The 72,089-nt window shown below is 38.0% G+C and overlaps 1 protein-coding gene across 1 annotated transcript; it reads right to left on the bottom strand.

Annotated features, from left to right (window-relative positions):
- Positions 1 to 54,794: 54,794 nt before the first annotated feature.
- Positions 54,795 to 55,828, bottom strand: LOC145045245 (uncharacterized). The gene is made up of 3 exons (XM_078993588.1): positions 55,551 to 55,828; positions 55,243 to 55,490; positions 54,795 to 55,174 (listed from the first exon to the last, which is right to left on the bottom strand). The coding sequence occupies exons 1-3, from the start codon at positions 55,826 to 55,828 to the stop codon at positions 54,795 to 54,797; spliced, it is 906 nt and encodes a 301-aa protein (XP_078849714.1).
- Positions 55,829 to 72,089: the final 16,261 nt, after the last annotated feature.

The following is a 72,089-nucleotide window of genomic DNA, read 5'->3' as shown; positions in this document are numbered from 1 at the left end:
ATAGCATACGTTTCAGCCATCGGGCCTTGCCTGGCATCGAGTCCTGCTCGGTGTACATAGAAACACATAAACAATAAGGACCGACATTGGTGCCTTTGACCCGCTAAACCTAGTCAGGAAACTCACGTCGACTACTGAAAATCCTTGGTTGCTGGTCTGACGAATCCCCGAGCAATCAAAATAAAATAACACCCAATTAACATTTAGGTTCCAATCAAAATCCAATAATCCATACGTGGGGTAAAAAGACCATTTTACCCCTCACCTATTTTGGTGAAATACTAAGGCCCAAACTTACAATCTAAAAGGCCCAAAACCAATTAATCATCCAAGGCCCACTTATGGCCCACTTTCCAATATTTGATCCAAACCTCTATATGGGCCATACCTCAAAGCCCAAAAAAAATTCCTAGTCGAAACCACTTGCACTCAGATGTCCCAATAAGAACTCAAACACCCAATCCCAAAAGAAAGCCAAATCTCGAAGTCGAAAATGCGAAAACCCATTTGACTTAGTATGTGGGGCGTGCCTAGTTGTAAACTTAGCGTACCCGCTATATGGCTTGTAACCCCTATGTACAGACTTGTACGCATAGAGTACTCACCGATTAAGCCAAAATCCTCCTTAACCACTTAATTCTTAAGTCCATCAGTCCAAACAACATATCTAAATTCTAATAAGTGCTTTGAACCAAAAAAAGTCACTGAATTGGTGACTTTACATCCCCCAAAAGAACCTAAATTCAAGATATAACACTTTACTTACACTAAATGGACTTAATCTCATGCATGGTTGATTCTAAACCCTAAAGGTGCTAACTTTATGGACCTTGAACCTTAGAAACACCAAGAATGGCAACTCATAGCTCATGGGGTGGTATTCAACCACTAGATCTCATTCATGAGGAAAAAAGGGGGCTAAAACTCATATATATTAGATCTAAGCCATTAATGAACAAGATCATAGCTTTGTATGTCTAACAAGCAAGAAATGGAGTAGAGAATCAATATCCACAAACTCTTCCTTGATCAACAATCTTTCACCAAGCTTCTACTTCGTGAGTATGTACCAAAACTTACCAAAATGGACACAATGAGCTCAAAACAAAAAGGAGAGGTTTAGGGTTTCGTGCATTAGGATATAAGGTCAGTGGAAGATGAGAAATGAGGGTTATATGAGCCATAAATGTGTTTATATAGTGTCCAACCCCGAAAATAGGGTTTTCATTAAATCACATGTACCCCTCGTATACATGGATGTATGCCCCATGTGCATGGATATAAACACTGCTTGAATGACACGTACCACCCGTACACAAGGGGAAATTGTAACGACCCAAATTTCACGTCCAATTTTTTTTTTAAATCACTACTTTAGAAAACATTTGTAAATAAAACATTGTCTGATCAAACCATTTCATAACATATATCGTGTCTGAAAACCAAAATATGAAAACAATCAAATATCGGAATACAAAATCCTAGAATGACTCATGGTACAGAAAACAATGTGTGTGTATGATGTGCTACTACCATGCCAGCTCCTTCCCCTTCGATGAAGAGGTATCTGAAAACAAAACTGTAAACCGTAAGCACGAAGCTTAGAGAGTTCCCCCACTATACCACATACCATATATCCACATATCATACATATATTGTCAGGCATATCTGGGTGCCCGACCTACCCCTTCGGTCCTCTCGACCGGATATTGGCTAACATAACTGGGTGCTGGCCTACCCTTCGGTCCTCTCGACCGGATACTGACTAGCATATCTGGGTGTTGGTCTCCTCTTCGGTCCTTTCGACCGAATACTGGGGATTATTTCAACCCTACTCCTACCACATAACACCTATCACATAATCTATCTAGCATGGCTGAGCATGACTACCCCTTCGGCCCTATCGACCGATACTCTGGGGACTATCTCCCCTATTGTCACTAGCATATAGCATCATATCATACTAGCACATAACATATCAGGTAGTAGAAAACCTAGATGAATATCACATAGACAATCATCTTAATCATGCAACTCCTACCGATGGGCTGACATTGTGGTCGTAGACTCACCGCTACTGGAAGGTAACTCACCTCGAAAAGTAGTTGTTGAAAGTCTGCTGAACCGGTAGTCCTCCGGCTATAAGTCATAAATATAGATTAGCCACACATAAATACCCTTAGGTCAGATGACTGACCCACCCTGGGCCAAGGTCAACTCCTTGGTCAAAGTCAACTTCCGGTTAACTGGACTCGCCGAGCCATGGCGCCGACTCGCTGAGTCCTTCTTCTACAAACCCGGTCCTACTCGACAAGTCCCTATTCCCACTCACTAAATCACCCTTAACTCACTACTTGGGATGATAGAACCAGCTCGCGATCCGACTCACCGAGTCCAAGAACAACTTGTCATGTCCACGCGAGCAGATCTCCTACTCGCTTCCAAATCCTCACCAGAGCATCCTTTATGAGGATTTGGGTTTCTGGGACTATTGCTACATGTTAAATTGCTAATTCCGTGTGCAGATACGAAGGGTTGGACCTTCAACACCTAAACCCCTCTTACTCAGTAACAGTTCATATGACTTGCCGAGTTTGAAGAACAACTCGTCGAGTTCCAGGCAATCTTCATAGGACTCGACGAGTTGTTCATCCAACTTGCCGAGTCTAAGACCATCTTCATAGAACTAGCCGAGTTCCACTTTGGGACTCATTGAGTCCCTTCGACCCACTTCCCATACAGATGAAATCTGAGACATGCAATGCTTCCAAACCGTAGATCTATGTTCCTAGGGCATGCTTATCACATAAAGTTGCAAACTTTACGTGCATGCATGGCCCTATAAGCTCCAAAAGGCAAATCCAAGCTCTTTATGAGGTCATACACTCAGTAGGGACCTCAATCACTTCAACCATAGAGACTTTATACTTCTAATATGTCCATAAGGTCTAGATCTGTAGTCCTTTCGGATCATAAAGCACAAACACATGGAGTTTGGTGTTTCAGGGCTTGAAACCCACCAATTAGAGACAAAAAGGGAATCTAAAGAACTAGTGATCAAGGTAGGGACTTTTCTACCTGAATGGAAGCCTCTTGCAGGGTAGATGTTGGATATACTCCTCCTCCTTGCACTCTTCCACCTCCTTCTTCTCTTAAGCTTCAAACTTCTTTCACAAGACCAAAATCACTCACAAGGACAAAAAAGGGGCTAGGATTTCGATCTACAGCTCTCCTGTAAGTGTTAGGGACAAGGGAGGCCGAGTTAGAGGGCTTAAATAAGGTGCAAACACCCAGGTTAGGGTTTTTGCCCAAACAGGGCCTACTCGTCGAGTCCGGAAACCGATTCGCCGAGTCTGAGACTTAGACCCTGCGTCTTATCCCGCTTCACTCGGTGAGATGATCCTTCAACTCGCCGAGTCCAAGGAAAACTGCATTAATTAAGAAATATTAATTACAAGGAATACGTACCAGGAACCAGGTGCTACAAATCTCCCCCACTTATTTTAGACTTCATCCTGGAAGTCTGATGCTCGATCCTGAAACAGCTCGGGGTAGTGCTCCATCATCTCTTCCACCGGCTCCCAAGTCCACTCCGATCCCTTCCGGTGCTGCCATTGCACCTTCACCAGTTCAACCTCTTTTTCCTCAGATCCTTTGAAGTCCTGTCGAGGATCGCCACAGGCCGGTCGATGTAATTCAGGCTGTCATCGACCTGAATATCCTCCCAAGGCACCACTGCCGAGTCGTCCACCAAACACGTCCGCAACTGAGAGACATGGAAAGTGTTGTGGATCAGGTTGAGTTCAGCTGGCAGATCCAACCTATACGCCACCTTGCCGACCCGGGCTACAACCCTGAATGGCCCGATGTACCTTGGGCCCAACTTGCCTCGTTTTCTGAATCGGATGACGCGTTACCATGGCGACACCTTCAGAAGAACCATATCCCCAACTTGGAATTCCAAGTCTGAACGACGCTTGTCGGCATAACTTTTCTGTCAACTCTGTGCAGTCTGAAGCCAGATCTGAACTTGCTGAAGTTTCTCGGTCGTCTTGAGCACCACTTCGGTGCTCCCCATGACCCTCTGGCCAACCTCACCCCAACATATCGGGGTCTTGCATTTCCGCCCATACAACATCCCGAAAGGAGGACGGTCAATACTCGCGTGATAGCTATTATTATATGAGAACTCCGCCAACTGAAGGTACGTATCTCAACTACCTCCGAAATCCAGAACACATGCCCGCAACATATCCTCTAACATTTGGATGGTCCGCTTGCTCTGACCATCCGTCTGCGGGTGAAAAGTGGTGCTAAAATGCAGACAAGTGCCCAACTCGTCATGGAACTTCTTCCAAAACTTGGAAGTAAACCGTACATCTCTGTCTGAAATCACGGAAACGGGCACTCCGTGCCGCGCCACCACCTCTCGGATATAGATATCGCTAATTCTCGACCGAGATACTCTCCTGGATCGGTATGATGTGGGCAATCTTGGTCAATCGATCCACGATGACCCATATAGAATCTACTCCCCGTGCGGTCCTGGGTAGCTTGGTGATAAAATCCATCGTGATGTCTTCCAATTTCCACAGCGGAATATCAAATGACTGCATTTTGTCGTGTGGTCTCTGATGCGCGGCCTTGACCTTCCTATAGGTCAAGCACCGCTCAACGTACCACGATACATCCCGTTTCATGTAGGGCCACCAATAGTCTAGACGAAGATCCCTATACATCTTCGTCACCCCGGGATGAATAGAGAACCGGGATTTGTACGTCTCCTCCATCAGAACCTGACGCACGCCTACATGATAAGGGACCCACACCCTACGGTGAAGTGCAATAACCCTCAGCTATCATAGTCGAAGGAGGAAACCTAACCTACAATCCACTCACTCTTCCGATGTTTCTCCTTCATAGCCATCTGCCGAGCCTCCCAAATCTGCCAATAACAGTGTCACTACTATCATCCATAGGCAGATATCTCGGATCGGTCCTGCCCTACGGTTAAGCGCGTCAGCCGCTACATTGGCTTTCCCCGGATGGTAAAGGATCTCATAGTCATAATCCTTCACCACATCGAGCCACAGAGGCTGTCTCATGTTCGGATCCGGCTGATCCATAAGGTACCTCAAGCTCTTGTGGTCCGCGTATATCGTACAACGAATCCCATAGAGGTAATGATGCCAAATCTTAAGGGCGAACACCATAGCCCCCAGCTCCAAATCACGCGTCGGGTAATTTGCCTCGTGAGGCTTCGGCTATCTTGATGCGTAAGCAATAACGCGCCCTCTCTGCATCAACACTGCACCCAAACCCGAGATGGACGCATCACAGTACACAACAAAATCCTCTATGCCCTCTGGCAGGGCTAAGATTGCTGCCTTGCACAATCTCTATCTCAACGTCTCGAACGCGGCCTGCTGCTCGGGCCCCTAACAAAAAACCACGACTTTCCTCGTTAGCCTGGTCAGGGGTACGGCTAGCTTGGAGAAGTCCTAAATGAATCTCCGATAATAGCCCGCTAATCCCAGGAAACTCCGAATCTCAGATGGAGACTTCGGAACCTCGCATCTCATCATGGCCTCCACCTTTGTCGGGTCTACCGAAATCCCGTTCTGGTTGAAAAGGTGCCCAAGAAACCGCACCTTGCGCAACCAGAAGTCACACCTAGAGAACTTTTCATATAAGCTCTCTCTCCTCAGGGTCTCCAATACCTATCGGAGATGCCCCTCGTGCTCCTCCTGCATCTTGGAATAAACCAAGATGTCATTAATGAAAACTATCACAGACTGATCCAGCATCAGTCTACACACACGGTTCATGAGGTCCATGAACGTGGCAGGAGCATTGGTGAGCCCAAACGGCATCACCATGAACTCATAATGGCCATAGTGCATCCGAAACGCGGTCTTCTGCACATCCTCCTCTCTGACCCTCATCTGATGATAACCTGAACGCAAATCGATCTTGGAGAACCAAGATGCTCCCTGTAACTGGTCAAAAAGATCATCAATCCTCGGGAGTGGGTAACGGTTCTTCACTGTTACCTTGTTCAGCTCCTGATAGTCTATACACATCCGATGCGACCCATCCTTCTTCTTTACAAAGAGAATCAGGGCTCCCCAGGGTGAACTGCTCGGTCTAATGAATCCCTTGTCGAATAGCTCCTTCAGCTGTGCAGACAACTCCTACATCTTTGGAGGATCCAACCGATACGGTGCCTTGGCTATCGGAGCCGCACCAAGGACTAAGTCGATCCTGAACTCCACCTATCGCTCCGGAGGTATCCCAGACAGCTCTTTAGGGAATACATCTATAAACTCTCGAACCATGGGCACATCACCCACTGTCGCCTAACCCTCCTCCCGGGCGTCCATGACGTAAGCAACATATCATGCGCAACCCTACTGAAGGTAACGCCTAGCTCTCGTTGTTGAACATAAGGCTGGTCCTCGCTGTGGCCACTCGCCCTGAATCACCAGCCCTCCCCCACTTGGGGTTCTAATCCGCATCAACTGCTGCCCGTAGTCGATCACTGCCCCATTAGGGCTCAACCATTCCATACTGATAATAACCTTGTTCCCCTGCAAAGGTATGGGAACCAAGTCGACCAGATACCGCTCCTCAAACAATCTGAATACACAATCCTGGAAGACTTCTGATGCTCGCACCGACCGGTCGTCCGTAATCTCAACCTCTAGAGGGCAATCCAACATGCCTGAGGACTCAGGAAACTTCTTGCTAAGCGCAAGAGAAACAAATGATCGGGTAGCCCTCGAATCAAACAACATCTGAATTAGGATACCGTACACATGGAACGATCCTAAACAGAGCACATACATATAACATATCAAAATTATAGCAGCATAATATAAAAGCATAATTAAGTAATCATACCCATCACCACATCGGGTGTGGTGCGTGCCTCCTCTGTAGTCAGCTGAAAGGCCCGGCTCCTCACCATGGAAACCTCCGACTTGCCCTGCCGGCCATCTGTGTTCCGCAGGGTCGCTGGAGCCGGCGCCTTCACTGGCACTGATGTTGCTGTCAACTAGGGGCAATTGGCCTTCTTGTAGCCCCACTGGTTGCAGTGGAAGCACAACAACTCAGACGTCGAGATGACATGTACAGAGGCGGTACAATCCTTGCTAAAATTCCCTAACTTGCCGCACTTATAGTAGCCTGACGGTTCCAACTTGCAAGCTCCCTCGTGCGTCTTGCTGCATTTCCTGCAGTGGCCTTGCCCCTGTTGGCCTTTTTTCCCAGCATCTGATCCCATGGGCTTCTTCCCCGAAGCGCTTGTAACTTGTCCCTCCTCTGCCTTCCTATTCCGGATATGCTCCAAATAAATCTCCTTCTCCCTAGCCCTGGAAATCATGGAATCCAGGGTAGGGCAATCTAAAAAACTAACATGCACCCGGATGTCAGCTCGTAGCATGTCATGGTAGCAGGTCCGCCTCATATCCTCATCACCTGCATACTAGGGCACTAACAACTCCCTCTTCCGGAACTTGGCGATGATCTCTACCACAGTCTCCATCGTCTGCCTCATATCTAAAAACTCCATGGCCAGCTGTTGAAGCTCGACAGCCAGCGCAAACTCTGCCCTGAATCTGGTCACAAAGTCCGACTAGGTCATAGCCTCGTCAACCGAGGCTCCCAAAGAGTCACTGAAGGACTCCCACCAATCTCTAGCTCGGTCTCCTAAACACCCTGCTGCAAACCTCACCTTCGACCCCTTGGGACAGAAGCTAGTCAACTATGCAGACTCGACGTCTACAATCCACTGCCTGGCAGCTATGCCCTGTGAAAATCTGGCGCACCACTACCCCTGAAGTCCTTAAAGGACAATGTGCGAGATCCCGACTGGGCAGATGCCATGTCGCTCCTGAATGCCCTGAGGCGATCCTCCATCAACTCAACTATCCCTTCCTTGATCGACCCGAAGATAATGGGAGTCGACTCAAGGATGCCCCTGGTGATCTATGACGTGATGAACTCGCGTAGCCTCTCATCCCCTAGCTCAGAACCTGATCCCGAACCTGATCCCTCTCCTGAACTGCCAACTGCTGGCCTCGATCATAGTACCACCATTCTGCAATATATAGACAACAACTACTAGCGATACTGATACCTCTCGAGGAACCACATCCACTACAGGTTCCCTGGTCTTACCTCCACATTCCTCGGCTCGGGTATGTATCCTTTGCTTTCAGTAGTAGGGGCCCAGACTGCCTTGACTCCACCAGATCCCTTTTTACCACTGTTGATCATTGCTATCTTTATCCTAGGCTTTTCCTAGGAAAATCCCTTACTCCACTTAAACCAATCCTCAGCTACTGAAGGTCTCCTTGTAATGCCAATTAGTCATCACCTGAATAACATCACATGTGATGAGGCTCGAATAATCCTTCGAGTAAAAGACTCTTCCCTACAATGGTTGGACTCAAAACGAGAGTTGCGCAGCCGGGCCAAATCCAACACTCTCAGATTATCCAACCCTGATCCCATATGATGTGATGTATTCACCTAATGGCTAACTCCCATCACTTGGAGTCCCACAAAGCACAAAGCAAGCAACATTCGAATACAGGAACTACTCAAGAAAATCTATTCTTATAACGAGAAACTGCACTAGCATACAATGTTGAACTCATACTATCAGGCATAACTTAAACAGGCTATTCTATTGTTGTCTACTCAATTTGTATCATGCAATTCTCATAAGGTTGGAAAACATAAAGCAGGCATGTAAGGTATCCTCCTAGATCTTTAGTCCTATTTTAGCATGTTGTTCTACTGAAACTGATAAACATATTATATCATGGTATGGGTACTTTGGGGAATACGTACTTGAGCTCGGCCGGTCGCGCACATCACACACTTCGTTCTTTCTTAAAACTCTTTATTTAATCTTTTAGAAAACTTTTTCTTTTTCGAAATCCTTTAATCCCTCGGTTTGAGTTTACACACTCCCAAAGATGTGTCTGAATCACTCAAACCAGGGCTCTGATACCAACTTGTAACGACCCAAATTTCACATCCAAAAATTTTGTTTTTAAATCACTACTTTAGAAAACATTTGTAAATAAAACATTGTCTGATCAAACCATTTTATAACATACATCGTGTCTGAAAACCGAAATATCAAAACAATCAAATATCAGAGTACTACCGCGCCAGCTCCTTCCCCTTTGATGAAGAGGTACCTGAAAACAAAACTGTAAACCGTAAGCACGAAGCTTAGAGAGTTCCCCCACTGTACCACATACCATATGTCCACATATCATACATATATTGTCAGGAATATTTGGGTGCCCAACCTACCCCTTCGGTCCTATCGACCGGATACTGGCTAACATATATGGGTGCTGGCCTCCCCTTCGGTCCTCTCGACCGGATACTGACTAGCATATATAGGTGCTGGTCTCCCCTTCGGTCCCCTCGACCGGATACTGGGGATTATTTCACCCCTACTGCTACCACATAACACCTATCACATAATCTATCTAGCATGGATGGGCATGACTACCCCTTCGGCCCTATCGACCAATACTCTGGGGACTATCTCCCATACTGTCACTAGAACATAGCATCAAATCATACTAGCACATAATATACCACGTAGTAGCAAACCTAGATGAATATCATAGACAATCATCTTAATCATGCAACTCCTACTGATGGGCCGACATTGTGGCCGTAGACCCACCGCTACTAGAAGGTAATTCACCTCGAAAAGTAGCTGCTGAAAGTCTGCTTGCTAAGCGCCTGACTGCTGAACCGGTAGTCCTCCGGCTATAAGTCATAAATATAGATTAACCACTCATAAATACCCTTAGGTCAGATGACTGACCCACCCCTGGTCAAAGTCAACTTCCAGTTAACTGGACTCGCCGAGCCATGGCGCCGACTCACTGAGTCCTTCTCCTACAAACCCGGTACTACTCGACAAGTCCATATTCCCACTCACTAAGTGACCCTTAACTCACTACTTGGGACGATAGAACCAGCTCGCGATCCGACTCATCGAGTCCAAGAACAACTTGTTATGTCCACACGATCAGATCTCCTACTCGCTTCCACATCCTCACCAGAGCATCCTTTATGAGGATTTGGGTTTCTGGGACTATTGCTACATGTTAAATTGCTAATTCCGTGTGCAGATACGAAGGGTTGGACCTTCAACACCTAAACCCTTCTTACTCAGTAACAGTTCATATGACTTGCCGAGTTTGAAGAACAACTCGTCGAGTTCCAGGCAATCTTCATAGGACTCGACGAGTTGTTCATCCAACTCGCCAAGTCTAAGACCATCTTCATAGAACTCACCGAGTTCCACTTTGGGACTTGCATAGTCCTTTCAACCCACTTCCCATACAGACCAAATATGAGACATGCAATGCTTCCAAACCATAGATCTATGTTCCTAGGGCATGCTTATCATATAAAGTTGCAAACTTTACGTGCATGCATGGCCCAATAAGCTCCAAAAGGCAAATCCAAGCTCTTTATATGGTCATACACTCAATAGGGACCTCAATCACTTCAACGATAGAGACTTTATACTTCTAATATGTCCATAAGGTCTAGATCTGAAGTCCTTTCGGATCATAAAGCACAAACACATGGAGTTTGGTGTTTTAGGGCATGAAACCCACCAATTAGAGACAAAAAGGGAATCTAAAGAACTAGTGATCAAGGTAGGGACTTTTCTACCGGAATGGAAGCCTCTTGCATGGTAGATGTCGGATCTACTTCTCCTCCTTGCACTCTTCCACCTCCTTCTTCTTCTCTTAAGCTTCAAACTTCCTTCACAAGGCCAAAATCACTCACAAGGACAAAAAGGGGGCTAGGGTTTCGCTCTACAGCTCTTCTGGAAGTGTTAGGGACAAGGGAGGCCGAGTTAGAGTGCTTAAATAGGGTCCAAACACCCGGGTTAGGGTTTTTGCCCAAACAGGGCCTACTCGCCGAGTCTGGGAATCAACTCACCGAGTCCGAAGCTCAGACCCCACGTCTCATCTCGCTTCTACTCAGCGAGTTGGTCCTTCAACTCGCCGAGTCCAAGGCAAATTGCCTTAAATAAGAAATATTAATTACAAGGAATATGTACCAGGAACCAGGTGCTACAGAAATAATGAAACATACTATGATTCAAGTGTTACAATTCTCCCACTTGAATCAGACTTCGTCCTCGAAATTCGCTGCCTCAAACAACTCCAGATAGTGCTCTCTCATCTCAACCTCGGGCTCCCTAGTCCACTCTCATCCCTTGTGGTGCTGCCATTACACCTTCATCAGCTTAACCACCTTGTTCCTCCAGGTTTTTTTCTTCTGATCTAGAATCGCCACCAGTCTCTCAGTATAATTCTGACGGGCATCCACCTGAATATCACCCAATTCTACCACTACAAAATCATCCACTAAGCACTTTCGTAGCTGAGAGACATGGAATGTGATATGAATCTGATTCATCTCATCCGGAAGATCCAAGCGATAAGCAACCTAACTTACCCGAGCCAAAACTATGAAAGGACCAATATACATGGAGCCCATCTTGCCTCGCTTCGTGAACTGGATGACACCTTTCCAAGGTGACAACTTCAGGAGTACCATATCTCTCACCTAGAACTCTAAGTCTGACCGGAAAATTTACAAGCCTTAGGTCGAGATCCCCATATACATTAGTGATCATATTGAGTATTCGATCATTTTACACTTTTCAAATTACAAACATGGTTCCTACCCAACCTTCAACCTTAAATTTTCATGTCTTTGCCTGTCAGCATAACTCTTCCATCGACTCTTCGCTGTCTGGAGCGTACTCCGAACCTGCTGAATCAGCTCAGTGGTATTGTGTACCACCTTGATAATCCCCATAACCCGTTAACCAACCTCGCCCTAGCAAATCAGGGTCCTATATTTCCTCCCATAGATCATCTCAAAAGGAGGTCGATCAATGTTGGCGTGATAAGTGTTGTTATATGAAAATTCTGCTAACGGAAGAGACATATCCTAACTCCCACCGAAATACAAAACACACGTCCGCAACATATCCTTTAGGGTCTAAAATTTTGCTCACTCTGACCATCGGTCTGAGGATTAATGTTGTGTTGAAATGGAGACGAGTGCCCAACTTGTTATGAAACTTCTTCCAAAACCTGGAAATAAACCGAACATCTCTATCGGAAACCGCTGATACTTGCATGCCATGACGTGCCACAACCACCTTAATATAAACCTTGTCCAACTTCTCTGTAGAAATACTCACCTAAACTAGAAGAAAAGGCACGCTCTTGGTCAAATGATCCCCGATGACCCATATCGAATCCACTCTGCAGGCAGTCCTGAGAAGCTTTGTGACAAAATCCATGGTGATGTCCTCCCACTTCGATATAGGAATATCCAATCACTGCATCTTTCCATGAGGTCGCTGATCTTCGGCCTTCACCTTCAGGATGGTCAAACATCACTCCACATACCATGCCACATCTCGCTTCTTGCAGGGCCACCAATAATCAGGACGAAGATCCCTATACATCTTCATCGCCCAGGGATGAATGAAGAATATCGTCTTATTAGCCTCCTCCATTGGAATGTGACATACACCACCCCAATACGAAACTTATACTCGCTAATGTAGACTAAAAAATCCACAACTATCATAATTAAAGGAAACCACCTGACCCATAATGTGCTCGCTCTTTCGGTGTTCTTCCTTCACAACCTCAGTCTGTGCCTCACGAATCTGCACCAACAATAGAGTAATCACATTCAACCTCAAACACATATCTCTGATCAGAGCCACGACTTCCTTGTGTTTGAGATCATCGGCCACCACATTGGCCTTCCCCGGGTGATAAAGGATCTCGCAATCATAATCCTTCACCACATCCAATCACCGATGATGCCTCATATTCAGATTTGGCTAATCCATCAAGTACTTCAGGCACTTGTCATCCGTGGAAATGGTACAACTGACCCAATACAGGTAATGCTGCCAAATCTTGAGGGCGAAAATGATGGCTCCTAACTCAAAATCATGTATCAAAGGAACTGTTATCTTGGATAAATCCATGATGAATCTCTGATAATACCCGCCAGCCCAAGAAAACTCCAAATCTCAGATGGAGACCCCAGAACCTCCCACTGCATCATAGCTTCAACCTTATCCAGATCGACCAGAATACCATTCTGGTTGACAAGGTGCCTAAGAAATTGCACCTCGCGCAACCAGAACTCAGGCTTGGAGAACTTTGCGAAAAGTCTCTCCTTCCTTAATGTCTCTAGACTTCCCTCAAGTGCTCATCATGCTACTCCTGAGTCTTAGATTAAACCAAGATATCATCAACGAATACTATCACAAACCGATCCAGCATCAGTCAGTACATGTGGTTCATGACATCCAAGAACGCAGCTAGAGCATTGGTGAACCCAAAAGGCATCACCACAAACTGGTAATGACCATAACGAGTCTGGAAAATGGTCTTCAACACATACTCATCCCTGAACCGCATCTGATGATAGCCCAATCACAAATCAATATTGGAGAACCAACATGCACCATGAAGTTGGTCAAAAAGGTCATCAATCCTTGGGAGTGGATAACGGTTCTTCACTATTACCTTATTCAGCCCCCGGAAGTCGATACACGTATGATGAGACCCATCCATCTTCTTTCCAAACAGAATCGGTGCTCCCTAAGGCAAGCTTCTTGATCGAATAAATCCATTATATAACAGCTCTTGTAACTGTGTGGACAAATCCTACATCTCGGGAGGAGCCAACCGATACGGTGCTTTGGCTATCGTAGTCGCACCTAGAACCACATCAATCTTGAACTCAACATGTCTCTCTAGAGGCACCCCAGGAAAATCCTTTGGGAATACATCCGGGTAATCCTGCACAATTGGCACATCATCCAAAGTCTCCTTACCCTTATCCCGGGTATTTATAACAAATGAGCATATCCGAAACAACCCTAATGAATATAGCGTCTGGCCCTCGCTGCTGAATACAAAATCAGCCCATGTTGAGATCTCTCTCCATGAACCACTAACTCCCCCGCTTATAGTCCGTAATTGTACCAACTCATGCTCATAATCGATCACTGCCCCGTTAGAGCTCAACCAATCCATGCCCATGATAACCTTGTTCCCACGCAACAGAATATGAATCTAATCCACCAAATATTGCTCACTGAACAATTGAGGAGTACAACCTCGATAAGGAGAAGATGCATACCAGTCACCACTTCGGGAGATTCATGCGCCTCCTCAACCATCAACTAGAAATCCCTTCTCTTCACCACATGTGAATCTTCCCAACCCTGGCAGTCATTAGTAATCCAAAGAGTTGCAGGATCGGGTGCTGACATCAGTCCGGTTGCAACTAAACTCAGACAATGGGTATTCTTGAGGCCCCTCTGATTACAATGAAAGCAAATCAGATTAGAGCCCTGGGTAGTGGTAGCAGTACAATTCCTACTATAATCACCCATCTGGCCGCAGTTGAAGTAGCCAGATCCACCAACCTTGCATGGTGTCTCGTGCGTCCTACTACACTTCCCACATCGGCTACTGCCCTGATGACCTCTCGACCTAGACTCAGATAGCTTGGGCCTCTTGCCTGAAACCTCAGCAGTTGACACAGAATCTGGCTTCCTCTTCTTCTCCATCTCCAGATCAATCTCCCTCTCCCTATTATTGGATTAATGTTTATGTCCACAACTATGATTGGTAAGACTTGACCCTACCCGGCATGGTCCATTTGGGTTGCATGGCATCATGCATTTGGATAGACTATAATGAGAGAAATAACACTTAAGGTTTGTTAATATATTATAAGTTATAATATATTAATAAGATTATTTAATTAGTATTAATCAAGAATTAATCTAGAACTAATTAAGTGATCAAAAGAAGACTAATTAAATATATGGGTTGATTGTGTAAATCATCCATACTTGTATAGTGGGTTAGTGCTCCATTGATTATCAAGTTGGGCTAAAACCCATAGGATGCTCCATGGATGCTCCTTGGTGTATTTGAACCCATGGATCCAAGGAAAATGGAAAGTCATGACAATTAGGGTATACACTAATTGTAACACTATATAAAGATCATACTCTTGGCAAAATTGGCCACTAAGTTAGAATAGAGAAGGGCTAGCTGATTTTAGAAGTGCTCAAGTTTCTCTCAAGTTATTCCAAGTGTATTTGGTGTTTTGTGAGCCATTTGAGGTGTCACAATTGGGGTACTAGGCACTCAAGCTTCTTGAGAAGATTCTACACCAAAGAGGTATGTATTCTATCTTGTTATATTCATTGTTTTGTATGCTAGATTAGGATAATACATTGGATGTTCATATTTTCATGTATAATAGAGAAAACATAGATCCAAGGTATTTAGGGTTGCATGTACACTTAGGAGTGTTAGAATGCTCAAAACTCAACAGTGGTATCAGAGCCTAGGCTTGTTTTCTTGTTATACTTGCAAAAGTAGCTGAAAAATCGAGTTTTGATGATGTCTGCCCAGCAGACTCGCCGAGTCCATGAATGGACTCACCGAGTCCAAGGCAAAATGCATCCAACTCGCTGAGTTCGTTCGTGCATTCGACGAGTTGGACCTCCTGACAGCATATATTCGATTGTTTTGGCTGGAATTGGACTAGGAACATTACCCTAAGATGTTTTTGGACTTATAAACTTGTTTTTGATGTGGTAATGTTCATGCTAAACCAATTTCTAGGATAATTGTCATAATTTCAAGATTTGTATTAGTTTGTATGTTCATGCTAATTTCTTGAAGATTGATGATTTGGATTATCTTGTTCTTAGATTAATAGAAAAAATGTGTTAAATAGTTGATTTCAATCCATTTTAATCTAAGAGTTGATTCCAAAATGTGTTTTTGTAACTTGTCCTCAAGTTATATGAAAAGTCACATTTAAGAATCATAAAACTCATAAAAGTTGGCAAAGGTTACAATGAAGAGTGTAGTTCTAGTTAAATGGTTTTATGACTCCATAACTTGTCCTCAAGTTATGGAGGTTCAAGAGTCTCTTCATTAAATAATAAATAATAAAAAAAACGTAACCTTAATTAGTTCCATAAGTTACAATAAAAAAAAGTTTTTTTATTAATTAGTTTAAAGTCTTCCATAACTTTTCCTCAAGTTATGGAACTTGGAGAGTTTTTAATTAAAACTACTTTAAACACATAAGTTATGGAATTAATTAGTTTTGAATAGTTTCAAAACTTGCCCTCAAGTTTTGGAATTTGGAGAGTTTCACTTATGAATACTTCAATTCCAAGTTAAGACCTTAGAATTTTAAAGAGTTAAAATTCAACCCTTATACTTTATAATATTATAAGTTAATAATATATATATATATATATATATATATATATATATATATATATATATATATATATATATATATATATGTATAAGAGTAAAAGTCAGCCGTACCGTTAGTAGGCCTCATTCACGAAGCCGGTCTATAAGGGGGGTATAAGATTATTGCCTATAAAATGGCAGTTTAATGGGTGTCCGCTCTCACCCACCACTTCCTTGACTGGTGGAGGGTCATTAGCCGAACGGGTAGGACAAAGGCTATAAGTTCTCCCTTCATTAAAAGTATTAATGATAAATACTAAGTACCTAAACACTTATAATTCCCAATCTTGGTTAATTAGGAAAATGTGAATAAGGTGTTAACCCATGAAATTACACTTGGCACTTTGCTTAAGTCGGTTAGTGGAGCGTGTGTGGTTTACCGGCACACTAGCTTGATTTAACAAGGTAGGCAAAGGGTTTCTTAAAGTTTAATCATAGGCCGGTGGAGCGTGTGCAGTTTACCGGCACATCGGTTGGGTGATAAACATTTAAGAGTACCAAGTAATTTTCATGGTTATTTCACACCTTGTTTTGTGATCCTCGGCATCCCACTCACAAAACCTGAAGGGCACACTCGAGATTGAAACATGCCATTGAAAAGTTCAATGAATCTCAAAATATCTATTAGTTTCAAATCCAATTAAAACTTAATAAATTATTTCGTTTTTCCATGGTGGAAATTTGTGAATCGTCTTTCACCTACCACCAAATATTTTATAGCTTGGATTACGACATCCCTCTTCCGAGTTATAAAATAGTTTGTAGGGTCCTAGCCTTAATATTTCATATTGGGTGTTATATTAAGGACTTTTAATCAACTAAACTTGAATATATCCCAAAAAGATGTCTAGTTAAGATATCTATGATCTTCCCAAATGTCTTGGAACTTCACTTGCTCCACCTCCTCCAATTATTCTCGCTAACCCAAAAGTTTAGGGTCACTCAAGCCCTATTGGCAAGGAAAGGTCTAGGTGTGATCACATCTTGGAGATGAAGTCACATATTGACAAGCTGGGAGAGTTGGGTGTCAAAGTCTTGAGAAAGTTGGTGGTTCAATCACTTTCTAAGTCACATAGTGAGTTCCTTTGGGACTCCTATGAAACAGACTATGACAAGACCCTTAATGATCTTATCTATTTGCTTGGTACTGCTGAATCAACAATGATTTGGAAGGCTAGTAAAGCAAATGTGATTAGAAGATCAACTTCCCAAAACTTTATGGAAAGGGACAATAGTGACACAGGAAATCCAAAAAAGCATTCTATTCCCAATGGAAAGGGATCCGCCATAGTCAACTCGGTTGACCAAATGGTAAAGATAAATGTTAAGTCTGTGATAGTCCCATGTACCATTATCAAAGAGCCCATATGTTAAATTTGTAACACCGTAAATTTCAAAACAAATTTTTCCAAATTTTTGTAAAACATAATTCATTTAATAATCATAAAACAACCATATTAATTATCCAATTCATGTAAATACAAAATCCCAAGATCACAAATGTATAAACTCCGTGTGTGTGTGTGTGTACGCATCAAGCCAGTGCCTTCCCGCGGTCGTCACTAGTACCTGAAACAATAACATCAAACATTGTAAGCACAAAGCTTAGTGAGTTCCCCAAAATACCACATATAACACATATTAGCCACTCGAGGCTATAACTCTGTGGGTCCGTGCACCCAAACTCTGTGAACCTTCGAGTTCTAACTCTGTAAACATGCACAGCATAAATCACATAGAAATAATGCAGTACAACACATAACATACATAGCATACAAACACTCTATCACATAACTCTGGTTACCTACTCAAGGTAAAGTATAGTGAAAAGACTCACCTCGCGTCTCAGTAAGTCGTGAATCCTGAAATCACTAGTGCTCGATCCCCCGAGCTAAAGTCCTCCTATATCACAATACATCTCTAATTAACACTTTCCCAACTAAGGTTGACTACTCTTTAACAAGTCAACCTAGGTCAACGGTCAACTTTGATTGGACTCGGCGAGTGCACAATAGCGACTTGGCGAGTCAGAGCGTATACACTAACTTCCCTGAAATCCTCCCTTGACACGTCGAGTATCCTCCTAACTCGACGAGTTCCACCTGGTATGAGTTGTGGGGCCACCACGACTCAACTCGCTGAGTCTCACGAACAACTCGGCGAGTCCAGATCGACTCAGTCCACCTGTCCACTCAGATTTCCCCCCTGACTCACTGAGTCAACCCTCCCCAACTCGGCAAGACCACTCGTTGTGTGATCGGGCAACATTCATACTACTCGCTGAGTCTGTTCTTCGGACTCGGCGAGTCTGTGCCATGCAATGACTCAAACTTGCTCATAAGGTCAGATCCAGTCCATTAACCCATAGATCCAGTCCTTCCAAGCATATTTAGCACGTAAAGTCACTATCTTGATGCACATACAATCTCTATATGACCATAAATGATGTTTTTGTTTCAAATACTACAACCCAAGGTCTTAAACTCCATTTCTATACATAAAGCTTGAAGAATGAGGCTCTCTGGACCTCTATGGATCCAGATCCAGGGCCATAACACAAGAAGGGAGCTATTTGGCATCAAATCATCCCATAAATGTCCATAAGAAACCCTCGATCCCATTATTCATCACAAAACAGAAAGTGACCCGAAATCATACCTCTAGATTGATGATCTAAGCTTCAAATCCCCAGACTCTTGCTTAGAACCTTCTCCTTCTTTGCTAAATGACACACACAAGGGTCAAGAATGCTTCCTTTCTCTCTCAAAACGCTCAAGCACACAAGGGTTTCTCTCTAACGGTTGGGTGAGCACAAATGACGGCCATAAGGCCCTTTAAATAGGCCGAAAATCCCGGAAATTAGGGTTTCACCACACAGCATGGACTAGCCGAGTCCACTCTTGGACTCGTCGAGTCCGAACGCGAACACGTGCCGAAAACCGTGATCCTACTCGGCGTGTCTGGGCTCCAACTCGCCGATTCCACTCACAATATTCATAAATAATTCCAAAATAAATACCTGAAAATTCTGGGTGGTTACAATTCTCCCCCACTAGAACTAGACTTCGCCCTCGAAGTCTCACTCTGCAAATAACTCTGGATGTTGCTCTCGCATCTCACGTTCCGGTTCCCACGTCATCTCGGACCCCTTCTGATGTTGCCACTGAACCAAGACCAAAGGTACCTCCTTGTTCCTCAGAACCTTGATTTTTCAATCTCTGATGGCCACTGATCTCTCAGCATAATTCAGGCTCGCATCCACCGGAATACCGTCTAATGGAACCACTGCCGACTCATCGGCTATACACTTCCGCAACTGCGACACATGGAAAGTGTCATGAATCTGCCCCAACTCTGCTGGCAAATCCAAGCGATAGGCTACCCTGCCTACCCTTGCGATTACCCGAAATGGTCCGATATATCGGGGCCCCAACTTGCCCCTCTTCCTGAATCGGATCACTCCTTTCCAAGGAGAGACCTTTAGGAGCACAAAACCACCGACCTGGAACTCAAGCTCAGACCGGTGTCTGTCCACATAACTCTTCTGTCGACTCTGAGCAGTCAGTAACCTCTGTCTGACCTGCTGGATTTCCTCTGTCGTCTGAAGCACTATCTCTGTATTACCCATAACACGCTGCCCGACTTCTCCCCAACAAATAGGGGTTCAACACTTCCTCCCGTACAATAGCTCAAAGGGTGGCATACCAATGCTCGAATGATGGCTGTTGTTGTAAGAAAACTCGGCCAACGGCAAATACGTATCCTAACTTCCCCAAAATCCAATACACATGCTCGGAGCATGTCCTCGAGGGTCTGAATCGTCCGCTCACTCTATCTGTCTATCTGGGGGTGATATGCGGTACTAAAATGCAGCCTAGTACCCAACTCCTCGTGGAACTTCTTCCAGAACCTGGAAGTGAAACGCGCATCCCGGTAGGAGACAATCGAGATCGGAACTCCATGCCGAGATACCACTTCCCTCACATATATTTCTGCTAACTTCTCTGCAGAAGAACTCTCACTGATGGCAAGGAAGTGAGCGCTCTTCGTCAACCTATCCACAATCACCAAAATTGCATCAACTCCCCGAGCAGTCCTTGGCAGTTTAGTGATAAAATCCATGGTGATCTGTTCCCACTTCCACTCAGGAACTTCCAATGGTTGCAACTTACCATGCGGCCTCTGATGCTCGGCCTTAACCTTATGGCATGTTAAGCACCTCTCGACGAACCACGCAACGTCTCTCTTCATACAGGGCCACCAATACTCCTTCCTCAAATCCAAATACATCTTAGTGGCCCCGGGATGGATCGAGAATTTCGACCGATGAGCCTCTTCCATCAAAATGGTACGCGTACCTCCCACGAACGATACCCAAATACGCCCCTAAAAAGTCATAAGCCCCCGACCATCAGTAACGAAATCCGATATCAATCCAACAACTCGCTCTCTCTTCTGGTTTTCCGACCTCACTGCCTCAGCCTGTGCTCCTCGAATGGTGTCCAACACTGGAGTCATCAGGATCAAACGCAAACACACACCTCGCAACGGGGCACTCTAAGTCCGACGACTCAGGGCGTCGGCTACCACATTAGCCTTGCCTGGATGGTACAGGATCTCACAATCATAATCCTTAACCACATCCAACCACCTCCTCTGCCGCATATTTAGGTTGGGCTGATCCATCAAATACTTCAGACTCTTATGATCTGTGTATATCGTACACTGAACCCCATACAAATAATGGCGCCATATCTTGTGGACGAACACCACTACCCCCAACTCTAGGTCATGAGTGGGATACCTTGACTCGTGAGGGTTCAACTGCCTCGATGCATACGCTATCACTTGCCCTCTCTGCATCAGTACCGCTCCCAATCCCAAAATCGACGCATCGCAGTATACAACAAAATCCTCCATTCCCTCCGGGAGGGCTAAGATCGGGGCCTCGCATAACCTTTGGCGAAGCGTCTCAAAGGAAGCCTGCTGCTCGGGACCCCATGAAAAAGCAACACCCTTCTGGATCAACTTAGTGAGTGGTACTGCGATCTTGGAGAAATCCCTGATAAATCTCTGAAAATAACCGGCCAACCCTAGAAAACTCCTGATCTCGGAGGGTGACCTTGGCACTTCCCAACTCATAACTGACTCCACTTTGGCCGGATCAACCAATATCCCATCCTGGTTAAGAAGATGTCCAAGGAATTGGACCTCTCGCAACCAGAATTCACACTTGGAGAATTTGGCATAAAGCCTCTCCGATCTCAGAACTCTAAGGATCTCCCTCAAATGCTCCTCATGTTGCTCCCTAGATCTCGAATACACCAAAATGTCATCAATAAATACGATCACCGACCGATCCAACATCAGCCTGCATACCCGGTTCATCAGATCCATAAACACTGCCGGAGCATTGGTGAGACCAAAAGGCATCACCACAAACTCATAATGCCCATAACGCGTCCTAAACGCTGTCTTCTGGACGTCCTCATCTCGTATTCTCACCTGATGGTATCCAGACCTCAAATCGATCTTGGAGAACCAAGATGCTCCCTGCAACTGGTCGAACAGATCGTCGATCCTCGGCAACGGGTAACGGTTCTTGACCGTCAGCTTGTTCAACTCTCGATAATCAATACACATCCGATGTGAACCATCCTTCTTCTTTACAAAAAGAATGGGCGCTCCCCACGGCAAGCTACTCGGCCGAATAAACCCTTTCCCCAACAGTTCCTAAAGCTGCGAGGATAGCTCTTGCATCTCTGGAGGTGCAAGACGATAAGGCACTTTAGTAATAAGCGTGGCCCCCGGGACTAAATCAATACCGAACTCCACTTGCCTCACTGGAGGCACCCCCGGCAACTCCTCCGGAAAAACATCTGGAAACTCACGCACTATAGGAACCTCCTCAACCGATCTCGGCCTCCCAGAATCAAACTGCGTATCTGACACGTATGCCACAAAACCCTTACAGCCCTGCTGTAAACACTACCTCACCCTAGCGGCCGAACAGAATGCTGATCCAGAATGGGTACCCTCGCCGTACACTGTAAGAACTCCCCCACTAGGATCTCGTATGGTCACTAGCTGTCTCTCGCAGTCGATAACCGCACCGAACTTGCTCAACCAGTCCATGCCCACGATGACACAAACATCCCCCATGGCAATAGGAACTAAATCAATCGGGAACTCAACATCGAAAATCTCGAGTACGCACCCATGGATCACCTCCGTGGCATATATCGCCTTCTTGTCAGCTATGGAAACTCTTAGAGGCTGACTCAGCGCCTCACAACTAATATTGATGTGCTGACTAAAAGCCAAAGATACAAAGGACTGACTCGCACCCGAGTCAAATAATACCAAGGCAGTTACAGAATTCACAAGAAAAGTACCTACGCATAACATAATATAAGCATAATATTTCAACATTATAATAAATACACGAAAGAATACATACCAACCACGACATCAGGCGCTGCGCGGACCTCCTCAGCGGTCAACTGAAATGCTCTCCCACGTGCCCTCGGCGCCTCTGCCTTCACTGGCCCACTCCCGGTAGCTCTGATGGCGGCAGGGGCAGATCCCTGAGGTGCTCCCTGAGCTGATCCGCGCAACTGTGGACAGTCCGCCTTCCGGTGTCCGGTTTGGTTGCAGTGAAAACATACTGCAAACCCCTTGGGGCAGTCCTTGGCCATATGCCCCTCCTTGCCACATTTGTAGCAAGATCCCGCTCTACACACTCCGTCATTACCCTTGCCGCACTTTCCACAAGTGCGGCCCTTCTGGCTCCCTGATTTGGGATCAGCGGGCTTGGCCCGCTTAGCTGCCGGATGGAATTGTACCGGTCGCCGATCCCTCCCCTGAGACTCAGCCTCCTCCCTAGCCTGGGTCTCCAGCTCAATCTCCCTTTTTCCGGGCATTTGCTTGAAGCTCGGCAAATGTCCGGTATGAGGAGCTCACCACGAACTCCCGAATGTCCCGTCTCAAAATACTCAAATATTGACTCATACGTGCCTGCTCAGTGGACACGTGCTCAAGGCAAAACATTGCCCTCTCGTGAAACATCCTGGTGATCACTGTAACCGACTCAGTACCCTGCTTGAGGGTCAGAAACTCCTGGGCCAACCGCTCCCGCTCCACCTGGGGAACATACTCATCTCGGAACATGGCAGTGAACCTCTCCCAGGTCACTGCCGCAAGCTCAGCAGGCGAAAATTGTGCTGTGACAAACTTCCACCAGTCCTTCGCTCCCAAGCGAAGCTGGTTCAACGCGAACCGTACTCTCAGATGCTCAGGAGATGATCAAGTGAAGAAACACCCCTCTATGTAAGAAATCCATCTCATGGCCGCCACCGGGTCCTGAGTCCCATCAAACTCTGGTGGTTTCGTGTTGCTGAACTCCCGGAACAGCAACACATCACCACCCTGCGGCCTAGCAGCAGCAACAGCTGCAGTGGCCGCCGCAACCGCAGCCTCAGAAAGAGAGGCATAACACTCGTCGAAAGTCTCGATCACCGCGGTCTTAATAGACCCGAACATCTCTGGTATCTCTGCTTTGATGACCGCAGCCACCTCCTCATGAATGATCTGTCGGATCTCCTCATCACTAGCCCCGACACCCTCTGGCATATGATGTGTCCTCACCATGATCAACCTCTAAAATACAAAATATGATAAATTAGAATCCGCTCGATCATACTCACACTCGACAACCCATCCCTCCTTGATTCTTGGTATTCCAAAGATTCTTATTTGGACTGTGCACCGCCCCGATGCTTTCAGTAGTACGGGCCCAATACTACTGTCCACACTGTCTCAGTACACACCCCAAATCCTCCTCTTCGGATCCCAAATTCCAAGTACTCTATCACTCTCTAACAGATCTCTCATAAGCTACTCGCTGCTACCTATTCACTCTCAAGCATGTCATAGCAGCTCACATCTCCCTAGGCTAAGGCATCACAAATCAGGGCACGCTAGTCCTAATAAGAATACCTAGCATACTCTAACAAGAGAATACACCATAAACATATAATATAAGAGCATTTTGGGAAATCACCGTTCGGGCACTGACTGATCGTACACACGTTTCTTCCTTGAATTTCTCTAAAAATCTTTTACTCTTAGAAAAGTTAAATTTTCTTTTGAAAATATTTTTCCAAATCCTCAGTTTGAGTTCAAATACTCCCGTAGGTGTACCCGAATCCCTCAAACCAAGGCTCTGATACCAAATTGTAACACCGTAAATTTCAAAACAAAATTTTCCAAATTTTCATAAAACATAATTCATTTAATAATCATAAAACAACCATATTAATTATCCAATTCATGTAAATACAAAATCCCAAGATCACAAATGTATAAACTCCGTGTGTGTGTACGGATCAAGTCGGCGCTTTCCCGCGGTCTTCACTAGTACCTAAAACAATAACATCAAACACTGTAAGCACAAAGCTTAGTGAGTTCCCCAAAATACCACATATAACACATATTAGCCACTCAAGGCTATAACTCTGTGGGTCCGTGCACCCAAACTCTGTGAACCCTCAGGTTCTAACTTTGTAAACATGCACAACATAAATCACATAGAAATAATGCAGTACAACGCATAACATACATAGCATACAAACACTCTATCACATAACTCTAGTTACCTACTCAAGGTAAAGTATAGTGAGAAGACTCACCTCACGTCTCGGTAAGTCATGAATCCTGAAATCACTAGTGCTCGATCCCCCGAGCTAAAGTCCTCCTATATCACAATACATCTCTAATTAACACTTTCCCAACTAAGGTTGACTACTCTTTAACAAGTCAAGCTAGGTCAAAGGTCAACTTTGACTGGACTTGGCGAGTGCACAATAGCGACTCGGCGAGTCGGAGCGTATACACTAACTTCCCTGAAATCCTCCCTTGACACGTCGAGTATCCTCCTAACTCGACGAGTTCCACCTGGTATGAGTTGTGGGGCCACCACGACTCAACTCACTGAGTCTCACGAATAACTCGGCGAGTCCAGATCGACTCAGTCCACCTGTCCACTCAGATTTCCCCCCTGACTCACTGAGTCAACCCTCCCCAACTCGGCAAGACCACCCGTTGTGTGATCGGGCAACATTCATACTACTCGCTGAGTCTGTTCTTCGGACTCGGCGAGTCCGTGCCATGCAATGACTCAAACTTGCTCATAAGGTCAGATCCAGTCCATTAACCCATAGATCCAGTCCTTCCAAGCATATTTAGCACGTAAAGTCACTATCTTGATGCACATACAATCTCTATATGACCATAAATGATGTTTTTGTTTCAAATACTACAACCTAAGGTCTTAAACTCCATTTTTATACATAAAGCTTGAAGAATGAGGCTCTCTGGACCTCTATGGATCCAGATCCAGAGCCTCAACACAAGAAGGGAGCTATTTGGCATCAAATCATCCCATAAATGTCCATAAGAAACCCTAGATCCCATTATTCATCACAAAACAGAAAGTGATCCGAAATCATACCTCTAGATTGATGATCTAAGCTTCAAATCCCCAGAATAGAATCCTCCTTTGGTTCCTCTTGCTTAGAACCTTCTCCTTCTTTGCTAAATGACACACACAAGGGTCAAGAATGCTTCCTTTCTCTCTCAAAACGCTCAAGCACACAAGGGTTTCTCTCTAAGGGTTGGGTGAGCACAAATGATGGCTATAAGGCCCTTTAAATAGGCCGCAAATCCCGGAAAGTAGGGTTTCACCACACAGCGTGGACTCGCCGAGTCCACTCTTGGACTCGTCGAGTCCGGACGTGAACCCGTGCCCAAAACCGCAATCCTACTCGGCGAGTCTGGGCTCCAACTCGCCGATTCCACTCACAATATTCATAAATAATTCCAAAATAAATACCTGGAAATTCCGGGCTGTTACAAAATTGCCAAAGGAAGGGGCATTGGTTACAAAGCTGCCAAACTTACCTAAGGATGGTAAAGTCAATGAGTTTGACTTTATTTCAGGTAAAGTCCATTGTCTAACTCTATTAAGTTCCTATTTGGAGATTCTTATTACATGATTTGACTGGGTCACATCTTGGTGTTTTAAGAATCAAAGAAAAGTAAAGAAACTTAAAGAAAGAATATGATAAATCTGATCGCGTAGATGGATTTTCATCGCATAGTTTGAAGATCGGATTCTTGAGCTACTTCTTAGAAGTTATGAGATATGGCTTAGGAGTAGATAACAACAAGTTTTCATATGGATTGTAAGGATTAGTTTTTCCACAAAGTTATAAAAAAAAGGAAAATTTCTGATTTTATTTATTTTAAAATATCCTTACAATGTCATCTGTGGAAATTTTTGTTGCTTATAAGATTCCATTAATAGCAAGGCTGGAAATATGAAATTGATTCTTTCATTTGCGGTAATGTCTAAATTTACCAAATAAGGAAAGATTCTCATCACCCAAATTTCAATTGGATCGGAGCTTGGAATCATGCAAGTTGTATAGTATGACGAATGATAACTTTCAAGCATTGGAAAATTAAGACTAATTACTTGTTCACATGGATGTGTGAGTCAAGTAAAGGACTAAGGGATCGAGTACACATTCATGTGCACTTGTCAAAGTCCACCACAAAATATGGATAAGACTATTCGTCATGATTTACTATGGTTTAGTAAATATGGTTATACTTACAGGCTTAAGTGTAATTCTGATACATTGAAAAAATTTCGATGTATGGCAGAACGAATGAGAAGAATCAAATTAGGCAGAAGGATAAAAGTTTCTCAAATCTGAAAAGATGGGAGAGTACTTTAGTATCATGTTATCTGATCATCTTAATGATTAAGAGACCTTATCACAGTTCATACTCTAAATGCATTCTGATAGCTAAGAAGAGGAGCTATTTGATGTGGTCAAATCAAGAAGATGAGTCATACTATGTTTCAAAACAATTCTTAGATTCATACTCCAAGATTGTAACTTGAGTGACATATCTTAAAGAAGGTTTATTAACACTAGTCAAATGTAAGAGTAAAAGATTATCTACTCTTGTACATTTGAAATTGGTAAGTTGTGATGTTTTGGATAAAACAGAGACCAACTTAGACCAATTGTGTGAAGTGTCTGTCTTGATAAAGAATCCGCACTATCCCTTGAATATGTGACAAGAGAGTCCTATATGTCAAGAGGACAGTGAGAGTCTTAAAGGTCTTGAAAATCTCAAGGTCTAATAAAACCTGGAATTATTCACTAGCACACGACTTGAGGTGTATAACCTATCGTGTTGACATTTCTGTACCCATTCCAATTAAAGTTGGCTTTGCATATGAGTTCTTAGAGTCCTCAATTGGTTGCACAGCTACTTGGAAGCTATGGCAGGTCCTTGTGCTGCCAAATGGCAAGAAGTTAAAATTGCATAAGTTCAGTCCATATGTGTTTGGATGTGTCATTATCCGTGTCTTGTGACTAAAGTTTTGACAAATTCATATGCGTAGGAACTCATACACCATAAAAATCTAAGTGTCATAAGGTTTCTCTCTGATTCATGAAAATGATGGTGAGGGAACACTTCCACTAAGTAGATTTGTAAGTAGATAGTAATCTTTGCATTCTCAAAGTTGTTAGTAGGCGCACTAACATGGACTTATGAAAAATAGCAAAGGTCTAAACAACTAAGACTATGATTATGGAATCCCTTTTCATAGTTCTGAAATTATTTAGACACACATGTGAGCTATCTAAGATAAGGTGTATGAATTTGATAGAGTCTTGTCAAAGCAATCTAGTATCAGAAATCTGAACTTTGGTAAAAAAAAAGTCAATAGCTGATTTCTGAGTACATGTCAAAGCTAGTGGGAGTATAAGTGTTATGCTAATAATCATCATGTTAGTGGCAGCATGATAATTATGATAAGTATTGCAAGTTAGCAATGTTAATTATAGAAAACAAAAGTTTCAATTCATGAGGTTGCAGTGGTTGAAAAAGTTTTTTTGCTATAATTAAGGGAGAGGAAATTATACTTCATTTCAATTATGAAAAGCTTAGATTGAGTTTATAATCATTCTAAAGAGCTTATATTGAGATTTTAATCACCTTTAGTCAAGAATATATATATATATGAATTTCATGTTGGATTGTTTCAACTTAAGAAAATTCTATATATGGCGTTCTAAAAATTCGATTATGATTACGGCATCCCTTTTCATAGTAAAAGTTTGAGAATATGGCAAACAAAAATTATTATGGAAAAAGAATGGTCTAGAACCATTTCTTTATGTGAAACATCATGAATCGTGTCCCATTTACTTTGGGTACAAGATCAATTACGTGTGCTATAATATTTATTCTTTCTAAATTTTCCAAATGCCTTGGGGCAATAAGGAGGAAAATGTCTAGAATTAGATATGACTAAAGTGATTAAGCAATTATCGAGGACAATCTAAGGTTTACCAAATATTGGTTGATCAACGATAGTTGGAAGTATAGTGCGAATTTTGGAAGGGCCATATTGACATAGTCTGAAAAGAGGCAACTTTTGTTCAGAAGTAGTAGTCAAAATGGGAAATAGAGTTGTCTCTATAGATAGAAGCAATTTGTGTAAGATTAGAAAGAAGTTAGTGCAAGAAGCATGTTCAAAGGAATACATACTTTGAACATAAGGCTTTGTGTCCATGGAGTAGCTCTTCATTGGAATACCCTGTAATGGTTGTTGACAAGTCTTTGTGACTTTGTACACACTCATTACAAGAGGGTAGTGCATTTAAGTTTAAAATTTAACAAATTTCAATTTAGGAGTGTGAAATTAGAATCATTGAAAGTTTGGTCAATTGGTTATTTCACAAAGTAAGGATCATAGTTAAACATAGAGTGTATACTTGGTGTATGGCAAAGCTATTGTTTAGGAAAACATAGTATACATGCTTGGAGCATGGGATACCTAGTCCTTTAATTCAAGTATAAAGTTGATAAAACCGAAACAATGAATATTGAGTAATCAGTATGGTGATAAATAGAAGTGGTCTACTTATATTCATAGGGTTTGATACCATATTCGATTCATTTATTCTTGTGTTTCACTTTGCATGTTTTGACTTCAATAATAACTAGGTTATTCTTATGGAATGACTAAGTTATTTAAACCATCCATAGTCGGTCATATGTTGGAAGTAGATATGAATCAAGACTGTCATGGGTTGGCTTGTAGAGGTCCAAGTTGGTGGACAAATTTGTGCTAGAACGCTCATGAGTGCTCATAAGTTATGAGTATTGGATTCGACCTGCGCTCATTTGAATCACTTCATGGATTTTATCACGAGTGATCATGAGACGATAATATCTTATATTCTTCAAACCTAGAGATATGAGTTGTTACTATGAGTTGGTTATACATTGATTGCGCGAAACCACATTGGTAACTCGATGTTATAAAACGTGTCTTTGTGTATGATTCAACAAGTAGCAGAACAAGCCATATGAGTCGAAGTTTATCCATTCCTTTTACCTTCGGGATAAAATCAATATATGTGGGCCCCTCGATGATTTAATGATGATACATGTGAGTGCTTGGCCAAGCCAGGACTGATTTGATTTGTTCAATTAGTTAGACGTCATAAATCGGAAATAGGGAAACAACATATGGATAGAGAGAATGATTTATAATCCATGTCTCAGTCCATATGATATCTAGAATGGAGGAATATATGATCCCTTATCTAATGGACAAGTCATTGACAAAGGTCGGAGTTCATCTACGAGGTCATAGTTTGACGGAAGCTTTTGAGAGCTACGATTGCCAGTTGGTTCTTGAAGTCATACGCAATAATAGATTTAGACATATCCAAATGGGAGACTATTGGATTAATTTCAAAGTCCATAACTATAATTGGTAAGACTTGACCCGACCCGGCATGGTCCATTTGGGTTGCTTGGCATCATGCATTTGGATAGACTATAATGAGAGAAATAACACTTAAGGTTTGTTAATATATTATAAGTTATAATATATTAATAAGATTATTTAATTAGTATTGATCAAGAATTAATCTAGAATTATTTAAGTGATCAAAAGAAGAGTAATTATATATATATATATATATATATATATATATATATATATATATATATATATATATATATATGGGTTGATTGTGTAAATCATCCATACTTGTATAGTGGGCTAATGCTCCATGGATTATCAAGTTGGGCTAAAACCCATAGGATGCTCCATGGATGCTCCTTGGTGTATTTGAACCCATGGATCCAAGGAAAATGGAAAGTCATGACAATTAGGGTTTATACTAATTGTAACACTATATAAAGATCATACTCTTGGCAAAATCAGCCACTAAGTTACAATAGAGAAAGGCTAGCCAATTTTAGAAGTGTTCAAGTTTCTCTCAAGTTATTCCAGGTGTATTTGGTGTTCTGTGAGCCATTTGAGGTGTCACACTTGGGGCACTAGGCACTCAAGCTTCTTGAGAACATTCTACACCAAAGAGGTATGTATTCTATCTTGTTATATTAATTGTTTTGTATGCTAGATTAGGATAATACCTTGGATGTTCATATTTGCATGTATAATAGAGAAAACATAGATCCAAGGTATTTAGGGTTGCATGTACACTTAGGAGTGTTAGAATGCTCAAAACCCAAAACCTATGTCATGCTATCAAATACTCCAACGTCTTGCAGTTTGATTAGCTCACAAACTGCCAAATGTCACTCCTCAGAATCTCAGGATATCAGGACTTCTTCATCTCCTCATCCACCACATACTGCAGATCTAGAAGTGCCCTCTCCTTAAACATCACACTGATCTCAACTACCGTCTACGTAGTCTGGGAGAGATCTTGAAACTCTCACGCCAACTGTTGCACCTCAATTACTGGTGCAAAATCAACTCAGAACCTAGTCGAGAAATCATCCATGAAATCACATCAACAACATCATCGGCTGTTGCACTTCCTACCTCCTCCCACCAGTCTTTTTCCCTGTTCTTCAAAAGGCAGGAAGCTAGTCTAATCTTGTCCCCCTTGGGATAATGGTTGTTGCATAAAGTGTTAGCAACATCTACTAACCATCACCTGCTTTCTATGGGGTCCTTCTCCCTATGATAGGCTAGAGCTCCACATGCCTAGAACTCCCTGAATGTCAAAAATTGTGCTCCCACTAGTGCAATTATCCCAAAACGAAACAAGCTCAACCACTCATCCAGAACCTCAAGAATATCCACCTTGACCGTGTCGAAGATCATAGGCGTCTGCTCAATACTAATGCTCCCAAGACGAGATGAACTACCTCACCTACTTATCTAGCTGATTGGCTCTAGAACCCGAGCCTGAGCCCTCTCTAGCACCAAAACCGCCAGCTGGTCTACCTCACAATGTCACTATACTAAAATTGACCCTATAAACCATCAGAATACGCATCGATATATATATATATATATATATATATATATATATATATATATATATATATATATATCTATATATATATATATTAGAGGAATCACAATTCCACAAGCTTCGTTGTTTCATCGTAGGTCTCCTTGAATCGAGTACAAATCCTCTGCTTCCAGTAGTACAAGACAATACTACTTTCCACATCTATCTATACTTTCCTCAATAATTTACTTGACTTAAACAACTTACCTTGTATCCATATAGCTTTCCCTCGCAAATAAGGCTCCCAGCACTAGATCTCATCCTAGGTTTTCTAAGGCAAACTCCATACCACTCTACGCCATCAGTTGCAAAAGGAACTCCCATTAACTCCCTCTACCTAGCTCACGAATACAACTACATACCACTAAAACCATATAATTCTTCAAAAGAAAGGTCTTACACTACAACGGTTGGACTCAAACAAGAGTTGTGCAATAGAGTTAAAAGTTAACCTTCTAAAATAATTTAGTTCCCATAGTATGTAAATTATCATATTCGCTTACTAGTTTGTAACGCTCTGTTCCAAATTGACTCCTAGTTTGAGGTTGTAGCTCGAAGGTCGGTCATTAAAAGGATTATGGCTCTTAGGAAGGTAATATCTAGGCCCATTTGGGTGTGGTTGATGTATTAGAAGTGATCCGGGTGTTCAGTTGGTGTTTTGGAGCCTAGGGGTATTTCGGTAAAGTGGAAGTTCGGGCTTATGTGGAAAATGGATTTTTGTTCAGAAGGTCTTAAGAAAATTTTGAGTTGTTAGATGTGTAGGTCTTCTCGTCATCTTTCCGTGGATATAGTCGGAATTGGGGTTATAACAAAGAAGTATTGACCTTCGAAAGTTTCAAGATTTTCAGGCTTACCCGAGTACACGGGCTGTACACAAAGAGTACGCAGGTTGTACTACTGAAGAAAGTAGTACGTTGGGTGTATCTTGGAGTACTCTAGGCGTACTAACCAGGATGGTCTCGAATGTTCCCCGGAGTACGTTCGGCGTACCATATGTACGTTAGGAGTACTCCAGTCAGATCAGAACCCTATTTTAGGGTCTTGGACCCTATTTAAGCTACTTATCTCATAACCTAACCCTAATATCTTCAGCCTCCACCCATTTAAACTTTAGAAATTGTCATATATCATCCATGGAGGCATTTTGAACTTATGGAGTCCATTTTTGGGGTGTTTGATCCATTTTCAAGAAGGTGGAGTTTGATGTAAAGATGTGAATCAAGGAGGAGCTTATGGATATGTCTTTTAGTACTTATTCTTTGCTTGATGAAGGTATAAAGCTTTGAACTTGATCATTCATCTCTTAGATCTACCATTTTTGGGTTTTGGTTCCTTTTTGGTCCAAAGGACGAAGCTTTATGGTTCAAATTCGATTCTTAGACTTGGGGTTGCCACCCTTGATGCTATTTTAGTCCCTAAGATAGAATGTTGCCATCTTGAAGGTCTTAATGGGTTCATGCATGAGTTAGGGTCACTTTTATGGAAGTAGAATGCCATTTTTGGAGTTTGGGTTATTTTGGGACATGCAAAGTCACCAAGTCAGTGACTTTTTGGTTTTAAACGTTAAGTATAGCTTAGATATGTGATTTGGACTGGTAGGATCAAGTATTAAGCAATTAATGGATTTTGGGATGGAGTTGTTTGTACGTTGGGTGTACTATGTAGTATGCTACACATACAATCCATTTGTCCAGTACGCTAAGCGTACAGAAGAGGTATGTTGGGTGTAAGCTCTTAGGAGGACTTAGGCCTTAGTGGACTTCGGACCTTTGGTGCCTAATGGTTTTGAGCCTGGACTTGCATTTTGTTGGGTCTGAATGTATCTTGGGACAATATTGGAATTGTTGGGCCTATTGGGCCTTGTGGCACAATATAGAAATGGGCTTCACATTTGTGAGCCTCCATTTTGGCCAATTCTTGGATTATGTTGTTATGGGACTTCGTGGGCCAATTGGGGTTAGGATTATTGACTAAGGCGAATATTCGGCTTTAGTATAAGGTCCATTAGAAAGGTTTGGGCCCAATTTGGAAAATTGGGCCATTGATGGTTTTATGGACATTATAGTGTTGGGCTTTTGTTTTGGGTTTGGGCCTTAGTTATGGAGCGTACTGGGCCAGGGGTAGAATATTTATTCTACCCCATGCATAGATTAAGGATGATGGTATGGGACCCAATTGGTAATTGGGTATATTGATTGGTAGTGACAGCTCGGGAAGTTGGCGGGGCACCAACTAAGGAATTCATGTTGGAAGCTTCTGCAGTGCGAGGTGAGTCTTCTCAGCATACCAATGGGTCTAAGGTACCAAGGACGGCCCATTTATCTAGTTGTGATGATTTTTGTGAATGTGCTATTGATACATTATGTATTTATGTGAAGACCATGCGGGGGTTCCCATGGCAAATAGTTATATATGAAGTATGCTAGTTGATTATGTGGTATTTGGTATGCTAGTTGTCTTTGTGATACTTGCATGGAAGACCCCAGGGGGTTCCCGAGGCAGTTCGACATAAGACCATGTGGGGGTTCCCATGGCTTTCCAGGATAAGACCATGTGGGGGTTCCCATGGTAGTGGGCTAAGACCACGTGGGGGGTCTAATAGCACCCGATGTAAGATCTTATAGGGTTTCCAAGGCATCCTTATATGTTGTATGTTTCGCTCATATGTTTGTATGTATAGTTTGCATTATGTCTTGTTGGAAGGAAGACCTTGTAGGGGTTCCTAAGGTAGGAAGACCATGTGGGGGTTCCCATGGCAGATAAGACCACGTGGAGCTTCCTATGGAACTAAGTGTAATACCTAGAAGGTTTCCATGGCTTCCTTAAATGATTCTATGCAGGGCTTATGTGGTAGAGATAGGTTTTACAGCTAATATGATATATGGTATGCGGTAGAGATAACTTTTATAGCTAATATGATATGTGTTATGTGGATTGTGTGTGGGGTATGCTCTGGGGATTCATTAGTCTTTATGCTTACAGTTTACAGTTTTGGTTTCAGGTATCATCGATTTGGAAAAGAAGAGCTCAGATTGATCGCAGTACACCCCCCTATGATTTCCGCAACGAATGATTTTGTGATGAACGCTGATAAATGTTTTACTTAATGATGATTTGAAAATTTTGAAATAAATGGTATCAATGTTTAGCTATATTAAAAAAGAAATTTTTACCATTGATTTTTGGGTCGTTACATAGTTAACTAAAGCTAGTTAGAACTCCTAAAATCACAAATCAAGTAGCATTCGAGTATCAAGTAATCAGAATCAAGCATCAACTAAACAGGCCATCCTATCACCGACTAATCAGTACTATCATGCAAGTCAACAAGCTCATAGAATAGGAATACAAAGCCATCTCTCCTAGCGTTCTATCATGCAAAAACTAAGCTGATCCTTTGCCCCAACTAGCATGCGATTCACAAATTCACAGATAAAATCTTATCAGATAACATGTTTGGTTAATTTGGGAAAACTTAGATGAACTCAGCTAATTGCATGCACCACACCCTTTCTTATTTCAGAGAAATTCTTTTCCTAAAAATATAATTCTTCTTTTTTTTTTTTACCAAATCCTCAAATTGAGTTCAGACACACCCATGAGTGTGCCCGAATCCCTCAAACCAATGCTCTAATACCAACTTGAAACGTCCCAAAAATATGACCCAAAATTTTCATTTTTAATTTAAATAAAACAGTATTCCCAAAAACATCATCAATACAATCCAAGTGAAACCTAGTTTTTCAACATCATATCAATCAGAGTAAACCACAAAAGCAGAACTACATGGTGTGTGCGATGCAGTCATCCTGAGCTCTTTCCCTTGGAACCAGAAATACTTGAAACATAAACTAAAACCTGTAAGCACAAAGCTTAGTGAGTTCCCCAAACTACCCCATACCATACATAATACCTCACATACTGTGCCCCCGCCCGGCATCGACCGCTGCTCTGTATGAAGATCTGTTATTCTTAGGCCCCGCCCACTATACACATACAATATATATATATATATATATATATATATATATATATATATATATATATATATACACACACACACATATATTGTATGTGTATAGTGGGCAGGGCCCAAGAATAACATATATATATATATATATATATATATATATATATATATATCACATAATCCTGCTAACACATACAATGATCACAAAACAATAGCATACGTTTCAACTATTGGGCCTCGCCTGGCGTCGAGCCCCGCCCGGTATTGTAACGCCCTCGTTTTTGGCTAAGCATTAATATTACGATGTAATAGTTAGGGTCAACAATTGTAACTTATTTTGAAGTAATGCAAAAGAATTATTTGAATATTATGTGATTTATGTGATTTATTGTGCAACATACGTGCTTATAATGATGTAATAAAAAAAAAAAAAAAATATGTGTCAAAAATAAAATATAGACTCAATATCTATAAAAAAAAAAAAAAAAAAAAAGTTAAAGTAGTCGTAACAAGGATTCTAGGGTATAAGGAATGTTGAAATTCGACTTATAACGAATAAGTTATGACCCATCGAAATTTTGCGACACAACCAGCACAACGCTTTGTATCGTAAAAAGTGAGTTTGCGATAAAATATATTTAGCCTTAGAAATCTAAATAAGATTATATGTTAAACCAAAAGCGTTCATATAGAGAACGTCCAAATCTGACTTTGTTAGAGGAAGTGATGATTTTTCTAAGATTTGACATAACAATATGCAACCTATAAATCAAATTTTAGATCGATCGATTTTTAGCCGAAACAATCTAAACAAGAATCTAAGATCACTTTAATAGGATGTCAACGATATAAGGACATACCAAAACGGAATTCGGATGATAAATTTATGATTTTTTAACAGATTTTAATTGTCTAAGCCTGTAAAATATAACCTTAAAAATAAATTCAAAATTAGCTGACAGAGTATAAATGAAAGTTGTAGATCATGTCGCTACATACGCGTGGATATAAAGAACGTCAAAAACCAAGATCGTAAGCGAAAGTTACGGAATTTAGAAGATAATTAAATTATGGGTTATGATGCGAGGATGACACATGGTACAATCCCAACCCCACCTTTCTCCCACGGCTTCGCATTGGATCTCGACACATGGCCCGCGTACGCCCAGCATAGGGCTTGATATGCCTAGCCTACCGAGTACGCCCCACGTTCTCCGAAGTTACGCCCCTCCTTATGCAATTCCTCATCCTATAAATAGAGGCGTAAATCTTCTATTTTCTACACAACTTTTCTTACCAATATCTCCCAATACCCATAAACTATCTCTTCCATTCCCTAGCACTTCCTAAGTGCTAGAAGCGAGTCCCGGTGTGCCAGAAGGCTCCACGAAGAGGAGATTTCGGCTAACAGTTCTGCCTGAGGAGAGCCCAGTTCCTCGTTACGCCCCATGGTAAGTGAGTTATGCTTAGCCTACTTTAAGTATAACTTATGTTTAAGTTCATTAATGTTATTATGAACCTATAAACAAGATTTATTAGCGATTAAAATTCGTTATACTAAATGATCTACTTACAGGGATGATGTCTAGGCTGTGATTTAGTGAGGTGTTTAAAGTGAGCTTTCCAAACAGTATACTACGTATACCAAATGTAACCTACCTTCGATATGATCCTACCTGGTTGCTCCTTACTTGATATATCATGAAAGTACAATTTGATTTAATGATGAATCTAGACTAATAATTAGTCGCAATAAATATTAGATTAAAATCTTGTGATAGTAATACTAGGTGTCATCGAAGGAAAGGAAAATTGTTAGAAGCGAAACGTTGCTCGAGTTCCGAATCATCACTTTAACAAGTGAGTGCATAGTTACTTTCATTTTACACATAGATATGAAGTATTTAATATAAACTATGTGCTATGTGTGCATATTATATGTGTTCTTGGTATCTACGTTGGATAAACAAAATATACATGTTTTTATTCGATTTAAATTGTATATGTGTTTTATACCTATAATTATGATGGGTAAAGATGGGTAGATGATATAGATGATGAAATAAATGACGAGAGGCCTCAATGTTTAAGCTGATTTAGTCATCTAGCGGAGTTTAGATGATGACCACATACTATTCTAGATAGTCTAGTGGAACGCTAGCATGCTAGCAACCTGTAGGTGTTTGTGAACGATGTTTTCATCCGGTGTAATAAATCCCCCACATGGTTGTCTTACTGACATATATTGCTAAGGAATCCCCTAAGCAATATTGTCTTCTTGATGATGATCCTTAGGCTAGGTCCCTTGAATTATATGTTTTAGGGACAGAAAGTGAGGATAACGGGAACGGGTAATCGAGTTGAATGATTTGATGAAATTAAAGAATTTAATTATTGAGTGTTGAGAACCTTATGTGCTCACCAGGCTTCCAAGCCTGACCCACTCAACTTCTTGTATTGCATGTAGTCACAAAAAGAGAACATTAGTGTTGATCTGATGACAAATCTATAGATTATAGGCCATTAGAGTAATAGATGTTGTATGGCATGTACTATTTCTATTTATGCTTATGTACTATATTGACAATGACATCCCAACGTTTTTAATATAATTAAAATACATTTCTTCAGAAATGCTTTGATACTATCTTTATCATATTTTTGGGAACAAATTCTGCAACATATTTTTCAAAAGGATACTCTAATTTTCAAATAAAGCATAAACAAATCGGTCTTTTCCGGTCGTGAAATTGGGGATGTCACATGTATACATAGCAACACATAACACATGCAAGTGTTATACAAACTGTAGTGGTGTTGATGATGATGACAAATGTGGAATATGAAAGATCTAGTGAATCATCATAAAAATCATGAACATATGGAGTAAATAAATATAGTTTAAGCTCTCATTAGTTTTTGGTATAAAGAGTACAAATAGGTTTGCTATTTCTCTCTCTAAACTAACAATCCAAAATGATCATTACATAAATGAGTGTCACTCACTTCCTATTTATAGGAAAGACAACTGGATAGACAATACAAGAGGGTAAGCACAAATTACATTCAAGTGTGATTTTGCACCTTAACATTCTCCCCCTCAAAGCTAGGATTCAATGTACCGGCTTCAATATCCAACGAGCTCGCACGATCAAGTCCAACCCCCTTGAAATGATACCGTTCTTCAAATACGCAAATGAATACACGAAGCTTCGAATACCCACTCTTCATTCTCCCCCTTTTTATAATCAAAAAATGATTATAAAACTCATTTAGGGTGAGAAGTGCTAGATGAATAATCTTTACATAACTCCCCCTTGATGTGTGCCAAAAATGAAATATCAAAAAACTTTCATGGAAAAACAATCACGAAAAAGTATTGAAAATTTTCCATTTGTGAAAACTTTTGAATTTTGGGTGAGAATTTCAAGAATTTCAAAAAACTTGGTTAAAACTAACAGTTTCTGAATTCTGCAGGGAGCCGATGCACCAAAAACAACTTAAGATGCGAAACTCTACCCCATTTGCGACACTGGGCATAAAGTGTAAATTTGCATTAACTGTAGGGGATGAACTAGTAAATTCTTCAATTCCGCAGCATTGTTAGTCCAATTTCGAAGTGGGGTATTTTTTGCCAAGTATTCAAAACTATAGGGACTAAATGAGAATCTTCTGCTTTCTTCACAAACTTTTTACACCAATGTCGAATCTGGACTAAAACTGCCAATTCTTTTAAAGACAAAGCATGCAAGCCGTAAATAATTGTTTTCTTCTTCACTTCGTTTCACAATAAGCGTCAATTCGCTTTCCTACTACAAGACTTCGACATTCGACGCACAAATGATCAAGCCAAAATTCAACCCTTCGCTTTTCATTTCAAGTCTTCGTTAACGAAGCACGTATAGCCATCGTTAACGAAGTGTGTAAAGGTCCGAGCCAACGAAGCATGAATCCACTACTTTCGTTTTACATGTCTTCCCTTTCCAAATCGAATACACAAAATCACAAACTTCACTAACAAAGCACGAATCCACTGCTTTCAACAATCCTTCGATTTCAGTCAACACTTCGCTTTTAATAAAAATACATCGACATGAAAATATAACTGTAAACCCTTTGATATCAAACTCAAAATCATCACACTTATCTTTTAATCAACCAATGTAGACTATTGATGCTTGAGTCTTCGAAATCAAAATCATTAACCATCGACTTTTATATATTGACCCCAACCCCTTCGAAATCGATTCCACTATCAATCAACTCAAAGCAAATCATCGACATATCGATTCCAATCCTTCAATCAATTGAAATCTAGATATAGATTTGAACTCAAATATCCATTCTTCGAAAGCTATTCAAACCTTATTTCATTTCGTTATCAATCAACTAATTAGTTAATGTAGGTTTGACTCAAAAAAGTCAACTCAAATCAAATTCACTTTGAATCAAATATTTTCATTCACAACTCGTTACCAAGATATAATCAACAAAATCGATCTTGGATTTGATTCCAAGCATAAGCTTTCTTGACTTGACTCGTTACTAGGATATAATCAACATCGATCTCAATTCATCACCATCGAATTCGATCCTATCGATTCGAACTCAAATCGAATTTCGACTCTAATTTAATAACAGTTGACACTTGTCCTAAAAAACAATATCAGTATCAAATCGTTATTCAAGTCGATTTCAGCTTCAAATCGAACCAGTCAATATCAATTTCAAAATCAACTTAATACCATCCAAAATCACGTTTGACACTACAATGAACATTATCAAAATCGAGTTCTGACTCAAATGAACACTAATATGATTTTTAGAGATGAGGAAACGAAAACGAGAATCAAGAACAAATTGATCAATAATTGAGAAAAGAACGTTAGAGTGTACGACTGTGAAAGCTATGACGAACAAAATGTATTTAGGATTAAATGGATTTAATAATATTTGGGCTCAAACAAAGAAATCAGATCAAAGTGGACTGATTAGCTGAAGAGTATACGAATAACATTTTGGGCTCAATTAAACGAATCATGAACATTAAATGACTAATAGAATTGGGCTCTGAAAATTTGATTTAATTGGATTCGATGAATAGTAAATTTCATGATATTAGGTTTCATCTGAATAAAAAATAATTAGATGAATCAATGCGATAGAAACGGATTTGATCCAATCACACAAAGCGATCAAAAATGAAAAATCCAAAATATCAATCGAATCATGGATGTTTTGGAATCCATTTGAGAATTTGAGATAACTTTTTGACAATACGAGTTCCATTTGCAACGAATGAATCAAATTTAGAAGATATTGGTTCTTTTGTTGGAACGAGAAAATGTCCAATTTGAACATTGTACAACTTGTTCTTCATGTTCTTCAACGATCTAAGAACATCTTCATAAGAACCATCTGTTGGGTTGTGACTTCAAATTCAATGCAACATTTGGAGATTGTTGCTTTGGAACCCAAATTTGCTTCATGGGTTTCGGATTCACAACAACATTTGACGATTTTTGTGAGTAAACCCGCTTGTTCTTCCTTTTAATCTTTTTCTTCTTTTTCTTTCTCATCTTTTTGCATCTTGAAGATTTGATTTCAAGAACCACTTCATTCTTGACAAATTCAACTTTGCAAGTTTGAATCAAATCTTTTGGAGTTTCATACTTGTGAATTTCTTCGATTAATGGCTTTCGATAAGGAATCATTCCTTCAAACGAATCACAAGAACATAAAACATCATCGGTTTGAACTCATATCGAGCAAAAAACTTTTTCATCTTCATGAGAATCAATTTGAATCTTCTTGTCATGAACTTCAAGAAAATCAAGAACATCACATTGAACTCCATACTCTTGAACTTCAAAAAACTGAAAAGCAAGAAGATCATTTGAGTTTTCAATTAGAGAAATTTATTTCTTATTAAAAAAAATCTCTCACTTCTCCTTCCTTTTGATTTCTACTACGGACTAATACAGACAAGGGAATTTTAGTCAACCATTCAATCTTACAAAGTGATTGAAATATCAAGCTTCCATCATCATCCTTCCATCCTCCATAAGAAACCTTATTACCCCATGAAATCAACCCGCTTAACAATAACCCATAAAATTGATTTTCATTGACTTTGTATTTGACATCTTTAATGATCATAACCCAAGAATCATACGGTAAGTCCACGATCTTTGATCAATTCATAAGATTTTGAGTTTTCTAGAGGGGGAAAGTGATAATCAAAGAGATCTTTAGAGAGAGAAAGTGAATATGAACAAAATTATACAGAGAGAAAGTGGTACAAACAAATATTCTAGAGAAATAAAATCAAATTATGGATCAAATCAAGGAAAAATTCGATTTCTAGAACACAAAACACTCTCTAAAACACGAAGATAAATAAGAACATGAAGAATCACCAAATCTAAAATGCCATCATGGATCAATTCTTGAATAAATCAAGAATCACCAAATTTAAAATGTCATCATGGTTCCAATCCATACTTTGGGTAAAAAGACCATTTTAACCCTCACCTAGTTTAGTTCAAGATTAAGTCCCAAACTCACAGTCTTAAAGGCCCAACACCAATTAATCATGTAAGGCCCACTTATGACCCACTTTTCAAAATTGGACCCAAACCTCTACATGGGCCTTACGCTAAATCCTAACAATTTTCCTAATCCAAACCACTTACACTCAGATAGCCCAATAAGAACTCAAATACCCAAGCCCAAAAGAAAACCCAATCTCCAAGCCCAAAATACGAAAACCCATAAGACTAAGTACGTGAGGCGTACTCATCTGTGCGCTAAGCGTACACGCTATATGGCTTATACGTCATGCGTAGAGACTTGTAAGCCCATCATATTCACCCATTAAGGCAAAATCCTCCAAAATTACTTAATTCTTAATTCCAGAAGTCCAAACCACATATCTAAATCCTAATAAGTATCAAGAACCATAAAGTCACTAACTTGGTGACTTTGCATGCCCCAAAAGGACCCAACTTCAAGATATAGCACTTTACGTTCACTAAATGGACATAATCTCATAGCTCCTGGAGTGGTATCAAACCACTAGATCTTATTCATCGGGCCAAAAGGGGGATAAAACTCATATCTATTATATCTAAGCCATTAATAAACAAGATCATAGCTTTTACCTCAAACAAGCTGAAAATGGAGTAAAGAATCAAGATCCATAAGCTCTTCCTTAATCAACAATCTTGCACCAAGCTTTTTCTTCTTGACTATGGACCAAAAGACACAAAAATGGACACAATAAGCTTAAAACACAAAGGAGGGGTTTAGGGTTTCATGCATGACGCTATAAGGTCAGTGGAGGCTGAGAAATGAGGGTTTCATGAGCCATAAATGTGATTATATAGTGCCCAACCCTGAACTAGGGTTTTCATTAAATCACATGTAGACCCCGCATACATGGATTTAAGCCTCGCGTACATTTCTAGAATCCATACATGGCCTTGCATGAGTACGCTAAGCGTACCATGTGGTACACCCCGCATACTCGCTTCATAGCTTTTACGCCAATCGTACCATGTAGTACACCCCGTGTACTACACAAGGACCAAAAAGCAACTTATAAATACCCAAGGGACAATAATGAAACATACCAGGATTCAAGTGTTACGTTTGAAGACTTATTTGACATAAGACTTAAAGACTAGAGTTTAATTCCATACAAGTGAAGGACTAGCAATCATGGGTCGCATTGGTGAATTGTTGAGTGGATACATATAGATAGATTCTTTCTTGGATCTTTCCCTTCCCCATTAACTATTAAGCGTACCCTTGAGTACTCAAAGGACTTCAAAGGTTGTTAATATTTTAACACTTCTATGATTTTTGTTTTCTTTCCAACTCTTGGAAAATGATCCTTTATGCGAATAAACTAGTTATGTTGTTTAAAATTTAAGTCTTTCATTTGCTAAAATCTTGAGATTTCTAACTAATTTTAAAGAAAATCCCAACATCTTGAGAATCCTAGTGTACCTTCTAGCATATATGACACACTAAGGACATCTATGGCGTACCCTTGCACCAAGATGGAGCATCATGATAGAAGATGGCACATCATGTAGAAGAGTGGCACATCTTCTTCTCATGATGGCACATATACTTCCTAAATGGCACATCTACATCTTAAGGCGGCACACCTACTCTAAAACGATGTATCTTCCTTCGAGATGGTGCATTCACTTTCAAGATGGCACACCTTGTTTCCAAGTGGCGCATCCATCAACATGGAACCTCTCTGATGTTCTATTCCCTTTTTAGGTGCTCTATTGCTTTCTTATATGCTCCATTCCTTTATTAAATATGCAATTCCTTCTTATAGGCTTCATTCCCTTCTTAGCTGCTCCATTGAAACCAATCCATGAGAATGCTCTAAATAATCCAAATGCTTAAGTCACATTTAACATATCTCCTCCAACTTTCACTCTTATTTATCTTCATTGTGTTCCGCAACTCACCACAATCATAACGGATACGGTCTACAATCCTCCATCGAATCGTCGTCGGTTCATGTTAAGTTTTCTCCATAGAGTGATCCTCGCTAAGATTTCTACGTTAATCTCACTCAATTGTTCGAAATCTCATCAAGGACTTGCTTCTCATATTCTTTACAGATCTTAATTATGAAATCTACAAGTACAATTTACTAACTCCATTGCAGACTTCCATCTCTTTCGAACATCCTTTTACTCGAATGGTTGCCAATGTTGGAATTTTACAAAGACGATATTACCTTCGTAGATCTTCTGAACAACTTCATTGGAATCGAAAACTATACAGCTCATCTTTCGAGCATTACCGTTTCTTAGTCGTATCCTATTAAAATACATCTCTTTGGAGATTTTCAAGGTTTGTCATGCATCGGAGGACCTAATTTAGATTGGATAGAACCTCAAAGGAACCCCTTGTGTCCCTAGGAAGCTAAAGGCGAGTTCCAAGGCACTTCTTGTTACAAACTGGATTGAAATGGCAAAATCTATGATCGTTTACCCCATCCAACGACAATTATGTTTTCATGTTTATTTCTATGTAGGTTTTCTACATATGAATTTGGTCATATATATTTTATCTACCAACTAATGTAACGGTTCCTAACTTTTATCAATACATTGGTCAAAAATCAACTTACAAAACGAATTGGTGTCACCTCAATGTATGACGTGAAAATTCATAGTTCTTAGTTAGATAATAAACGTAAGGCTTCTAAGATGAGTTTGATTGGTTGTATTAAAAGCCCTCATTTGACTATTAATTTTTGTGTAATTTAGACTATTTCTACTAATTTGATTATCACTATTGCTATCGTGTTTCAATATATATATATATATATATATATATATATATATATATATATATATATATATATATATATATATAATGAAGTTCAATAAATAACCATAATTAACAAGGAACCAAGAAACTAATCGTGAGGTTGAAAATCATAATGAACTTCATTGTTAATTATGATTTTCGACCTCACGATTAGTTTCTTGGTTCCTTGTTAATTATGGTTATTTATTGAACTTCATTATATATATATATATATATATATATATATATATATATATATATATATATATATATATATATATATATATATATATATATATATATAATATATATATATATATATATATATATATATATATATATAATGAAGTTCAAAAATAACCATAATTAACAAGGAACTAAGAAACTAATTGTGAGGTCGAAAATCATAATGATCAACGGCCAAAGAAATAGATATAAGTGTGCATATTGGATGCGCGCACACACACACCAGATTATATAAAAAAATCCACATTCTTTTCCAAAAACTAATTTTTATTTCGTTTAAAAAAAATTTAGGCCACATTTTTCATCAAAAAAAAAATGAATATACCATTGTTCTCGATTTTTCGTCATCTTTCCATAGAGATACATGTTAATATATATAAAACGAACTTTTTTTTTTTTTTTTTTTTTTGTATAAAACACATTTCAATTTGTTAGTTTTTTCAATATTTAATTATATTCTTACCAAAATAAAAAGAACTAATTAACCAAAAATATTAATTTTTTGTACTCTATGAATAAATATTAACACCGACTAAAAAAAACCCGATCAATGTAGATTGACACTGTAAATCTGAACTGTAAATATTGCAATTTTTAACATTCATAATGTGAAAAAGCTCGATCAGTTCAAATTCACATTGTGAATATGCAAAAAAGCTAGATCAATTCAAATTCGCACTGTGAATATGAGAATGTTCAAAATATGAATATGAACAGATTCACAATGTATATCTGAACTAAAATATCGGTTTTTTTACATCAATATTAATCTTTGTTTAAAGAGTACTAAAAAATATAAATTTTGATATATTTATTAATTTTTTTATAAAAAAATAGATTTGCTTTTCAAAAAAAAAAAAAAAAAAAAAAAAAAAAAGTGAGTTTTTTGAAAAAAAATAAATAAAATTTTGTATATCAATATGTACCTCTATCGAAAAAGAACGAAAAATCAAAAACAACGTTATATTCGGTTTTTTTTTTTTTTTGAAAAAAAACATGGCTTAAAAAATTAAACTAAAAAAAAGAGTTTCGTTATAATGCGGCGCACGTACGTCTATTAAAAAAGTCTACAACCATTCTTTTTACGTTGATCGCTTAAAATTTTTAGGTTTTAGATCGCTTCTTGATTCCTTAATTAAAAATGATTTTCTCACTCTCTCTCTCTCTCTCTCTCTCTCTCTCTCTTTATATATATATATATATATATATATATATATATATATATATATATATATATATATATATATATATATATATATATAGTTAGGTTCATGTGATACGACCTAATTTTGTGAGACCGTGAGACACATTTTTTTATTTTTTTATTTATTTTTAATTCTTTTTTAGTTAATTCAAGTTTCGAAAATAATATTTAAAAAAAGAATTTTTTGATTTTTCCATTTATTTTGCATTTTAAAATTATTTTTAGAATATGTACAGTGTAATATTCTATTTAGAATATTTCACATATTTTTCAAAAAAAATAGGATTTTTTTCTTTTTTTTTATATTCTTTTTAGTTAATTCAAGTTCCGAAAATAATATTTAAAAAAACAATTTTTAGATTTTTACATTTATTTTGTATTTTAAAATTATTTTTTAGAATATGTCAGTGTAATATTTTATTTAGAATATTTCACGTATTTTTTAAAAAAAAAAAAAACGGGATTTTTTTTATTTTTTTTAGTTAATTCAAGTTCCGAAAATAATATTTAATTTTTTTTTTTGATTTTTCTATTTATTTTGAATTTTGAAATTATTTTTAGATTTGATCTTACGGTCTTACAAAATTAGAATGGTCTCAAATGAACCTATATATATATATATATATATATATATATATATATATATATATATATATATATATATATATATATATATATATATATATATAGAGAGAGAGAGAGAGAAGTAAATTTATGCGAAAATATAAATATCCTGCGAAAACGCGAAAACAGATTTTATCTTATGAAAATTAAACACATGTACTATAAAAAAATAATTTTATTAACAATAAATTAAAGATAGTAAGTTTGAATTGGATGGTGTTATTGTAATATAGATTTAAAGACGGTTTTTATAATTATATTTTTTTCACGTCTTTAATCATTTTTAAATTCATGTTTTCATGATAAAAATGTTAAAAATCATACTTTGCTAATATGAAACAGTTTATCATCTATCATCGATTATCATCATGTATTTCAAAGTTTTGAGTAATTATTTTCCAAAATATAATGTTGAGGTGATATAATATCATAGGTTTTTCTTGTTTTCGCGTTTTCGCAAATTATTTACATTTTCGCAAATATATATATATATATATATATATATATATATATATATATATATATATATATATATATATATATATATATATATATATATATATATATATATATATATATATATATATATATATATATATTTGTGAATCAAGATTAGCAGTTAGAATTTAAAACAAATAGACAATATCATTTATGGGTAAACATGATCTCAACTTATCCAATATTTAATTCATTACACAAGCCGTCACAGCCGTCGTTTCTTCACTTATCCTCTACCTTATTTCACCGCATAAACCAGCCCGAAAGTCGGTAACAATGAACCTAGTTACAATCATCATTTTAATGCCAATCAGTATGTAGCTTTTTGACCAACGAAAAGCTAAATTTTGATAATATCTTATAACGTTATCAAGAGAACCTACAAAATCGACCATCTTAACAAGGAATATATATATATATATATATATATATATTGACAATTATTGTGCGGACATGTGGATAATGTTATTATATGAGAATTACTAAGAGAATAGTTTGTTTACTAATGTGAATACGTTCAACCTTACATAGCTATCGCTATTTTTATGTATTCTTATTAATTCTTATTCTTACACATCATTTTTTACTCATTTTTATTTTTATAGAATACGACTCAATAGACATTATGACAGAATGAGAATACTAAAAAAAAAAAGTCTATAATGACTTTATAGACGATCTAATTAATGAAAATGCGTGATAATGACAATAGTTATGTAGGATTGAATGTATCCATATTATCAAATAACATATTTTCTATGTCAATGTCACAAAACAGCACTGTCAAACGTCCGCATAATAAATGTCAATCCATATTTGAATAAAGCTATATATATATATATATAAAAGAAGTGATTTAAATAAGAACAAAAAAAATTAAGAACCGCAAGAACCCTATTTTATAAGTAAATATGTACAAAATACTTATTAAACATGTTAAAATTTGGATATTTTTTTGTATTTTTGGTACGAAATAGGCAAAATTGTAATTTTTGCAGTCTAATATTTTAGTTGATATATCGAGTCATATTTTATCACAAAAATTATACGAAATACAAAATTTAATATAATCCATTCAGAGGTTAGTATACAAAATTCACAATTTAATACAATCATAATAACATTAATTCACTAATTTAGGAAAGCCAAACTCAAACTCTACCATCACCACAAACTACCACGTATCAACACCATCTATCGATGTTAACGTCGTAACCATCATTCATTTCAAACCAAAATTGTATATAAAATTGTACATTCTTACCTTAATATTAGAGAAATTTACAAAAATAGCCATTTACACTAATGATATTACAAAAATAGCAAAAAAAAAATCGAAATTACAAAAATAACCACCCATTTCGCAGATGAGAAGGTCCCATCTGCGAAATGGGCTTCTCATCTGCGAAAGTACAAGTGCCTAAAGCACAGTTGTGCTTTAGGCACTTGTACTTTCGCAGGTGGCCTTTTTTTTTTTTTTTTAAATTTTTTGTTGTATATATAGGGGTTATTTCGCAGATGCAATAGGTCCATCTGCGAAATCCTCTGATTGTATCTGCGAAATCGTGTTTTTTTTTTAATTTTTTTTTTTTTAGGTTGACTATGAAATGGTTTGTTTCGACTACGAAATCAGGTTGCTATATAAATAGTTTTGTAGAAAAAATATCATTTTGGTTGTTATTTGTTTAGGAACTCTCTCTACAATTTTCTCAAAAAATGATTGAATATATGGTTTGTCTTGTAACCGGTGGGAGATGGCAAGTTAATGGAACTAATCTGGAATACATATGTCCACAGGGAGGTATTTCTGAACTTGCTTTGATATTTTCTGAGTATATTAGTTATAGTGATTTTGTATCTTTGGTAAGAAGCAAAATTGGTTTGTTAGACAAATATAGCTGAATTAAATTATTATATAGCTATAGTTGAAGACATGGATGTTAGAATGTTGATAAACGTAATAAAATGTAGTGGAGGAAGGGCTGTGAAAGTGTTTGTGGTGGTTGATGAAGTTGAGGAGGTTAATGGGGCTGGTGAAATTGGAAACCAAGTTGTTGGTAATTTATGCAGTTATAAAGGGAGCAACGATCCGATAGGTACTAACAATACTCCTAGTGTACCTCAGTTTCACAGTGTTGCTGAAAATGTTAATGTTAGTTATTCACCTATTCACTAAGTGGAACCTGAGAATTACAAGTCTGTTGGGGATGATGATGTTGGTGCATATCTTAATCATGTGGGTGGTCGTTGTGATGATGTTGCCGAACAAGAAGTTAAACTTATGAATAGGCGTGTGGTAGATAAAACAAAAAAGAAAAAACTTCAAGTAAAAAAAATGAAAAAAATCATGTTTACGGGCATTATGTTGATGTTGGTGATGTATGTTTAGATATAAGCGAGCTACAAAGCAATTCCGATAGAGATGAGTTGGGTGATGAAGTTAAAGCTAAGTTTCCCGATAACCTTTTCCATGGTATGCCCCCTGTACTAGCATGGCCAGTTGATATTAGTGAAGATATCCCAACACAGATGGTAGACATGAATCTTCAAAAGATTCAATGTGAGAGTATATTTAAGAACAAAAAACTTTTAAAGCGGTGTATTGGTAAAAAATGTCTTCGAGAAGGTTTCTAGACGAGGACAAGTAGATCCACCAAATCAAGGTATGAAGATGTGTGTGTTTCGAAAAATTGTTCTTGGTTACTAAGAGAAAAAGCAATTAAAAATTCTGATGGTCTTTTCCAAGTGAATAAATTTGTTGATGTACACACATGTTCTTCAACATTGTTGCAACCTAATCATCGACAAGCAAACAAATATGTTTTGGGTGAATATGTTGCTGATGTTTTGGCTGAAGACTATAGTAGAGTGTATCGGGGAAAAGAAATTGTTAACGATATGAATGCTCAATTGAATATCAATATCTCATACCATCAGGCATGGCGTGCGAAGCAATATGCATTGTTGTCGTTAAGGGGTTCGAAAGATGATTCTTTTACCAAACTTCCGGCGTATTGTCACAACTTGGCCAAACATAATCCGGGTACTGTCACACATATTAAAACAGATGTTGATGACCGCTTTGAGTTTCTGTACGTCGCACTCGGTTGCTCGGTTAGTATTATCATATTATATTAATTTTTAATTTATATTTTGGTGTATTTGAATAGATATACAATGTATGGTAGGTACGCGCTTTTGTCAATTTTTGTAAACCGACCCTAGTAGTAGATGGAGCTCACCTAAAGGGCGAGTTCAAAGGTACCATGTTACTTGCAGTTACTAAGGATGGACAAAACCAAATATTACCGGTTGCATATGGTATATGCAAAAATGAGTGTACCGATTCTTGGACATGGTTTTTTCAAAAACTACGTGATTGCATAGGAAATATGCAGGAGCTTACAATTATATCTGATATGTCTCCATCTATAGCAACATCCGTTGCCAACATTTTTCCTCACGCTCATCATGGAATATGTGGTGTCCATTTGTATTTCAACATAGTCTCTAGATTCGGCAAGAGTAAGACGGTTAAAGGAATTTTTTGGGAGGCGTGTAGGGAGTACACAGTTGATGCTTTTGATGTCGCCATGGATGTTATGAAAAAGACAAAAGAACCAGTATAGGAGTATTTGAAAAGTATAAATCCAAAAACTTGGTCCAGAGCACATTTTAAAGGGAACCGATACAATCTTATGTCGTCCAACAGTGCGGAGTTAATAAATGCATTATCTAGACACGCGCGTAAGGTGCCAATACTTATGTTGATCGATTTTTTTCGTGCTACAATTCAACAATGGTGGTTTCAAAGACGTAACTTTGCAGGTATTAAGTAAATTTTTAATATTAATGTTTTATTAATTTTGATGTTATTGATCTTAACTTCTTCATTTTGGATCTTTTTTTAGCGGAAGCAACAACAATTCTTACCCCTTGGGCGGATGAAATTGTAAAAGAGAACAAGCAAAGTTTTAGCAAATGGGATGTTCGCATGATCTCTAATACGAAATGCGAGGTAAAAAAGGGGGCACAAAATGTGATTGTTGATTTCAAACATATGACATGTACATGTAGGCATTGGCAACTTGATGGGATACCTTGTGGTCATGTCATAAGATGTTTAACAGTGAACAATTACGAAGACTGCTCGAGGTATGCATTAAATGCTTACTTTACCGAAACACTGAGGAAAACATATGAGGAATCAATAAACCCTCTGCCAAAGCCATCCGAATGGGAGATCCCCGATGATTTGATGATTGTTAAGCCACCAATAATGGATACACGTCAGCCAGGCAGGCCAAGAAACACAGACCGCATTCCATCCCAAGGCGAGGGTCCAATTATAAAAGAGTGTTCTACATGTGGTCAAATTGGACACACGAGAAATAATTGTACTGGAAGGGCATTTGGTAGCGGAGCACGTCACATAATTTCTACTGCAGAAATGACATTTAATATTGGTGGTTCAGCGAGTTGCTCACAAACCTATAACGCTGATTTTGATATAAAACATCCTTGAAATGAAGAGTATTGACGAGTTGTTAACTTATTATGTATTGTAATATTTTTATTAAATCTTACAAGACGTTGCTATGCTTTCATATTTTTGTTTAGTTTGTTGATTGTATCAATTAGTGAAGACTTTATATTAAAAAATATAGTTTGCGGATTTTTTTAACAGTTACAACATGTTATTTAAAAAAACAACAAACGATCCTTTTGCAACCTAATCTGTAAGTAATTTTAAAACTCAGGGAACTGCAACGGGTACTTATCTTTCTCCATTGTTATATAGTCATCCCTAATTATCGTTTTGTCTTCGAAACGATCCTTTTTAACCATAATGTGTATCAACTGCTCATCCTTCTCAGCAAGCCGTTTTTCAGTGGTGTAAAAAAATGGTCTACCAAATCACAATAATAACAATCAACTTCGTTGCATGAGCAAATTTCGATTTTGTGAGAGGAAGTCATAATAAAGTCGATATTGTATTAAACTAGACAGTGATGACAAGTCCAACTTTGAAATGACTAGAGATAAATTACAGTTTGACATGACAAAACATTGTAGTAACCTGTATAGATAGACAGTAATGACAAGTCACTGTAGTAACCTGCACATAAAAGTGGGGCCCTTAAGGGACAAGAGATAAATTACAGTTTGACATGACAAAACACTGCATAAAGCTGAAAATCGTAGTCCAAATATAACCATTTCGTAATCAAAGTATTAATTGATAGTCTATTTACTTATATAAATAGATGTTCACGATATAATAACCAAACACCCGAATCACCTAAACGAAACGAATTCCCATTATTAGAAATGTCGTCGAACGCAGCAAGTTCTACGAATGAAGTACCTGGTTCCAATTCTGAAAGGCCATGGACGACAAACGAGGTGTTAGTTCTAACACAATGCTGGCTAAGTGTTAAGGAAGGTGTGTGTTTACTTGCTCCCCCGCATTGCCTAATTGGTGATGAATGGAGTCGCATCACATCTTTGTTTAACCATGAGATGGGAGAAGGGCAAAAAAGAGAAAAATCAGATGTTGTTACTAAGTAGACGGATGTAAAGGAACAAGTGACATGGTTCAATCGAGAATGTGGTTATGCGAAACGTAACAATGTTCGTTATCGTGACGAAGAAGAGTTCTTGGAAGTTGTTACAGAGTTTTATATCTGTCAGCATGACGGCAGAGACTTCGAATATGAGGAAGTTTGGAAGGTTGTTAGAGATAAACAATATTTCAAGTAGACGGCTGTATCTTGTGTTAAGAATAACCAATGGACTTGTGTTTTACGTTATTGCTTTGTTCGTATTATGTCGTTGTTTTTCATGTAATTGTTGTGATGTTTTTAATAGTTCATGGAATCCTTGTTACTAATGTATTCTAATATATTGTGATAACTAATGCAATGACCATTTATTAACTCAAGTTAATCATACGAGTTGCTCACATAATAAACTAAAATACATTTTTTATAAAAGAAATACATACGAAATACATAAATAATACATGAAAATAACCTAGTACTCAAATAATAAACTAAAATAGATTCTAAACAAACGGGATATATTTCAAAATATTCCAAGGGGCTTCAAACTGGAATTCCAACCCGTTACTTAATGACTTGTATTCTTCCTTAGCAGCTTCCAAGATAACCTCCTCAGTAGCATTTAAACGGGTGTCGTCAATTTTGGTATAAAGATCGTTGAATAATAGAACTTCGGTTTTCATTTCATACCATCTTGCTAATATGTCTAGTTCTTCACGATCGTTTGTTGTAGCCCTTTGGTTTTCAGCATTGAAAATTTTGGTTAAACGGGTCCAAAACATTGGATCGTTCAACTTGCTTGTCTCGTACACATGAATATAAGCATGTGTAAGAACCAAGAACTCTTCATTGCTCCATGATATAGAACTCATTTTGATTGAAACTAACAGAGTGGAATATAAAAAACAATTTTTGAACAGCAGTATTGGTTTATTTAATAAAGTATTTGTGTAACATAAGATCAATTTATAGTACTTTCTACACAAATTCGCAGTCCAATCTTCTAATATGTCTGCATTTCATAGTCAAAATTAACTGACGAACGCAGTGTACTATACTAATAACATAACAGAGCACTGTTTGAGTTGACAAGTCATCCCCGGACGAATGACAACACAATACATTGCTGCTTGAATTGACAAGCCATTGCAGCAGAAAATGAAGGAGTCGTTATAAATAGATTTTAATATGCGTTGTACTTGTTTCGTATTACTTCCATCCCTGCAATTATGGACTCACCACATTCATGGAGGAACGTAGAGGAGGTCGCTTTGGTTCAAGCTTGGATTATAACTGTAGAGGAGGATTTTCCACCGGGTCCCCCCACAAGTTCGTGCTGGATCATTTTGGTCTCGTGTCTGTCATTTGTTTCACCATTTAATGGGGCGTAGTCAATATCGAAGAAGAAAAGATGTCAAAGCCAAGTTTCACGGATAACTAATACATAACACGAAACTAATACATAATACTACATAACATATAAAGGTGCTACATGAATAACTACTGCATTGAGGGAGGTAACAGGACCACCGTTTCATTTGGTATTTCCCAATGCACATGCGATGGTATTGTATTCACCAACTCAGATCCATATGCAAGTCGATACACATAACTAGTGAACTTATAATCAACCAATCTGTTTATGGATTCAGATGTACGGGTTCTAAGACATGCTATAGCGTGGGCACATGGTATACCGTGTTTTTGCCATTTACCACAACTACATACCATTCGTTCAAGTTGTACGTTGGTGGTTGCAAAATTATCATCGACTTGATATTTATCCCCATACAAACGTCTAGCATTCCAATTGTAAGACTTGTTGACAGATTTTTGAACTTTACCCTCAACGTAAGGGGTCAACGCACCAGATAACCTCCCTGAAAATTTTTATATTTTAATACAAATAATAACACATTAAAAAAGTAAATAAAACAATCTCTCTTACCCGCCACGTCCGCCCGTTCAGCATACTTGGATTGTATCGACGTGGTGATTAACTCAATCATCGTTGTTATAGGAAACTCACGTCTGGATATAACTTGCAAATTTTCAGGGACGTCAATCGATTTAACATTGTAGCGTACTCTTGGGAAAAATGCTCGTGTCCATTTTGAAATCGGAATATCGTCTAGCCAGTAAATTGGACTCCTATGCAAGGAAAATAAAGGTGATTTCCTACATTCAGTTTGCAACCTTTCCAAACACAAGTAAAATTCATCAACGTTGTATGCATTTCATGACTTCCAAAACAACGATTCAACTTCCGTACTGTTACGTCCCACACAGTCACGTATCTTTCGAGCTATATCTTTAGGAGAATATCCATGATAGGAATCCGGGTACGCACTATAAACACCAAATTCTATTTTATCACACATGTTGCTTATGAAACCAACCTCTATGTCGTGACCTAAACAATCTTTTAACCTCATCATGAACCATCTCCATGATTCTTCACACTCTAAGGTTCCCAAACCAATTGCTAAGAGAAGTGGTTCATGATTTCCATCTACAGCCACTGCGAAGTACATGGTTGTCAGATAGCTCCCAATAAGGGGTAAATAACCCACATATATCAGGGGTATCAAGCACCTAACGAAGGTACGAATCTACATAAAAACGAACACATATTAGTGATGAGTAAAAACTAATCGAGATACATTACCATGAAATATTATGTAAGTCAATAAAATTAGTATGTCATACCACGCAACCTAAAGCCACAAAACAGAATTGGAAGCGGTTGGTATCGGTTTTCTTGATTGCTGTGTAGGTATTAGGATTTGTTCGTTGAAGGTTATGTAAGAAAATTGGTAGTTGAAAAAAGCTTCTTCCGATGTTAGTACTCATTTTCACAACCGATGAAAGTGCTCTACAATCATCACACAAATGAGATTATAAATAGAAAATATTGTATCTCTAATGTTCACAATTCATAGTTTAACCTTTTAAATTCGTAGTCAAAGCAGTTCATTTCATAGTCAAATTACACTGACCGACATGACAATACTACAGAAGGTACTTGTCTGGATTTCGTAGTTCAACTTTTTGAATTCATAGTCAAACCAGTTCATTTCATAGTCAAAAAGATTTGTCTGTAACATGATTTCTTCTATAAAAGGGTGTCACTCAGTATGAAAACTATATCAGTGAAAGCAACTCCTATTTATAAGAAAAACAAGGCTAATGACATACTGCAATTGCGGAGGAGAACGTATCGTTAGGATTTCGGGAACATCTAAAAACCCAGGAAGATTGTTTTACGCTTGCCCATATTTGGTATCATGTTGTTAACGTCATTCAAATTTAAACCTTCGTGTTTACATCACAAAAATTTATTTTCTTACTGTAAATATTTAATTTAACAGGGACCAAAATGCGGGTTTATCAGTTGGGTTGATGAAGAGAAGGACCAATCTTCTATGGTAATAGCCAAAGTAGCTAACTCTAATAAGCTCTTTCAATCAGAAAATAAGAAGTTAAAGATAGCGTTGGTTTGTAGTTGGGTGTTGTTCTTGGCAGTTCTTGTTTACAAGTTGTAAGCTTTTCAATATTGTTTTTACGGTTTTGAAGTTGTTAGGTCAATAAATTGTTGTATTTGTAACGTTAAAAAAAATGTTGTAGTCGTTCTTATGTTCTATGTAATGTTAAGTAATTAGTAGGTCATTAATTTGTTGTAATTGTCGTAACGTTATATTTTTTTGCCGTCCGTTGAGTAAACTGTAAAAATAAAGTAATAATGAAATCCAACATTAATTTTTAAATACATTTATATAATCCAACTACATAGGACCAAGACAAGACCCCCATATAATTTTTGCAATCCGGAGACGGTACTCTAAAGCTGCGTTCTTTGGGTCAATAAGAACACGTATTGGTTGACCTGAAACCAATTGCTCCATAAACATACAAAGAAAAACACCGCAATCTCCCAAATGACTACTTTGTTGGGGAACGTTTTCTTCATAAATGAATTGCATATTCAATGGAATCCTTGGGATGTTCCTCCGGGCCCAATACTTAATCTTGTCCAAATAATTTGCCACCCGACGTTCAAATTTGGAAAAAATTCCTTCAGATTGGAATTTTTCATAAGCATCTCTACCAAGACTGTCATAAATATGCACTTCTATTGACGCTAATCGTAGTTCCCCAAATAGCCAATGATTAGGGGATGAATGAATCGGCAATAAGACCTGTATGAGAATCAGAAAATAAAATTATGTTTATTTACATCACAATACAAAGACATCACAATACAAAAACATAACAAAAAAACGATATTATTTTCAGTATAAACTATTAAGTTTACCGTATCAACATCCCACCAAGCAACCATGAAGTTGGGGTACGTAGCAATACCAGCCATAAACGCCCTCCAGTCCTGTCCTTCTTCCAAAGCATGAGAAACAAAAAAATTTGGAGGCATTATTGTATGTCGGTCGCTCTCAAACCGTCTCTCTATCAAAAGTCGGTACCAAATGGTTATATGCTGCACACATGATACTGTTGTTATTGACTAAAAAACAAATAACTTTTAAAAGAATAAATTAACAATTAATTTACCGCTGACTCCAACCAGCCGTCGTGTGTATGCCCAAACAATGAGCTCCAAAAATCTCTATCTAACACGAAATTAAACAAACGATGCTGGACATCATATGAATGCAATACATAATTTTGAATGACATCCTCACCGCCTGCTACGTAAGGTTGCAAGCGCAACATGGAGAAGTCATGAGCGACACCAAAAACTGGAGTAGGAACGGGGGTTGTTGATTTCATATCAACCTTCTTTTTTGTTCTTCTTTTTTGCTTTGGTGTCGTGTGCAACTAAAAATAATATTGAAATGTTTAAATCTATATCTTTAATATAGTTCACAAAAACATATAATCATTGGTTTATAAATAAAACGAATACCTCGGTGTAAGGAGGGCACAAATATTGTGATGGTTTTCGACTCCTCGGTTTATCGGGTGTAACTTCTTTGTCATCATCATCGTCTTGAAAATAATCTACATTTCCCGTTATTATTAGTTTGTCTTCGTCCGGCACATCATCATCAAATTTGTTCCCTGCATTGTAATTCCTCTCCTCCCACTCCTACATTAAAACTAATACGTTATACTTAATAACGAAATACACATAATTTAATCAGCAATATTATCTAAATAAACAAAATATTTATATTAATGTAACTATAATAACCTCTTTAACTCCACTATAATCATTTACATCAAACACATCATCATCGAATTTGTTCCCCGCAAACTCATTCCTCTCCTCCAACACCTACATTAAAAATATAACTTTTTACTCAATAAAAAAAGACACTTTATTAAAAAGTAATTATTATAATCGTAAATGTAACATCTATAACAACCTTCTCGTCTTGAGTATCACCAAAAACATTTTCAGTTGTATGGTTTTATTCATTACTTCATCCTGTACAACCTATATTTTCAAATATAAAATATGAACACAGATATTCATATATGTTAATAAAATTAAATAAATAGTGTAGCGTGTAACTAACCTGTTCATCATTAAAAATATCGCTCAAAAATTGGTCATTATTCACTTGTTCAACAAAAACCTCTGTAGGTTGTCGGTTCATAAACACATGCTGCTCCAATGCATGTAGCCGTTTCAACACCTCGTCTAGCTTGTGTTTCCCACTGCTCCGACCTCTACCATGAGAGCGACCACTGGACGACATACTAGACGAAGATTCGTCTTGTCTCCCAAAATGGTCCCGTACTGGGGATGGAACTGCTTTCCCTTCACCATATACATACTCTTGAAATGACATATAATAAAAAGATGTCATCTCATCATCACCCGGTAGCATGTTTTGTCTTGGTGGTACCCCCACCTAAAAAATTAAACATATTAAAAATGCATATAAAAGTATAATAATCAACTTTATTAATATTAAACGAATTAATTTTAAACCTGCATCTTTGACCAAATCTTGTTCACGTCCACCAATTTCATTTTTTTTGTTCCGGTCCATCGTTTCATTCGAGGCAAGTCTTTATTTTTTCTCGATGCAAATTCACATGCACGAACAGCCGGAATCATCTCATATATCCATATCTACAATTTTTTACAACAATTACAGTAATAAAGGTTAAAATTAAAATATAAAAAAAAACAATAAAACAATTTAAATATAAGAAAATTTTTATACCCTTATTGGAGCCGTAAATCCTGAGACCGAGTACTTTAAGATTTTACCACCCTCAGAAACTGATAAATTATTGTGTATCTTATTCCATGTATCTTCAAGGTCAACATAGGTAAAATCCCAGAGATAGCTACCCCAAGAGAAGCTAACAAAACAAAAAAAACAAAATTGATTATTATATAAATTATAACTTTAATAAAATAGAATTTTTAACGTAAACAAAATATACCTATTCCAGTGATCCAAATTCTCAGCCAAATAAAACCAATCTTCTGGCACCCGATCGTTAACTTCTTTACCCAAAAAACCTTCACACAAAATGTATATCAAACATACTCTAACTGCATCAACATCGTCAAGTGCTAGGAATGTTCGATTTAAAATTAATCTTTTCAGGTCGCCTATTTTCACCGAACTATTAGTATGGTCCGGAAATAGTCGTTCACGAAGTAAACATCTTTTTTTACTGCTTATTAATTTTTCTGACCCTTTTCTCCCAATGTTTTTTGGATACTCCGCAAATTTGAAGCCGGTAATCAAACAAAACTCTTCCGGCCCATACACAATTTTCGTATTGCCTACTCGAAAATATAAACGTTTTATTCCATCTGGATATAAAACAGGGTCCGGCCGGATCTGATGAAGGAACATTTTATGAAACAATAATGCGTTCCCTTGTAAACGAGGGACATCAATAAAATAACCAAAAACAGTATCTCGGAAAATAGCACGTCGGGCATCATCTAAAACTTTAAATACTTCCCATATGTTACCGCCACAGCCTTTTAAGTTCGCAAAGGCTTTCGTATTCATTAAACTAAAATCATGCTGCAGAAAAAACACAAAAACAAATTAGATAACTAAAAAATATTTTTTTTAAAAAATATATGATTACAAACTGCAAATAAAATTTCTTAATTACTAATATATATATTTCCCATAAAAAAACAATAACATACACATATATAAACAATTTCCCAAGTTATACAACTAATATATTAACGATAGAAAACAATATTCAACTTAAAAAATATATGATTACAAACTGCAAATACAATTTCTTAATTACTAATATATATATATATATATATATATATATATATATATATATATATATATATATATATATATATATATATATATATTTCCCATACAAAACAATAACATACACATATATAAACAATTTCCCAAGTTATACAACTAATATATTAACGATAGAAAACAATATTCCCAAGTTATACAACTAATATATAAACATTTTATACAAACAATTTCTAACAATATATATATATATATATATATATATATATATATATATATATATATATATATATATATATATATATATATATATATATATATATAACACAAATTTTCAACTTATACAAATGTTTTACTTAAACGACAAACACAAACAATTTCTAACAATATATATAAAACAAATTTTCAACTAATACAAATGTTTTACTTATACGACAAACACAAACAATTTCTAACATTATATATACCACAAATTTTCAACTTATACAAACGTTATACCTATACGACAAAATATATATATATACAAACGACTATTTTGCACTTTATATAAACAACTATACGATTAGAATATACAAGATTTCAGGTTATACAACAACTCAACAACTAAAAAAATATTAACCCTATCAAACACAACAAAATTAAACTTTTTTAACACATCCTTAATACAACAAATGATACAAAAAAAGAGATTGTTGACATTAAAAGAGTAAAAATCTAACCATATTTGCGGGATTGTTGACATAATCCTCCATTTTCTTCAAAAACTAGCAAAAAATCCGAGCTAAGCCAAAGTTAGAGAGAGTTTTTGTGTAGAGAAGGGTGAAAAATGAAGGAAAAAAAAAACGTTTTTATAGTGAAATTAAGGGGATTTCGCAGATGAGAAGGTCCCATCTGCGAAATGGGTCTTCTCATCTGCGAATGTACAAGTGCCTAAAGCATAGTTGTGCTTTAGGCACTTGTACTTTCGCAGATGAGAAGGCCCATTTCGCAGATGGGACCTTCTCATCTGCGAAATGGGTGGTTATTTTTGTAATTTCGATTTTTTTTGGCTATTTTTGTAATATCATTAGTGTAAATGGCTATTTTTGTAAATTTCTCTTAATATTATATTCACAGTTTAATAAATATATTAATTCACTAATTTACAGTTTAACGTAACAATTATAAAAACATATATATTCTTACATATTTACTTCATAAAAAATTCTAACAAGAAAATTAATACAAATATCTATATTTTAACAAAAATTCATAAAAAACAATCACAATTTAATATAATCATCTGATAGCTTAATACAGTCAATAGACAAAATTAACAGCTTAATATATTAAATTCATAGTTTAATACACAAAAACTATATATTCACATCCATATTTTGTACTTAGTAGTTATATTTATACCTTAAGACATGTGGGTTAGTTTTTCTTTCAAGTTTTAATTTATATAATATTCACAATTTAAATTTTACATGTTATTCAAAATTAGAGAAAATAAAATCTTTATATAATGCTTCTTTCATTTTATATTTTAGAAGCAAACATAAAATCCATAAAAAAAATTAACAACTTAATATACTCATTTCACAACTTAATACATTTAATTTACAATTTAATAAACAAATTCACATTTTAATAAAATATATTTACAGGTTAAAAATTAAATTTGATGATGTTTGGAGCTTGTAAGTTATATTAGATTATAGTCCACACACTCATCACTATTCACAACTTAAAAAACTTAAATTCACATTATCTGAGAAAACATTAATATAATAAAAACACGTTTAAACTCACATTAAAACTTATAAAAATTCATACATATACTGCTTAAAACTTATAAAAAAGTTCATTTAATCACAACTAAAAATTATGAAAAAAAAAAATCATACATTCACAAATTAATATTTACAAAAAATTATGTATTCATAACTTAAGATATATACAAAATCATGTATTTATACAAAAGAAAATCTAATTGAAACAATCAGATATGTATAAAATCCATGAATTAACAACTTAATAATTATAAAAAATACACTTTTTCACAGCTTAAGAAACTAGTTTAGAAGCTTAAGAAACTAGTTTAGAAACTTATTCACATTATTCAATGTTTAAAAATATATCTTGTTTTGGGTGAAAATTTCGTCAAACATCTTCAATGCATCATATATCCAGATCTGACATTGTTCCCTTGCTTCAGATCCATGAGTACTGACGGTAGGCAGCAACAACGGTGGTGCGACGTTGGTGGTTGTAGATGTGGAGCCACATCGACGGTGGTAACATCAGATCTGGATGTCAGATCAGTTGGTGGTGGATTCCGTCAGATCTATTGTTCTGACGAAGAAAATCGGAGAAGTTTTCTTATATACCATAAGATCTGGAGACGAACAAGATCTGAACTTTAAAGCCGAGTGTGTTGTTTTTTGGTGTTTCAACGAAGCATAATAGTTGATGTTAGGTGGTGGCCGGTGGTGAAAAGGTCGACAATCAGATCTAACCAAATTGCATCAGATCTAATATGTTTTGTGTTTTAGAGAGAGAAAGTTAAGCTGAAACAACTTATTGACTTTAGATCTGAAACCAAAATGGCGATCGGCAATGATGGAGGAAGGTGGTGGTTATCACCCCTCACCGGAGCTCATAATCCGGAGGAGAAAATTGTAGATCTGAAGTCGAAAATAGAATATTTGAAGACGAAAATTGTAGATCTGAAGAGAGAAATCATAGATCTGAAGCTAAAATTGTAGATCTGAAGAGAAAAATCGTAGATCTGAAGCTGAAATTGTAGATCTGGAGCCAACCGGAACTTGTGGATCTGATGGCAGTGGTTCGTCGGCGGCGGTTCGCAGGTGGTAGGAGGCGGTGACAGTCAAGGGTGGTGGCTTGTGGATCATGTAAGAATGTAAGTTGTGTGTAGATCTGGTTATAAAATAGGGTTCTTACGGTTCTTAATTTTTAGTGGTTCTCATTTGAACCTTTACCTATATATATATATATATATATATATATATATATATATATATATATACATATATATATATATATATATATATATATATATATATATATATATATATATATATATATATATATTCACACACACATAATAAGAAAATGCACAATTTGGGACGACAAAGAGCGTTACAAATACTCAAAAATGTCGTTCCTAAAGGCTTTAGGGACGACATGTCGTCGCAATTGAGTCGCCACATTTCCCTTGTAGCTAATACACAAACAGTGTCCCAAAAGTTTCGTCCCTAATAGCCATCGTTGCAAAAGGTATCGTCACAAAAGGTGTCATCCCTAATAAGGTCGCCACTAATACCGTTTTTTAAGTAAAATTTATATATTGTATTAGTTTATATTATAAAAATACATAAATTATAATTTAGAAATCTGCATTATAAACATCAAATAACAAATACAATGTGCAAAACTTACATAAACAATCTAATAAACATGAATTAAGTTGATCTAATTCATATTCTAATAAATCCATACTAACATCACCCATAAAATAAAACAAGAAATACCAGTCGTCTTCCCTGTTGTCGTTTTCCTCTTCGTTGTTGGTTGTATTGTCGACTTGGTTGCTAAATGAGTAGATAATATCTTCAATTGCCGTCACAAATGCCAAGTTTTTGAGAAAAGCGTTAACATTCACATCCTACAAAGTAAGAGTATAAGTTAAAATATATCAAACTATAAAAACAAATTATTATTACTTAACAATTAAATCACAAACACATTAAGACATTAACAATTTAACAAACTACTAAATACATAACAATTTAACAAACTATCAAACTACAAAATTTACAACAAATTGATAAGTATATGTGTTGGTTGTGGTATTTGTGACCGTGACTTCCACTGTAAGGGAGCACTTGTACCCGCTACGGAAGGCTTAGGCCTGATGCCTCTTACATGCCTCCTTCGAGTACCTAACACCTTCTCCAATAAGGTTATCCAATCAATCTAGTTCGGATCACCACCAGAGTCGGCTATTTGCTAAGTTTGTAAAGCAACCTAAGCAACTAAAGCAATTTGTATTTCATAGACATTGCCGATATACTTCAAAACAAACACAAAAAAACAACATTCTACTTTATTTTTAAGCAATAATAACTTATATACTATTCTTCAACTAACGGATCAACGAACTCCCCTTTTTTATTGTCATGGGCACGGTGAAATACTTCAGGTTGATTTAAATTCTGTTAAAATTAAAAAAATATATTATACTTGAATAAACATTACAAAATATATTATAACTAAATAAACATTAATTAACTTACATTCTTGAAAGAAACATTATCGTAGTTGTACGTCCCTCCACGATTCTTAACTACTTCCTTTTTACAACATTCTTTGTTTACAATGGATCGTTTACAATGCCTATCTGTTAAGAAGTGGTTAAAAGTAGCACTCCAATGCACTGAATCCATACCCTAGAGGGGGGGGGGGGGGGGGGGGGGGGGAAGGTCGAGCCCTTGCTGCCTCGGCACCCTCTAGCATATCTATTATTATATCTTTTGCCCTATTTATGCGGCCTCTATACCGCTGACATATCTGATGTTTCGGTGATGCCCATAAAATTCTAACATCTGGATTATTTGAAATGACTTGAAAATCAAAATATGTCAATAAGAAATAGAGATGTTAAAAATACATCAAAATAAAACATGTTAAATATAACTTTATAAACAATTTACCGAATAATACGTAAACATGTCATTCTGATCGGCTTTAGGAACTTCTTTCCAGGTGTTCTTATCCAAAGCTATGTCGCGTCAAATATAACTTCCAACCTCCCAAAAAAAGCATTCGTATACATCCCCAATCGACACAAAAGTATTTCTGTCAAATACTGTTTTTAGAGGTCGTCTGCCGTTTGCTTCGTATAGCCGATGGATTTTCTTGTATAGTGTCATGCATCTTCGTCTGGGAGGTACAGTTGCATAAAAAGTATTAGTCATGATAGTTTTTATATACATACACTATGAATTACAAAGAATTAGAATAAATATTAATTACCATCGATCTGGTGAACACCAAAACCTCCACCGAATGGATGTGGTGCTCGTCACCACCATCACCTTCGTAGCACATCACAACAGTCACAAGATGAACCAATACAACCCAAAAAATGACATCCTGAATATATATATATATATATATATATATATATATATATATATATATATATATATATATATATAAACACGATATGAAAAATTATAACACAAGTGGGAGTAGTTTTTCTATTAAAACATTGTACCTTAAATGTGAATTATAACATACTTTTATTATTTATTGCGTCTTAGGGTAGCATCCGTTCGTCGGATCGCCGGTTACTATCATAGCGATGACACTATTAGTGGCGACGCCGACCGCATAGTGACGACAATCCGATGTTTGTCTGATGTTCTCCCAAATGCCTCATGTTGTCGCAAATAATAACGTCCCTAATGGTTGTTTCAATCACTTTCATTGCAATAATATTCAAGCCTATCTTCCAATTCCATCAAGGAGTACACTCATGCCATAACTAACCCATTACTTAAAGCGTTCTTTTTCTTCTTCATGAATATGTGCAATAATCACACACACCACTACCATCATCACTCATGCAATGTCAATTGTCACACATCATGAATCTTTGTTACCCCATTAAAGGACAGACTGCTACTGTTGGATATACCACTACACTTGGTTGCTTTCATTTCATTCTTTTTCTATTTCAAACTTACTTTGTCTAATATTTGACAAACACAAACTCAATTAATGCAAGCCAGTGAAAACTAATTAAAGAATCCCCATATGTGAAACATCAAGGCCAAAGATCATATGATCATCCGTGAAAATCATATGATGCTAACATTTCAAGCAATTTGCATAACTTTTTCTTTCATATCTAAAATGTAGCTATATAGTTGCCGACTAAGAATGAAGATGCTAATTCATCAATTCATGAGTTATTTTTATCTCAACTGAATATATATATATATATATATATATATATATATATATATATATATATATATATATATATATATATATATAATAAGAAGGAAATTTTTTGTAGGAAGGTAAGAAATTTTTTTCTACATATTTTTTTCGCGAACAAACAAAATGAATCATTAGATGATTCACAAGAAAAAATTCTCAAAAAAACATCTCGATGATTCATCTATATAATGATTTTGTTGTTATTCATTAAAATTGTCATAAAAGTGAATTTTTTCTTAATTTACTTAAAAATGAATCATAAAAATATTTTTTTGAGAATTTTTTCTTGTAATCATCTTATAAATGATTCAACTAGTGATTCATTTTTTTTGTTCGTTAAAAAATATATAGAAAAAAAAACTTCTTACCTTCCTACCAAAAAAAAATTTCTTACCGGATCTATATATATATATATATATATATATATATATATATATATATATATATATATATATATATATATATATATATATATATATATATATATATATTCGCTAAAGATGATCATATGGAGGCCAAAATCTTTTCACATTTATTATTAGTTACATATATAGGGACACGAGAGCATCAATAACGTCAACATCAAAATAACACCAAAACTAATATTCCAAATGTAAAGATGAACTAGAGAAGAGCTAGAAATATCAATCTATGCGACACCATTTACCACTTGTGATCGTGACACATTTTTTCTCCTTATATTGGTTAATTACCCCCATTTACATTGTACGTTCATGGAATGACAAAGCGTCCATCAACACTTGCATCAAAGCTGCACTATATATCAGCATATAGGGCATGTATCGTGGGGTACCTAATTAACCAAACATTCCCCAACTCAACTGTAACATAGTCCTTGTCAAGTTTATCAATCCTTACAAGCAACCTCCCCTATAAAGAAGATGGTGTACAGGAATCTTGGGCCCAAATATGCGCTAAAATATCCTCCATGGTAGACAATGAAGATTCCTAGTAGGTATTTTTCAAGATTCACATAGTCCTTTTGCATGCGCCTGACAACCTCACTCAGTGGACGACAAACTTGTAGTAGCTGCTCATGCTGAATAAGAGCCCATTAATTAGTAGATATTTCACTCCATTTTCATTTAATGATTGAAATCCTTAATCAACATCATCTACACTTAAGCAACATGATCATGTGAGATAATCATCACTTGATGATGATTGAGAACCTTGATATATACATCTTTGTAATAGTTTGACTCTTTAATTAATGAACATATTAAATATGTTTGCATATGTGTGTTTTAAATATAGGACTTTGTTGTTAAGGAGATTTATAAGTATATGTATAAATATACAAATCATTATACGAGGACACATTAATTGACAATTTATGCACACAAAAGATATATCCTAAGAGCATCACAATAGAAAAGTTTTTTACATTAAGTATTTTTGTGTTACATAAGCGTCGTCAACTCAACAAAATAAAAACCTCAACGTATCTCCACTACAGAAAAGCTCTTTTCACAAATCTTATTTGTGGGTTCTACTAAATTTTGAAAAAGTTCATGGATAGATATCTTGATTTTCACTTTGTCAAATGAGCTCCTAAAAGGACTAAAGATTCCAGCAAAGAGATACATGCACGCATCTGCTAGAGAAGTATAAGGGCCTCATCTAGTTGAAGACTTGTAAACATCAAGGAAACCTATGGTGCTGATTGCTCAATTGATTCTTTTACTTGTGCATTATTGAAGAAACTCTTACTGTTTGTACTACTTGACCGATGTTAATTGCGCATTATGTAAATGCGCCTAATGATTACATCCGTGAAAGGTGATGAAATGGCATCATGCATGACTAATTGAAGAAGAAAAAAAACAAGAATGATCCTAAAACACAAAGTGTCACTAGATAAGTCTTTGAATGAAGAATTCTTAGTGTTAGGATAATCAAGATATTTCTATAATTGTCTTTCTTCACTTTCATGATGACTGAGCTGGAAAGATGGCGAATAATCACTTTATCCAAAAATCAATGAAATAGGAACCTACACATCAACATTAATCTTGATCTTGATCTTACTTGAAAACCATGCCCATGGTATCGACTGGTAATTAATTAAGAAGAATATTAAATATTCACATGGAATGCAAAGCCAAGCACAATGAAAGAAAGAACAAGCGAAAGAATCTGGTAAATTGACATATGAAGTTTGTTTTTTGATGTTGATCTTGACATGATGGGACAAGAAATTGGAAATACCCTCCTTAACAAATTACTTATTGATGTCATCAAAGCTTTAATCAATATTTTAAAGAATACAAATATTAATTAGGCTCTAGAAGTTGAAATACACAGTGTTTGATTATTGTAATGTTTCAAAAATTCACAGTAAAATTTTCATTTTAAACAATAAACCCATATAATGAATTGTTCCAAAACCAATCAAAGTGAGTACATCATTTAAACATCATAGTAAAAATCATAAATAGCCAATGTGGAAAACTCTGTGATATGTTGTGCAGTCGTGTTGGGCCCTTCCCTTTGGAACAGGAAGTAGCTAAAACCATAAACTTAAAATCTTAATGTAACATCCGAAAAATACAACCAATTTAATTTTTTCAAAACAACCCGATTTTCATTAAAATGTTTACAAAAAGGTTTTCAATACAAATCATTAGAGTATTCCCAGAATCACATTGCTACAAAATCATGAGGAGCGGTACGATCGCGCCTTCGCCTTGCCATAGTCTCCTGAAGAACCTGAAAAACATTAAACCACAACTGTAAGCCCAAAAGCTTAGTGAGATACCCCCAAAATACCAACCACGTATACGCCCTTCCAGGCTGCGACCTTCCGGTCCAAAACATATAAAACATACATAACATAACAGAACATAGAACAACCATGCATATCGGGTCTACTGTGTGACTGGTTCGCCGTATCGGGCCTTCAGTCCATCGGATCCATCCTCCATGTCTAGTTATGTCCTTCGAGTCTACAGTGGGGTTGGTCCGCCCGCATCGGGCCTTCAACCCACCTGGTCCACTCTCTGAGTCTACAGTGTGACTGGTCCGCCCGCATCGGGCCTTCAGTCGGCCTGGTCCACTCTCCGAGCCTCGGCACGTCTGGTCTGCCCTCGTGGGGCCTACAGCCTATCCGGACCGCTCGCTGGGCCTTCGGAACAACTGGTCCGCCCTGGGTATCTTGGCCTACAGCACAAAGCAGGACCCGCCTCAACCCATCTCCAGTCCAAACAACCATGTGCACAAAACATACATTCATATAACAGTCATAGTCAACAAACCGAGCGAGCAGATCACATAGCATATCATTACCCTAACCGGGTTACCGACCTAACCGGTCACTAGCATAGCATCACTCTGTATATCGGGAAACTGACCTTAACAAGGTCTCCTAGCATGTACCATCCTAACTACCAGGATGCAGACACATCAAACAATAACATAATAACCATATCCGAACCTCATTCCAATAAAGGGCCGGCCTTGGTGCCTTAGACCCTGTTGATATAGTGAGGATAACTCACCTCGAAACTGTCGGCTGAAAGGATAAGATCCCGCTGCTCCGAACTCTGACACGAACTCCTCCACTGAACATAAAAACATACAACTCAATAAATACCCTTAATTACCAAAATACCCCTGGAAGACAACTGGTCAACCTTGGACAAGTCAAAGTCAACCCCTGACTGACCCTACTCGCCGAGTTAACCCGATGACTCGCCGAGTCCATATGCTCAGAACTTCCTTCAATCAGCGACCCAACTCGCCGAGTCACCCCAAGACTCGTCGAGTCTAACAACTCTGAGTCTACTCGCACCCAACTCACCGAGTCATCCCTTGACTCACCGATTCATCGACTCAACCAGAAATATTTGGACTTCCTCGACAAGACGCGCCGAGTCCAAATGGACTCATCGAGTCCAAGGCTATCTTCAACCTACTCGCCGAGTTGTTCTTCCAACTCGTCGAGTTCCAGGTCATCTTCAAGCAACTTGTCGAGTCCACCCATGTGACTCGTCGAGTACCACCGGTCTGAATCCATACAGAAGCATCTCAGGCCATGCAATTGATCCAAAACATAAATCCAACCTCCTACAATCCACCCATCACGTAAAGTGGCAAACTTTACGTGAATCTAGAGAGATCTAAGCCTTATTCACCTTAGAACCAAGGTTTGGGACATGGTAGCTTCATTAACAACACAAGAACAGGGGCTTTAATGCTCTTAAGATCTTCCCCACTCCAGATCTGAGGTAGCAACCTCATATCCATACCCCAAACATCAAGATGTCACACAACCATGCACCCCACACAACCCCAAAATGAGAAACTAGGAAGATACAGCCCAAGAACGAAAGTATTACCTCCAAAAGATGCCTCAATAGCAACCAAACTCGAATCCAAGAAAAGCCCTTTGATCCAAGCCACTTCTCCTTCAAGATTTCTTCAACCAACACCTCCCCAAGCTCTAATTTGCTCCACAAATGAACTCTCCACGAATTTAGGGTTTCTGGAACTCAAGGGGGGAATACGGGAGGCTGTGGAGGGGTATAATGCTCTTTATATAGGGCTCAACCCCGAAAATTAGGGTTTTCTCCACACAGCACCTACTCGCCGAGTCCATCTTTGGACTCGCCGAGTAGGCCACTTGATACGCGACCATAGTCGCGACCTGACTCGCCGAATCACCCTCTAAAACTTATACTTTTAGCCCTTCAACTCTACTCTTGTGATTCCGGGATGTTACAATTCTCCCCCACTTAGATTAGGCTTCGTCCTCGAAGCCTACGGCATCTCATCTTCAAATTACTTCCCACGACGCGCCACCTGACCTTGACCGAACCAAGTCCCTCAAGGTACAATCATAGAACCAGAAGCTCACTTTCTCCTTCCAGACGGTGTCCCCACCACCTACTCAAACCGGGCACCAGCCGTACCCTCCGATAACCACAGTCAACAACCGAGAATTACCCATGATGCTTTACTGCTCCAATTCTCATCTTTCACTTGACTCATATGGCTATAAAGCCACGAACCATCGGATCCCCGATCCGAATTCCACTCTATCCATCCCATGTCGACCGAAAGACCCATTCTTCCATTTCGGAGCAACTCCCCCGAGTTCTCCTCTCGCAATCACACACACATGTTGATCTAGCTCTAGCACCCTCAGGTTTGGATAACCTGATACACTGACGATATCCTCAAACATCCTTCCAGGATGAACCGCTGGTACATACCCAAGATCCTGATCAGAATCTCACTGAGAGTCTAAGACTCTTCCTCTGTATCCCTTCCGAACCCCTCTGCCTGGCTCTACGCCGCGGTATTCCCTCCGCGCCCAGAGCAACATATCAAGTCGAATGAGCTTTTATTCTACCGCCGCAACACACTACTCAAAGACCATCGACGGACCACTCTAATCATAACTCTACACTACCGCTTTCACTTCCGTGAATTCGCAATCCCTTTTGGAATTTCATTCCTCCCTCATTCCTTACCAAGGAAACCACTCGTCCGCCCAGTCACCATGACAGGCACTATGGTG

The sequence above is a fragment of the Lactuca saligna genome, chromosome 5 (assembly GCF_052625555.1).
Source record: "Lactuca saligna cultivar CGN05327 chromosome 5, ASM5262555v1, whole genome shotgun sequence".
In the NCBI taxonomy this organism is placed as follows: domain Eukaryota; kingdom Viridiplantae; phylum Streptophyta; class Magnoliopsida; order Asterales; family Asteraceae; genus Lactuca; species Lactuca saligna.
Note: the sequence above shows the minus strand (reverse complement) of the source record. Positions and strands in the feature narration are given on the sequence as shown.

Coding starts and splice junctions, on each gene's coding strand:
- LOC145045245 (XM_078993588.1), bottom strand. CDS start 55,828: ATGTACTTCGCAGTGGCTGTAGATGGAAATCATGAACCACTTCTCTTA. Junction 55,491..55,550: donor AACAGTACGGAAGTTGAATC/GTTGTTTTGGAA, acceptor GTGTTTGGAAAG/GTTGCAAACTGAATGTAGGA. Junction 55,175..55,242: donor TGAACGGGCGGACGTGGCGG/GTAAGAGAGATT, acceptor AAAAATTTTCAG/GGAGGTTATCTGGTGCGTTG.